This window comes from Rhinoderma darwinii, chromosome 4 (genome assembly GCF_050947455.1).
Source record: "Rhinoderma darwinii isolate aRhiDar2 chromosome 4, aRhiDar2.hap1, whole genome shotgun sequence".
In the NCBI taxonomy this organism is placed as follows: Eukaryota; Metazoa; Chordata; class Amphibia; order Anura; family Rhinodermatidae; genus Rhinoderma; species Rhinoderma darwinii.
The window spans coordinates 272201663-272273751 of NC_134690.1; the positions used below are offsets into that span (position 1 = coordinate 272201663).

Consider the following 72089-nt stretch of genomic DNA (forward strand, 5'->3'; position numbering starts at 1 on the left):
TAGTTCCTGTGCCAACCAGCATTGGAGTGTCATCTGCCACGTCAAGTGCCATCTTCCACATCAAGTGTCATCTGCCACGTCAAGTGCCATCTGCCACGTCAAGTGCCATCTGCCACGTCAAGTGTCATCTGCTACGTCAAGTGTCATCTGCCACGTCAAGTGTCTTCCGCTTCATCGGATACTGCCCGCCACGTCTGGCGCCACCTGCCGCATCTGCCTCCATCCGCGCTGAAGCCACAGCCACCGTCCGGACTATTTCAGGTACCCAAGCATTACTGTCTGCCATTGACTTCCGCATAGACTGTGACCTGGTCAGCTGCCTCCCCGCTACGGCGGAGCGGCCTAGTGGGTCCACATACCCTGTGTCCGTGACAGTACGCTCAGGCCATGGAACCCGCTGGCCAGCCCAAGACCCCAGTACAGAAGATTCAGACAGAGATGCATGACCTACGCACACGTCAGGATCAACTCCTTGAGGCGGTGAATTCTATCCTGGTCCGCCTGGATCTACTCGCTGTTCCACCTCAGGTTCTTCCTCCTGAAGCTGTTGCCGTGCCACTGCCTGTTTCTCCCCCTGTTTGTTCCGGATCCTCAGGTCCTCTGCCCCTTCCTCCTCGCAACGACGGTGACCCCAGAGCATGTAGAGGATTTCTCAATCAATGCATGGTGCATTTTAGGCTACGGCCTCATCTCTTCCCCTCCGAGGAGGCCAAAGTGGCATTTATTATCTCCCTCCTCGCTGGCAAGGCCCTCGCATGGGCGAACCCAATCTTGGAGCAACAAGGACCTGTATCCGCGGGCCTAGCCTTGTTCCTGCAGTCCTTTCGTGCCGTGTTCGAGGAGCCGGGTCGAACATCCTCTGCCGCAGCTACTCTGTTGACCCTCAAGCAAGAGGGCTCCACAGTAGGGGAGTATGCCATCTCCTTCCGTACCCTAGCAGCCGAGCTGGCATGGAGCAATGAGGCACTGGTGGCGACCTTCTGGCAGGGACTGTCCTCTCACATCAAGGATGAACTGGCAGCCCGCGACCTTCCTTCTACCTTGGATGCCCTCATCCTGTTAGCCACCTGGGTTGATATGAAAATCCGGGAGCGCTCTCAAGAGGTTCGTCAGGAGAGCCGGGCCCACAGACCAGCACCCTCTGCCCAGAGACCACTATTGTCCACTCCTAGTGCGCTACCTGAAGAACCCATGCATGTAGACAGAGTCCGGTTATCTGAACAGGAGAAGCAGCGCAGACGCTCCTCTGGACTTTGTATGTATTGTGGCCTCAATGGTCATTTTGTGCGCCAATGCCCACAGAAACTGGGAAACTCCAGTACCTAGGGTTGGTTGGAGAGGCAACTCTAGGTGGAACGTCTCCAAACGTTAAAACCTCTTCCAAATTATCGATACCTGTGGCCATCGTCACCGGACAGACATCACATCCTTCCTCCGCCTATCTTGACTCGAGCGGCTGCTAATTTAATCCACCAGGATCTAGTGGATCGGTTTCAACTACCCACAGTCCGTCTGGAGAGACCCCTGGCAGTTGCCTCTGTGAATGGTCTACCGTTGCCTGATCCGATCATGCTCATCACTGAGCCGTTGACACTACGGGTCGGAGCTCTTCACTCGGAACAGATCTCCTTCCTGGTACTACCTAAGGCTATCAATCCTATCCTGCTGGGTCTGCCATGGCTCTGTCTACACGCCCAGACACTCGACGGGAATTCTGGAGAGGTTCTTCAATGGGGTTCCAGATGCCATAGCCATTGCCTGTCTCAAGTCTGTCCTGTTGTGCCCCCTCTGCCTCAGTCACTCTCCGATCTACCTTCTCAGTATGCCAGTTTTGCGGATGTCTTTTGCAAACGAGAGGCTGAGACGTTGCCTCCACATCGGAATTATGACTGTCCTATTGAACTGGTTCCTAATGCTTCTCTTCCCCATGGACGAGTATATCCTCTCCCCTTGCCAGAGACTTTATCGATGTCAGCCTATATCAAGGAGAACTTGGAGAGGGGTTTTATTCCAAAATCTTCCTCCCCGACTGGGGCAGGCTTCTTCTTCGTTAAAAAGAGAGATGGATCTCTCCGACCCTGCATTGACTACCGTGGTCTCAATCAGATCATGGTCAAGAACAAATACCCGTTGCCACTCATTTCCGAGCTGTTTGATCGCATACGAGGAGCCAAAAAATTTTCCAAGCTAGATCTGCTAGATCTGCGGATTCGCCAGGGTGACGAATGGAAGATGGCATTTAACACCCGCGATGGCCCCTACGAATACCTAGTGATGCCCTTCGGACTGTGTAACGCTCCCGCAGTATTTCAGGAGTTCGTTAATGATATCTTCCGAGATCTCCTCTATATGTGTGTTGTAGTTTATCTTGAAGATATTCTAATTTTCTCCCCAGATCTGATGACCCATCGGAGGCATGTTCGTCAAGTTCTTCTGCGACTAAGAGAGAATCGCTTGTATGCCAAGTTAGAGAAATGCACCTTTGAAAAGAGGTCTTTGCCCTTCCTGGGCTATGTCATCTCGGATCAAGGCCTTAAGATGGATCCTGAGAAATTAAAGTCTGTCCTGGAATGGCCACGTCCTCAAGGCCTAAGGGCCATACAGCGGTTCCTGGGTTTCGCCAATTTCTACCGGCTGTTTATTCCGAACTTTTCTTCTCTGACGGCCCCCATCTCTACCCTTACCAAGAAGGGTGTGAATGCCAAGTTATGGACTCCAGAGGCAGAGTCCGCATTCATTAGCCTCAAGAAAGCCTTCACTTCAGCTTCAATCCTCCATCACCCTCACGTATCTCGGCAGTTCTCACTAGAAGTGGACGCTTCCTCTGTTGGTGCAGGCGCACTTCTGTTCCAGAGGAGCTCCAAAGGAAAGGCAGTAGTATGTGGCTACTATTCAAGACTGTTTTCTTCTGCTGAGCGCAATTACTCAATTGGAGATCAGGAGCTACTGGCAATCAAATTGGCCCTGGAGCAGTGGAGACATCTTCTGGAGGGCACTGCTCACCCCATCCTGATCTTCACCGACCACAAGAACCTCACCTACATTCAGTCCGCTCAAAGACTGAATCCTCGTCAAGCCAGGTGGTCACTGTTCTTCACCCGTTTCCAATTTCTGCTCCACTACCGTCCCGCTGACAAGAATGTGAGGGCCGATGCCCTGTCCAGATCATTTGAGACGGAAGACACGGTGGAGTCCCTTCAGACGATCATAGACCCATCCTGCGTTGTCACCGCCAATCCTCTGCAGCCTAGAAATATCCCTCCGGGGAGAACTTTTGTTCGGTTGGCAGACAGAAAAAGAATTCTCCGCTGGGAACACAGTTCTAAACTAGCTGGGCACGCCGGTGTCCGTAAAACCCAAGACCTGATTGCTCGTCACTTTTGGTGGCCCACGCTACCTAAGGATGTTCTGGACTTTGTCTCTGCTTGCACCGTGTGTGCCTCTAATAAAGTGACTCACTCCAAGCATGCCGGCCTGCTTCAACCTCTGCCTGTACCCAGTGCCCCCTGGCAGCACATCGCTATGGACTTCGTCACAGACCTTCCTCTCTCAGCAGGATGCAACACCATCTGGGTGGTGGTGGACCGGTTCTCTAAGATGGCACATTTTATTCCGCTGACCGGCCTACCCTCTGCTCCCCGACTGGCGAGTCTCTTCATTCAGCACATCTTTCACTTGTATGGCTTGCCTCTTCACATTGTGTCCGACCGGGGGGTTCAGTTTACCTCTAAGTTCTGGAGAGCCCTCTGTAAACTCCTGGATGTGAGTTTGGACTTTTCCTCTGCCTATCACCCCCAGTCCAATGGGCAAGTTGAGAGGATCAACCAGATCATGGAAAATTATCTCCGCCACTTCATCTTTTCACAGCACGATAACTGGGTACAGCTTCTTCCATGGGCCGAGTTTTCTTACAACAACCACACAAATGAGTCCACCACTTCCACTCCGTTTCACATCGTGTACAGTCAACATCCCAGAGTTACTCTTCCTGTATCAACTTCATCTCAGGTACCCGCTGCTGACTCTGCATATGGGGACTTCCTGCAAATCTGGCAACAGACCCGGTCCTCTATTTTGCTGGCGGTAGATCGCATGAAGCGAAAGGCGCATACTAGGAGAAGAGAGCCGCCTCAGTATCTTCCTGGGACTAAAGTCTGGCTGTCCTCTCGGAACATTCGCTTGAGGGTGCCTTCATACAAGTTTGCTCCCAGGTTCCTTGGTCCTTTCGAGATCCTGCAACAAATTAACCCTGTCTCCTATAAGCTGCGGCTGTCTCCTACCCTCAGAATCCCTAACTCCTTCCATGTGTCCCTCCTGAAACCAGTGGTCCTGAACCGCTACAGCAAGACTTCTAGTTCCACAGTTGCTCCCAGCGGTCCTTCTGATGTATTCGAGGTAAAGGAGATCCTGGACTGCAAAAAGGTAGGAGGAAGGACTTTCTATTTGGTGGACTGGAGAGGGTTTGGTCCTGAGGAGAGGTCCTGGGAGCCAGAAGAGAACCTCAGCACCCCTGCTCTTATTAAAAAGTTCCTCTCTCACTCTGGCCCCAAGAAGAGGGGGCGTAAGAGGGGGGATACTGTAGCGTCCATGGCCGCGGGCCGTCGGGTTTACTCACCTCCCGACGCCCGCAGCCATGGATCTGTGAGCGCTGGTCTCCGTCTCCCTCCTAGGAGATGCCAGCGCTCACTTCCGCTCCGTTCGACTGGGTCCCATAGGGTACGCGCGCACGCTCGCGCCCGGCCTTAAAGGGCCAGCGCGCGCAATTTGGAAATCGTCATCACTATCAACTGCCACGATTTCCTGGTCTATAAGAAGGCCCCTGGCCTTCTAATCCTTGCCTGAGCGTTGTTAGTCTTTCCCAGTCTGTCTCGCAATGGTCCCGTACTGGTCGTATAAGTGCAGTACATGCCACCACCTATGGGGCCAAAATAGCATAACAGATAGCACAACAGCACATGTTAAAGGCACAATGCACAGGTAGATGCAACAAATCAGGTGTGTGTGTGTATATATATATATATATATATATATATATATATATATACACATGCCAAAACGGGCCAACATAAATAAGCAATAGTCCCATTTAAGTTTGGGAATTCTTCCCCACACTCTTACACACCTTTTTTAGAGCTCTGCATTGGGCCATTCCACTGTTATTCCTACCGCAAATGTATGCATAGATTGACAACCAAGTGTTACTATCCTCCTTGTCAATGCAGTGTGTTCCTACACAGCCTGGGACTGCCAGAACAAATTGGACAGTGGAAGAGTGTGTAGGGACTTACCCTAGTGACAAGGGGAATGGTAACACCAATTCGTCAATTTATTCAAACATTTCTATGAGGAATAAGAGAGAAATTGAACAAACAAGAGTTCTAAGAAAAATTGCCATATAGTTGTTATTTAATGAGCAATCAAGCATTTACTAAAACAGATGAGCTGACCTCTTTATTAGTGCTATCAGTTCCCCCTATTAATAGTTCCAGCAGAGTATCACCATTAAAAGTGGTATTACACTATCCCAATTTCATCTTTAGTTCCCGCTATTAATAGTGCCAACATAGTGCCAACTTTTTTGGCGGACAGAAGTCTGCTGTTGGTCAAAGCATTTGCCTTAATTTTTCCAATGCTGGTCAGCCAAAATGGCCAAAATTGGTCGAAATCTGTGTATGGCCAGCTTAAAGAGGCTCTGTCACCAGATTTTTCAACCCCTATCTCCTATTGCAGCAGATCGGCGCTGCAATGTAGATAAGAGTAACGTTTTTTTTTTTTAAACGAGCATTTTTGGCCAAGTTATGACCATTTTTATATTTATGTAAATGAGGCTTTCTAAAGTACAACTGGGCGTGTTTAAAGTTAAAGTACAACTGGGCGTGTATTGTGTTCGTTACATCTGGGCGTTTTTACTTCTTTTACTAGCTGGGCATTGTGACTAGAAGTGTATGATGCTGACGAATCAGCATCATCCACTTCTCTTCACAACGCCCAGCTTCTGGCAGTGCACAGACACACAGCGTGTTCTCGAGAGATCACGCTGTGACGTCACTCACTTCCTGCCCCAGGTCCTGCATCGTGTCGGACGAGCGAGGACACATCGGCACCAGAGGCTACATTTGATTCTGCAGCAGCATCGGCGTTTGCAGGTAAGTCGATGTAGCTACTTCCATGTTTTTGTTCTACTCAGGTTTACTCTGGGCTATTACCTACCAAATGGAGTATCAGTAAGCAGATCAAAGTGCTAAATTTCTGTGGAGACCAAGTCAACACCTTGAATTATTTGTCATGTTGCTCCAACCACTCCTGAACAATTTTTGCAGTGACGCAGGTTGCGTTATCCTGCTGAAAGAGGCCACTGCCATTAGAGAATACCGTTAACATGAAGGGGTGTATTTGTTCCATGGTCCAGTTCTATTGTTCACGTTCCCATTGTAGGCGCTTTTAGCAGTAGACAGGGGTTAGCATGCGAACTCTGACCAGTGTGCAGTTATGCAGCAAGCTGTATAAGAACTATGTGTTTTAACACCTTTCTATCATAGTAAGCACTAACCGTTTAACAATTTGTGCTACAGTAACTCTTCTGTGGGATCGGACGAGACAAGCTAGCCTTGTCTGGTCAGATGGGCATAGCTCACCATGCCCATCAATAAGCCCTGGGTACCTATGATTCACTGGTTGTCCTTCATTGTACCACTTTTGGTAGATATTCGCAGTTTCGGACATGCTCTGACCCAGTCGTCTATCCATCACAATTTGGCTCTTGTTAAAGTCACTTGCTCATTTTTCCGGCTTCCCATAAATCAACTTCAAGCACAGACTGTTCACTTGCTGCCTAATATATCCCACCCCATGACAGGTTCCATGGTAACAAGATAACCAAAGTTATTCCCCTCACCTGTCAGTGGCTTTAATTGCTAGATTACTGCATATATATATATAGCAAAAAAGAAAGCAGCAGCACTCACACAGAAATTGTTGATCAGGTGCCCAGCAAAACGTCCCGATCCTCGGACGTAATGTAATGTATAGAGAAATAAACTTTGCAGCACTCCAATATGAAAGGCTTGATAGAGATCCTATTGTAGGATTGAAACGTTGCTGTTGTATCTGGAGTGAATAAACCACCACTTTTTCCATATTGGAGTGCTGCAAAGTTTCTTTTTCTCTATATATATATATATATATATATATATATATATATATAATGATACAGGACAAAGCACAAAAGTTATGGCCAAGTAAATAAAAACAGAGATGTTTCTGTAGCAAATGTGTTAATATTACTATGTTCTCTGCAACTATTAATTTAATTGCATGCTGTCAGTCTATTCTGTTACCAGAGTCAGCGTTGTGCGCTCAATAGAAAGTCTATGAGTGCATACACTAATTGCTCGGCTTTTTGTGGAAGGCCGATCAGAAACTAAATGGCACAGGTAATGATTCACATTATCTAGGCCTAACAATATTCATAAGACTTGAGTCAGCATGACCCATATGTGGGCTGAATCTTGATGAATTATGCCACTCATATCTTATGTAACGGGTTATATAAACATTATAAACAAAGACATTGTCAGCAAAACATGCAAAATCCACACTGATTATAATGATTTATTAGGAAACAAAGCTTACTGCATGAATGGTATAGCTTGCATGTTCTGAAGTGAATGCCATAGGGGAGAGTTTTGTGTGGTTAAAAAGGTGAACATTTTGGGACACACCATATCTGTGTCTTTTCTCTCTTCTTGACACTTTTGAACAATGGCAAGAAAAGTAGGCAGGGTTAACCAAGAGAAGGAGGGGTCAGCACTGATCAGCTTCTCCAAGCTGCCTCCGGGCCCCGGATGTCCATGCCAGAAGCAGGCTGTAATGACGGGGTAGGGAGACAGACAGGTGAGCCCTAATCTACCCGCCACTCAGCCCCTGCCTACTTGCAACGGCCCGTCCTAGGCGACGGCGTACAACTGGACGACGGTCCCTACGCTCAATAAGTGCACGACAGACAAACAGACAAGGATACACAGAAGCTAAGGGAAATGGGGCAGTTGCCCACGGCAACACAGTGAGCAACAAGAGTAGTGAACGAGCCGAGTCAAACCAGGAGTGCACGAGGTACAAATCGCAGAGCAGGAGCGTAGTCAGTAAACCAGGGTCAAAAATGAAGCAAGGTCAATGATCATAGCAGGAGCAGCAGAGGCAGGAAACAGAAAAGAATCACAGGCAAAGGAGGAGCAGGAAATGCAGGTATAAATAGATAGAGGGCGGGAGCTAGCTCCGTCTGGCCAGGCTGTGATAGGCTCTCCGACTCCTCAGCCTCCCAGCCTGACTGGTAGAAGATCGTGTCACTCTCTCAGACTTAGGAGCAGGTGCAGACTGATTACCCACGGGCGTCGACACAGAAGCTGTGTCTGGCAGATCCTTTACACAGGCGGCTCCGGTCACAGAATAGCAGTCAAGCTGCAGTACTGTAGCTCTGCTCCTATTCAAGTGAATAGGAGTAAAGTTGCTGTTCTGCAGAACGGCTGCTGTGCTGTATACAGACCATCTGCTTCGGCTCTGAATTCTGCATACCCTGAAAAACATCCGGCGCGTGGAGGCAGCTGGAGCAGCTGATTGGTGCAGGGTTCGGTTGTCGGAACCCCTACCAATCATATATTGAAACACCATTCTTAATGAATTCCCCCTATGTATTTTTTGGGGTAAAATCTGTGACTAAATCTGTAATAAATCAGTGACAGATAGGACATACTCTCAAATCTATACTGGTTTTTTTTTTCTTTCCACACTGTGTGAATAAGGATGTAATTATGGTTAGTTATCGGATCTGGAATCCAATAGGTGAGGCAACAACACAGAACACAATAATAGTCAGTAGTAATGCAGAGCTTGTAGCACTTATGGGGGTTTTCCGAGTTATTTAAAAAACTGGCCAATGTAGAAGGGATGAAAAAAAAAAAAGAGCCATTACTCACCTCACAGATCCCTTCGTTCCAGTGCCGCCACTCCGTTCCTCCCCGCCATTATTTATTGACATAGCTGCAGCCAGGGCTGATTCTAGCTTTTTTGCTGCCTGAGACGAAAACTGAAATGGCACCCCCTTCCCCTCCTCCAGCCCATTCTACATCACTAGCAACCTCACCACAAAAATAAAAAAAATCATACAAATCATACCACCTATCATCTCGCTGCAGATCATACAGTCCCTACTTTACTGATTAGGGGCATTATAAACATTTACATTAAGTGACTCACCGGTGACGTCTCCGATTCATGGCACGGCAAATCATTCTGCCTGGCCAATCAGCGCCTTTCAATATTGTGTCGTTGAAAGGCGCTGATTGGCATGCTGCCTTGCCCTGTCATTCAATGATGCAAGCGGCACGATGACTTAATCGCCACTTCCATCATCAAAAGGCACCTTGCTCTGTCATTCAACGACGCAAGTGGCCGGTTACGTCAGTGAAAGGCGCTGAATAGCGGGGCACGGAAAGTGACCCGCCATTCAGCGCTTAAGCATGTAATTGTATCTGAGTCCTATAGACGCAGGTACAATTATAGTGCAGGAGGGGGTGGCAGCGGCTGGTTTCAGTGGGGCCGCCGCCCCATCAGAGAGGCAGCAGGGCTGCAGCGATCTTTTTTTTTTTTTGCATCCCTCCTACATTAGCCAATTTTTTTAAATAATTTGGAAAGCCCTTTCAAGGAGTTGCACCTCAAAGAGTTATACTTTATACCATACACTTCTCTTTACTACACCCACTTGGTCAAGAGTAAAAAAACGCCCACTTGGGCATTAAGAACAAATTTGCATAACACTTAAAATGCTCATAACTTTGTAAAAAATAAACGTTTTGTTTTTAAAAAAAACAAACATTACTTATCTTCATTAAAGCAACTATTAGATTAGTTAGAAGATAAGACAGTTAGAAACTGGTGACAGAGTTTCTTTAAAGTAAGATACTGGGAAAGGGAAAAAAAATTTGCAGGCTGAAATTGGACAAAACTGCAGTTCCTCCATTCCATCCATGTTTTGGGTTTCATTTTTATGGCTTTTATCGTGCGGTAAAAATGACAACGTAACTTTATTCTGAGGCTCAATACGATTATGATTATACCAAATTTATACAGTTTGTTTTTTAGATTTTACTACGATTTTTTTTAAAAATAACTATTTGTTAAAAAAAAAATTGTTTTGTTTCACCACATTCTGAGAGCCATAACTTTTTTATTTTACTGTGGATTAAGCGGTGTGAGAGCTTATTTTTTGCGTGACGAGCTGTAGTTTTTATTGGTACAATTTTTTGGTACATACAACTTTTGAATCACTTTTTATTAAAAAAATTTTGCACCGCTAAGTTGACAAAAAAACAGCGACGTTGCCATTTTACAGGGTTCACCGTACCAGTTAAGCAATAGTATATTGTAATAGTTCGGACTTTTCCGGACGCAGCACCATCAATTTTGTTTATTTTTTTTTACTTTTAATGTTTTTTTTTACTACTAATTACTTTATTTAACACATTTTATTAGTCCCCCTAGGAGACACGAACCAGCAATCGTTAGATCGCTGGTACAATACACTGCAATTCTATGTATTGCAGTGTGTATGTCATTTTTACAGGCTTCTGTTTTTTACAGGCTTAACAGAGGCAGAGTAAAGGCAGTCCTGGAAGCCTTTATTAGGCTCCTGGGCTGCCATGACAACTATCAGCACCCCACGACCACGTTGTGGGAGCGCCGATGAGCTGTCAGAGGGGGCCGCCCCCTCTTTTGAACGCCTCAGAGGCTGCAGTCACGATCGAAACACAGCTGACACCCGCAGTGTATGGAGCGCGCTCAGCACGTGAGCCCGCTCCATACATCACCCCACGCACCAGGACGTAATAGCACGTGGTGGTGCGCAGAGGGGTTAAGGAGTTGTAGTGCTGCAAGCTAGTATAATGAATTGCCGCAATTGGGATGTTGCAGGCTAACCTGGGGTATGGAATCATAATAATCCCCTGTTCTTTACCATTAACCCTCACAAGGGGGTGTGGATTTTGCTGCAGAGGGATTTCTAGGTTGCGGTGCCCAGGATAGTCTCCACATGACGCAGAACAGTAAACACATGGCTGGGATAAAGCTAGCACAAGCAAGGCTCTCTGCAGTAGAGAGGTCAAGGCTGTAACACAAGACTGAGGAGTCCAGAGTTCATGTCCAGGAAGCATTGTTATTAATGGAGTCCACACCAAAAATTCATGAGAAGTACACCCCACTGAAAGCAGTTCTATTTTTAGCATTTTGGAGCATCCCACCTCCTTCCCACATATCGCCCTTTACAACTGCTGCATTATCATGCTGGTGATATCTCCAGAAGGAATCACTAGGTCAACTGCCTCTACCCAGATCACATGTTCCCATAGATTTCTTTGAACTGGTAATTTCTAATCTAAACTTGTCTACCTGGAGAAACAGAGGTATTGTAAACCATGTTTATGAACAAGACCAACTGAGCCAATTTGAATGTCCAATGTCGGAGTACTCCTTACCACAAAGCAAGTTCTTGAAATTTTTACAAATAAGACACTTCATTACACGCCATAACAACCTGAAATCAACCTCCAACCTTAAACTTTTTGGCTGGTTTGATAAAGAGACAAAAGGCCTTACATATTTTTATAACACTTGCTTTGGTAAGACTTAGGGTATGTTCACACGTACACATCCGATACGCCTGAAATTACGGAGCTGTTTTCAGGAGAAAACAGCTTCTGAATTTCAGACGTAATGGCATGTTGCAGGCGTTTTTCGCAGCGTCCATTACGGTCGTAATTGGAGCTGTTTTTCTATGGAGTCAATGGGAAACGGCTCCAATTACATCCCAAGAAGTGACAGGCACTTTTTTGACTTGGGCGTCTTTTTTACGGCACAGAACATCGTAAAGCCCATTCAGATGTTTGCCGGCGCATTGGAGCCGTATTTTCAGACGTAATTCGAGGTTAAAACGCCCGAATTACGTCCGTAAATAGGGTGTGTGAACCCAGCCTAAGGGTATGTTCATATGGTTAACAAAATACGGCTGAAAGTACGGAGCTGTTTTCAAATACGTCCGTAATGGACGCGGCGTTCAAGCGCCTGCACATGCCGTTACGGCTGAAATTACGGGGATGTTTTCAGGCTGAAACATCCCCGTAATTTCAGCCGTTACGGACGCCCTCGTGTGAACATACCCTAAGTGTCATAAACATTTAATTATTAGTTTTTCAATTAAACTCATGGATGGTATTGTGTCTTAGGGCTCTTTGGATCATTGTAATCAATTTCAGACACCTGTGATAATTAGTTTGCCAGGTGTGCCCAATCAAAGGAAAACTACTTAAGAAGGACGTTCCACATTATTAAGCAGGCCACAGGTTTCAAGCAATATGGGAAAGAAAAAGGATCTCTCTGCTGCCGAAAAGCGTGAAATAGTGCAATACCTTGGACAAGGTATGAAAACATTGGATATTTTAAGAAAACTTAAGCGTGATCATCGTACTGTGAAAAGATTTGTGGCTGATTCAGAGCACAGATGGGTTCGTTCAGATAAAGGCATAATGAGGAAGGTTTCTGCCAGACAAATTAATAGGATTAGGAGAGCAGCTGCTAAAATGCCATTGCAAAGCAGCAAACAGGTATTTGAAGCCGCTGGTGCCTCTGGAGTCCCGCGAACCTCAAGGTGTAGGATCCTCCAGAGGTTTGCAAGTGTGCATAAAGCTATTATTCGGCCACCCCTAACCAATGCTCACAAGCAGAAACGGTTGCAGTGGGCTCAGAAATACATGAAGACTAATTTTCAAACCGTGTTTTTTACTGATGAGTGCCGTTGAACCCTGGATGGTCCAGATGGATGGAGTAGTGGATGGTTGGTGAATGGCCACCATGTCCCAATAAGGCTGCGACGTCAGCAAGGAGGTGGCGGAGTCATGTTTTGGGCAGGAATCATGGGGAGAGAGCTGGTAGGCCCCTTTAAGGTCCCTGACGGTGTAAAAATGATCTCTGCAAAGTATGTAGAGTTTATGACTGACCACTTTCTTCCGTGGTACAAAAAAAAGAACCGTGCCTTCCGTAGCAAAATTATCTTCATGCATGACAATTCCCCATCTCATACTGCAAAGAATACCTCTGTGTCATTGGCTGCTATGGGCATAAAAGGAGAGAAACTCATGGTGTGGCCCCCATGTTCCCCTGACCTCAACCCTATTGAGAACCTTTGGAGCATCCTCAAGCAAAATATCTATGAGGGTGGGAGGCAGTTCACATCAAAACAGAAGCTCTGGGAGGCTATTCTGACATCCTGCAAAGATATTCAAGCAGAAACTGTCCAAATACTCACAAATTCAATGGATGCAAGTATTGTGAAGGTGATATCAAAGAAGGGGTCCTATGTTAACATGTAACTTGGCCTGTTAGGTTTTTTTTTATTGAAAGAGCTTTTGATTTCTGTAAATATGACCTCCTGATGCTGCAAATTCAACAAATTACCATTTTAGTTCTCTTTACAACCTTTAAAATGTTTTCATCTCTAAAAAAAAATCTGTTATCATTCGGAGATTTGTTCAATAAAATTTGCATTATACTCCAACGGTTGATGGCTTGAAGATTATACTGACTGTCATTTGCATCGACTATTTAGGAAAATCAGGGAAAAATAACATTTGCATAATAATTTGGAACGCGGTGTATACATGACTATTGGAAACAAGTGTTTAATTTGCTAGAATCTTTATTTAGATTCAAAAATTCCATGTCTTCCTACTTGGCTTTACTTTTTTTGACTATGGATATTGTTCCTGCCCAACATAGAAAGTTGGCCTGTAAAATTTTAGTGATGGATAAATTAGTCTTGACAAGACATTGGAAAAATGCTACTGCCGCTTCCCTAGAGGAATTGCTATCTCTAATTAATTCATCCTACATGTATGAGAAGATAATTACATATAGCAACTTTACATATTGTCACGACTCTCGGGAAGGTGGACCCACTGGGTCACTCCGCCGTAACGGAGTAGCAGCTGGCCAAACAAATGTCAGTGACAGTCACTGGGATGAGAGTACCTGTATAGCTGGTTTGTGCTGGTTTATCGGAAGCTGTCTTGTGCTTGTCTATCGGAAGCTAGCTTGTGCCGGATTAAACGGAAATTGTCTTGTGCTGGATTATCGGAAGCTGGTTTGTGCTGGATAATCAGAAGCTGGATTGTGCTGGATTATCGAGAGCTGGCTTTTGCTGGATTATGGGACTTGACGGACACTGGACTTGACCCGGGCAACGGAATCAGATACTGAAGTAGTCATGGACAATGGACTTGACATGAACACCGGACACGGATACTGAAGTCGTCACGGACACGGGATACAGGAACAAGCTATGCAACCTTTGCAGACTAAGACAAGGTTAGACACAACATTGCTCAGGCACTGAGGAAGTGGGCAGAGTTTCTTTTAAAGTCCCGGGTGTGCTGGGATTGTTTTGGAACAATTTTCCTGGTGTGCGCGCTGGCCTTTTAGGACTGGGGACAAGAGCGCGCGCACACCCTAGTGGCATAGGTCAGAGAAGAGAGCAGTACGCGCCGGCGTCCCTGTGCAAGGAGACGCCGGCGGGTTCCAGAGTCCTGCGGTTGCGGCAGCCGGTAAGCGGGGAATGCCGGTGGTCAGCGATCGCGGGCATTGCACATATCCCATATTCACTGGTGTATGGGCAGCCTGGGCTGACAGCCCTTTCTATCATAATAGATAATCTACTACTAGTTCGTGATCAGTTTTTATTCCTATACTAATTTGCAAAGACTGCTTGTAATTGCATTTGTACAATTTACATATTCTGCTGGATTTATGTTTTCACTTTTATTTTATTCCATTCTTTAATCTGTCAACCTATTTTAGAATACAGTCCATTGTCTATGGCTGTGATCGATGTTATTTGTTATACTTGTAGTCTTTTTAAAAAACTCAATAAAAACCATTGAAACGAGAAATACACCCCACTTGTACATAGCCCTAGACATATGAGCATCTTTAACTGCAGGATTTTTAAAGAGGTTTTTTTTGTTTTATAAAGCTTAATTATTGCATAGCTCCCAACCATCCATGATCTGGCGAGACTGCAGTCAGAAGACCGTGAATCGTGAGCTGCCTGCGCCCAGCATGAGTACCTCACTTGGAAGTTCAGCGCAACAGCGTTATGTATTCCGGGAGTGTGGGAGCAGGACGCGCGCTCAACATTTATAAGCCGCACGGCACCGAGCAAGCGGTCAGTAAAAACCAGACAGACTGCTGTGAGTGGAGAAAATTGTGGCGACTGGAGTAAAAAAAAAAACAAAGTGCCTGGAGACACTAGAGGTTCTAAAATCATAACATGAATGACATTTATTTTATGATTTTAGAAACGCTAGTGTCTCTAGGTACTGGCTTCTTAAATATAAAAAAGCCCAAGTGGATCATGACCCATATGGGGTATAAGGGGTTTTCTCACAAACATGTATCCCTAATCCACAAGGACCCTCAGCGATGAGGAGAACGGGGAACCGAAAGTCCCCCGAAGTGCTCCATAAGAATGGAGCACTGATGCGCATGCTCGACCATTGCTCCATTCATTTTTATGAATCTGTCGGAGAAATCGGTCCAGGAAGTCCTATAGAAATGAATGGAGCGCTGGCCGAGCATGAGCGCCAGCGCTCCATTCTTATAGAGCACTTTGGGGGACTTTCGCTCCCCCATTCTCCTCATCGCTAGGGACCCCAGTGGTTGGACCCCCAGCGATCACACATTTAACCCCTTATCCTGTGGATTAGGGATACATGTGTTAGTGGGAAAATCCCTTCAATTTGCAATATAGGATGTTTCAGATCCTGAATTGGTCAAGTGCCGCTGAAGCTAATCGCTGGCCTCAGCGGTGATGTTGCCATGAACGGCACGTGACCGCTGAGGCCAGAGATTCACTGCATCTATAGGGTATTATTATGTATGGGGGCATCTGTGTGGGCATTATACTGTATGGGTGCAACTATGTGGGCATAATATTGTGCGGGGGCAGCTATGGGGCATTATACTGTATGGGAGATACTTTGGGGGCATTATACTGTGTGGGACGCACTATGGGGGTATTATACTGTGTGGGGGCAGCAATGGAGGCATTATACTGTGTGGAAGCCACTATTGGCTATTATACAATGCGGGGGTCAACTATAGAGGCATTATACTGTGTAGGGGGCTATATGGGAGCATTGTACTGTGTGGGCCGAACTGGGTGTGTACGAACGGGGATTAGGTGGGGTTCAAGCTGTGGCTTAACAGGGGAAAAATTTTCTACCTGTTCCACTTCAGTTGTCCCTCTTTATGAAACTGCAAAGTTGGGAGGTATGTTATTGTATAATGAGAAGTTATTATTTATTTTTTTATATTTTCTAACATATCTGCTTTTTAGTCCCTTGACAATTTTAAGATCTCTGTTTGCTGTTTGTGAATGGGAACTTTCTTGTCTACATTCACAGGCTGATTACCCTTGCAGACCTTAGGCCTTATGTACATATGAGTGATGAAAATCTGTACAGCGCTGTGGAATATGTTGTCACTATATAAGCAACGGAAAATAAATCCCATAATGAGAAACATATATAGAAGCTTTACAGTAAATATTTTTTTGTAACTTAAGCAATTTTATTCTGACCAATGGAATTATGTCCATTAGTCTAAACTGGTTCTTAATTTGTATTGGTCACTACTGATTAACTGCTATAATAAGAGCATATAACTTGTTAGTATCCATCAATATGCCTTTTCACAACGGTCACTAACGGGTCTCAGTCTAGCCTGCTGCCTTTTCACAGTGGCCTAGTCTTTGTCCTCCACAGGTGTCCAGTAACGGGCCAGGCTATTGCTCTATTGGTCGCGATTAAAGTTTACTTTGATCGCAACTGTTTTACCCCTTAGATGCCGCAGTCAATGGCGACTGCGGCATCTAAGTGGTTTACAGTGGGATAAAGCACCCTCTGTCACCAATCCACAGCCTGGAAATGTGATCATGGGCAGCCGATGGGTTGCTATGGCAAACAAAACAAAAGCCCCCAAGCCTGCCCTGGCTATAAGCCTATTAGGCCGTTCCCAAAAAATGGCCTAATAGGCTGCCTGTCAGTTTTACACTGACAGGCAGTAATGCTTTAGTATACTAAGTATGCCAAAGCTTTATATCAGTGATCAAAAGATTTCATAGTAAGGTGTAAAAAAAAACAAAAAACACATATATGTATTGCCGCGAGCGTAATGACCCAAAAAATAAAGTTAACATGTATTTTAAACCGCAAGATGAACGCCATAAAAAAAACAAAAATAATAATAAAAGTTAATCAATAAGACCCATGTACCCCAAAATGGTACCAATGAAAACTACATCTCGTCCCACAAAAAACAAGCCCATATACTGCTACATCAACTGAAAAATCCAAAAGATATGGGTCTTGGTATGTGATGACACAAAAACAAATTATTTTCGTTCAAAAGTGTTTTTTATTGTGCAAACGTAGTAAAACTTTAAAACCTATACATGTATTGTATCGCCGCAATCGTACTGACCCATAGAATAAAGGTAACATGTTGTTTATGCCGCATGGTGAACAGCGTAAATTTAAAACGCATAGAACAATGACGGATTGCTGTTTTGTTTCTATTCACCACACAAAAGATTAATAAAAGTTAATTAAAACATATATTATAATTATATGTACCCCAAAAATGGTGCCATTGTAAAATACAACTTATCCTGCAAAAAACAAGCCCTCATTCAGTTATGTCTCCTTGAATGCGACGATGGAAAAAAACAAAAAAATCTGCTTGGTCATTAAGGCCTAAAATATGATTGTTTAACTGCTTAAAATGTCACATTGTTAAATACAAAGATTTATGCAGGAAAAATTTGACATTAGAAGGACCAAACTGAAGACAGTCACATAGCTGGTATTTAGCCTGTAAAAGTCTGCATTCCTTCTGCTCCCCCTAGTGGCAGCTGTGTCTAACAGAAATGTATTTAACCCCTTAAGGACACAGCCAATTTTGGCCTTGAGGACAGAACAATTTTTTTTACATTTCCCTCTTTGCATCCCGACGCTCATAACTCTTTTATTTTTTGTACGACGTAGTTGTATGAGACTTTGTTTTTTGCGGGACGAGTTGTACTTTATGTACGTACCATTTTTTGGTACAAATCCATTATCGTTTAGTTTCTATAAATTTTTATTTTGGCGAAATTGCAGAAACTGCAGTTTTAATAATTATTTTTTACACCATACACCGATCATCATAAATAATGTTATACATTTGTTGTACAGGTTGTTACGGTCGTGGCGATACCAAATATGTCTATATTATTTCATGTTTTGGGACTTATATTTTAAAAAGTTTATTTATTATAAAAAAAATGTGTGTTTCTGTGTATTTTTTTTACTTTTTATTTATTTATTAATCATTATTTTTTTTTTTACATTCATTTAACTTTTTTTTTAAATCCCATAAAGGGATTTATCATTTTGATTTTGATTTTGTAACTGTAATGTACTGGCATAGATCTACAGGGTGGGCCATTTATATGGATACACCTAAATAAAATGGGAATGGTTGGTGATATTAAATTCCTGTTTGTGGCACATTAGTATATGGGAGGGGGGAAACTTTTCAAGCTGGGTGTTGACCATGGCGGCCATTTTGAAGTCGGCCATTTTGTATCCAACTTTCGTTTTTTCAATGGGAAGAGGGTCATGTGACACATCAAACTTATTGAGAATTTCACAAGAAAAACAATGGTGTGCTTGGTTTTAACGTTACTTTATTCTTTCATGAGTTATTTACAAGCTTCTCTTTGTTTACAGCCATTGACATGTCGCAGAGGTTAACACGTGAGTTGCGGATAGAAATTGTGTTGATGTCTGGTGAACGCAGTACTCGGGTCATTGCAGCAGATTTCAATACAAGACACCCTACGAGACCACCCATCTCCCATGCTACAGTTTGCAAACTGCTTACAAAGTTTGGTGAAACTGGTTCAGTGTTGGATTTGCCCAAATGTGGACGCATGAAAACTGTCACTAATGAAGAAACATCAGTGGCTGTCCTATCTTCATTCAGCAAGAGCCCACAGCGTAGCACTCGCCGCATGTCACTGGAGAGTGGCATCAGTTGAACATCCCTTCGGTGGATATTAGCTACTCACAAATGGCACCCTTACAAACTCCAGCTGCTGCAGCATCTCAACGAGGATGACCCAGATCGGCACACTGAATTTGCAGAATGGGCAAAACAAAAATTGGAACAGGACCCTCAGTTTACACAGAACATTTTGTTCAATGATGAGGCAAACTTTTATGTGAATGGTGAAGTTAACAAACAAAACCACCGCTATTGGTCTGACACTAACCCACATTGGATAGATCCCTCCAAGACTGTTGGAACACAAAAATTGATGGTATGGTGTGGTATATGGGGTACAAAGATAGTGGGGCCATTCTTCATCAATGGAAACCTCAAGGCCACGGGATATCTGAAATTGCTACATGATGATGTGTTTCCCTCTTTATGCACTGAAGCTGGCACGTTCCGTGAGTTTTTCCAGCAAGATGGTGCACCACCACATTATGGGTGTCAGGTCCGAGCATTCCTAGATGAACAGTTTCCTGGAAAGTGGATTGGTCGTCGTGGGCCAGTTGAATGGCCCCCTAGGTCTCCCTATCTGACCCCCTTAGACTTTTATCTTTGGGGTCATCTGAAGGCAATTGTCTATGCTGTGAAGATACGAGATGTGCAGCAACTGAAACTACGGATACTTGAAGCCTGTGCTAGCATTTCTTCTGCGGTGTTGCTATCAGTGTGTGAAGAGGGTTGCATTGACAATCCAACACAATGGGCAGCACTTTGAACACATTTTATAAGTGGTCAGAAACTGGTAAATAACTCATGAAAGAATAAAGTAACATTAAAACCAAGCACACCATTGTTTGTCTTGTGAAATTCTCGATAAGTTTGATGTGTCACATAACCCTCTTCCTATTGAAAAAACTAAAGTTGGATACAAAATGGCCGACTTCAAAATGGCCGCCATGGTCAACACCCAGCTTGAAAAGTTTCCCCCCTCCCATATACTAATGTGCCACAAACAGGAAGTTAATATCACCAACCATTGCCATTTTATTTAGGTGTATCCATATAAATGGCCCACCCTGTATATGCCAGTACATTAGCCTGTTACTGATTGTACACAGGCAGTTGTTAGGGCATACCTCAACCGGAAATATGTTCAGACAGCCCTGGGGTCCTTCAATGGACCCTCGGCTATCTGGCCATACGAGTTGTGGGCTTTGATCGCGTCGCAGTTATTTTCTGTGACGCGATCAAAGTGCAGTCCCCTCTCCTTGAACGCCGCGATCAGCTTTGATCACGGCATTCAAGGCGTTAACAGCGGAGAGAAGATGTTTCTCTCCTCTGCACTGTCAGAGCGGGGCCATGGCAGTGTATTACAGCCATTGCCCCGCTCTCGATCGCGCGCACAGACAGCTGTCACACAGGACGAGAATGCTCGTCCTAATGCGCGAAGTACTCGCCGCTCAGGACGAGCATTCTCGTCCTGTGTCGGCAACCAGTTAAAGGATAACTAAACGTTCAACAAACTTCTGACATGTCATAGTGACATGTCAGAAGTTTTGACTGGTGGGGTCCGAGCACTGAGACCCCCACCAATCGCTAAAACGAAGCTTTCTTGTGTGAGCGCTCAGCTGCTTCGTTTCTGTTTGGCTTTTTTCGGAAGGCCGATGTAGCGGTGTACGGCACATAGTCCTTCTGAGTCCGTACACCGCTACATTGATTTCTGGAAAAAGCTGAACAGAAACGAAGCCGCAGAGTTTCTGCTGCTTCGTTTTAGCGATTGGTGGGGGTCTCAGTGCTCAGACGCCCACCAATCAAACCTTCTGACATGTCACTATGTGATAAGATTGATACATGAGCTCAGTATATGGAGCTCATCGGAACAATCTGCATCTGAGATCTTTTATCTAGGTGCATTTATTTTATTATGACAACTATCTGTATCTCCAGTGAAGAGCACACCAGGAAACCTTTTGGTGCCTAAACTGACTGATAACAGAAGGCATTACATTATAGATAATGTATTTACATAGGCACTGCTGTACAGAAACATTTACATAACATATATCCTTTTTAAAGCTTTAGCTACATTTAGGCTACATTCACACGAGTGCACGGATTTACAAGAGTAAAAAAACACGCGTAAATCCAGTCCGTACATTACGTTAATGCATCTGTGCTTTGTGAGAGGCATGTGTTTTTCACGCACTCGCAAATAATTTTTTTTCTAAAAAATGGAATTGATGTGCAAATCACGCACAGCACACGGATGTGCATCCGTGTGCTGTGCGTGGTTTTCACGCACCCATTGACTTCAAAGGGCGCATAGGTGCATGAAAACGCACCAATATAGGACATGCATCGAGGTTCACGCAGCGGACTCTCGCTGTGCATGTGTGAACGGCCCCATTGAAATCAATGGGTCTGTGTGCTGTGCGTGATTATCATGCACAGCACATACACTTGTCTGAATAAGCCCTAAGGGTCCTTCTGCACTGGACAATATTAGCCGTAGAAACGAGCACCGATCAACGAGACGGCGCACATTTGCTGCTTTCACAAGGAGCTATGTGTGGGGATGACCGCTCATTACTACGATCGCTCGTCCCCATGCTTTTCCATCTTGACGGCAGCACAGGGAGATGTGCTGCGACAACAGTAATATTTTGTGCTGCATAAACGATACAATCAGCGGATTAAAGAGCTTTTGCTCGTTCATCGACTTATTATTGCCCTGTTTACGCATCGCAATGTTCGGGAACGAGCGTTTATATGAAAGCTCGTTTGCCCGATCATTGGCCCATGTAAAAGGGCATTAAGAGTTAAATCCCCATGAATTGTAGAAATATGGAATTTAGCACTTCCTTCTGGGAACATAGCTGACATTAAAAGCTATGTAAACCTTTAAAAGCATTTTTTTATATATATAAAAAGGCCAATCAGTGTGTTTTGTCCAACTTTATATTTAGTTTTTATTAAAAATTATTTTAACTTTTTGACACATAGCTGCTCTGTATTCTGTATACAAAGCAGATGTATCGTGCGTTAAGACCTGAACTAAGGCCTGAGTCTGTCTGTACAGAGCAGCTGTATCACAAAAAGTAAAAATAATTTGTAATAAAACTAATAAAGTTGCACAAAGCACACTGAACTTTTCATTTAAAAAAAAAAACACTTTCGAAGGTTTACATAGCCTTAAACTGTGTTGTATTTCCCCCCAAAAAAAGACTGTACATCAACCTATAATAGCATTATTAACACTGGGTTAGCAAGAAGCAAAATTTCTACCTGACCTCCCCCAAACATATATGCACAATGTAGACCTGGGCGATTATGATCTAGATCAAGATCACCATTAATTGAACATTTAACCTCGATTACGATTAATGAATGATGATTTAGGCTACACATCTTTTTGCATACTACGCCCCCTATTTGCATGCTACACCATTAAATTAATATTTATCCCCTGAACCTGCTGTATAATACTGTATATAATATATCCCCTGACACTGCAACTCACACAGTATATTGCCCCCATAGTTCTCCCCACACATTATAATGCCCCATAGCTGCCCACGCACATTATAATGCCCCTTTAACTGCTCTCCACACAGTGTAATGCCCCTCTAGCTGCCCTCACACAGTATAAAGGCCCCATAGCTGCCTCTACATAGTATAATGTCCCTATAGCTGCCCTCCACACAGTATAATGCCCCCTTAGCTGCCCTTACACAGTATAATATCCCCCATAGCTGCCCCCACATAGCCTCAATACGGCTCCCTGCCTTACAGCTACCATTGGATTTAACTGTATCTGCTTCCTGAGGACGCAGAGACAGTAGAAAACAGGGGGGGGGGGAAGGGGGGAAAAATTATTAAGATGACGTCGGTTAATTGCGCTGAATCTCGGTTTTGTTTTGTTTTTCCGATCTATTGCCCAGTCCTAGTTATATATATATATATATATATATATATATATATATATATATATATATATATATACATATATATATATATATATATATATATATATATATATTTGCAACCTCTGTAGCTATTCTACTGATAATAAATGTATTTTTTTCTCCATAGACACTTACCAAACTTTGCAGGATTGTTTTTCCTCATTGTTTGCACACAAACAACAGTTCTTGGATGACTAGAGGAGAGTTATTGCCAAACTACAATGCGTATGTACTGTAACATCAACAATATCTACTTCTCTGTTAAATATTTAAAGTGGAATTTACAAAAGTAAAACAACAACATTATATATAGCCATTTTTGCTCTATTAGGTGTGGGTATAGCCCTCCGTTTTGCTAAGATCCAACTTGCGTTCTGATTATTATGAAGATTGAGAACAATTTTACAACCAGTGTTTGCAAGCAATGATTTTTTGATTACATGCAAACCATACTATTGTAACAGTGATAGCAGTGTGACACTCGGAGGGCGGTCATTACTATACTGACTACTGAAAAAGACTCCTGTTTAGGCCTCATAGACAAAAGGCACGGAGCTGCAACTAATGTACAGGCTCTATTTGTAGCCATATGTAGGGAATAAAAGCTCCATACATATGGAATCCGACAAAAACCTCAGTATGCCTCGGTATACGGTAAAACAGAGCCATAATACAGCTATGTGCCTTAGGCTGGGGCTACACACAGACTTTCCGTAGTGAGATATTTAAAATGTTAACTATCGAGCTACAGCTGTAGTCCTCGGGAATACTCTAAGTCCCATGCAAGTGTACTGTAGCTGTCACTTAGGGCATGACCACACATGGCGGAATTCCTCCGCAACTGTCCGCATCAATGCCGCACAGAATCTGCGTTGCAGATTCTGCAGCGGATCTGCACAAAATGTGCAGAAAATTGATGCGGACTGGCCGCTGCGGACTGCAGGAAAAGTGCTTCTCTTCTCCCTATTCAGTGCAGGATAGAGAGAAGGGACAGCACTTTCCCTAGTGAAAGTCAAAGAAATTCATACTTACCGCCCATTGTCTTGGTGACGCGTCCCTCTTTCGGCATCCGGCCCGACCTCCCTGGATGACGCTCCAGTCCATGTGACCGCTGCAGCCTGTGCTTGGCCTGTGATTGGCTGCAGCCGTCACTTACACTGAAACGTCATCCTGGGAGGCCGGACTGGAGACAGACGCAGGGAGTTCTCGGTAAGTATGAACTTATATGTTTTTTTACAGATACATGTATATTGAGATCGGTAGTCACTGTCCCGGGTGCAGAAACAGTTACTGCCGATCGCGTAACTCTTTCAGCACCCTGGACAGTGACTATTTACAGACGTCTCCTAGCAACGCTCCCGTCATTACGGGAGCCCCATTGACTTCCTCAGTCTGGCTGTAGACCTAGAAATACATAGGTCCAGCCAGAATGAAGAAATGTCATGGTAGTAAAAACAATACGCTCCGCAGCACACATAAGATCTGCGGACTTCATTGCGGAATTTTGACTCTCCATTGAAGTCAATGGAGAAATTCCGCCATGAGTCCGCAACCAGTCCGCCACTGCTCCGCAACAGACAGAGCATGCTGCGGACACCAAATTCCGCTCCGCAGCCTATGCTCCGCAGCGGAATTGTACGCATCGTGTAAACGAACACTGCTAAATTAAAGTGAAAGTCAATGGAGAAACGGCTCCGCTGCGGATTAACGCTGCGGAGTGTCCGCAGCGGAATTTAAGTGAAATTCCGCTATGTGTGAACCCGCCCTAACAGTCTGTCTCAGTCTCAAGCCTCTATGTGCTGCCATACAGACTCCATGTATATGGAGATATTATTCCGTAGAAGCAATGCTGTTATGGCCGTTGCATATGACCGAGTGCCACTCGGGCCGTTTTTCATGGCATCCGAGTGGCACCCGATAGTTTTCACTGACCCGTTCACTTTACCTGGTGAATCGGGTCCGTGAAAACTGACCCGACTTTCCGATCCGTGGAAAGATAGAACGCCTCCAAACATCTGGCCAATGATTTCAATGGAAAATACGGCGTTCTGTTCCGACGGGGCATTTTTTTACACGTCGTTTTGAAAAAAATCTGCGTAAAAAAACGCCCACGAAAAAGAAGTGCATGTCACTTCTTGAGCCGTTTTTGGTGGCGTTTTTAATTGACTCTATAGAAAAACAGCTCCAAAAACGGCCGCAAGAAACGCCACGAAAAACGCGAGTTGCTTAAAAAACGTCTGAAAATCAGGAGCTATTTTCCTTTCAAAACAGCTCCGTATTTTCAGAATTTTTTTTTGCTAAGCATGTGAACATACCCTAACACACAGCAGCTATCACAACTGAGACAAATGCCTAGGGCTCCAGATACATTTCATTTACATTCAGCGATTTTTTTTAACAATCACTATAGAGAATCTGATATTTTCTTGATCAGCACAGGGATCGCATAAACGAAATGATTATTCGTAACGGCGCAAATCATTTTGTTCTTCTAGTATGGTAAAGTACCTGTCAGTTTGTGAAATGCATGTCACAATTACATGGTTATGGTCATTGTTCATTAAAAATGTTGTCTAATAAATTTACCTAAATATTGAATGGCTTTTATTTGTCAAGTCTGATTGACATATTCATAAATTTAATTCCTTTTAGAGAAGTGTAAGAATAGCAATAACCCCATATATATATATATATATATATATATATATATATATATATATATATATATATATATATATATATATATATATATATAAATAACCCCAAAACTGAAAGCTAAAAGATCCGTTTTTTTTTTTTGCCTTTATTGTCTGTTATGGGAAAAAAATGGTTCTGCAATTTTCCAATAAATTATTCACCTACAGTATGTGGCACAGTGGATAAATGATGTTAAAGTAATGTTCCTGCAATTGTAGATAAAATCATACTAGACATCTTCTTTACATCTAATATTTATTTTTTATTTTTTTACTGTGTTAAAGTATAAGGCCTCATGCACACGACCGTAAGGAATTTTGCTGTCCGCAAATACGGACCCGCGAATACGGATGCACATTCGTAGCCATCTGCAATTGCGGAAGCGCCCATAGACTTCTATGGGTGAGTCTGTTCTGCAATTGCGGACAAGAATAGGACACGTTCTATATTTTGCCGATCATTTCTACGGCCCGGAAACACATCCGTAAATATATAAATAGAAATGAATGGGTCCGCAATTTCATCAGTAATTACCTGATCTGTAATTACGGATGAAAACGAAGTTCATGTTCATGAGGTCTTAGGCCCCATGCACACTAACGTGCTTTTGCAGCTGCAATTCCCCCGAAAATCCACGGGAGAATTGCGGCCCCATTCATTCCTATGGGGCCATGCACACGACCGTGGTTTCCACAGTCAGCGCATGGCCCAGGAGCCCGGACCGCAGAAAGAACGGGCTCATAGGAAATAATGGCCGCGGCCATGTGCACGGCCCGCGATTTACAGGCGGCTCGCGGGTGACACTCCGCCCTCGGCCGACCCAAAAATCACGGCCGTGCACATGGCTATGGTCGTGGGCATGAGGCCTTTAGCAGGGTTTAAATACTATTTTCATATTGTATTCTGGATTTAATCTCCTAATCTTGCATATCTGCATCTAGGCACAATTCTACATGAAGGTGAGTTCCAACTCTTGTTTTTGATGGGATTGGGACATGTCTGAAAATCTCTATGTTTATAGGAAGCTGGAATGACCGGAGAACATGTGAGGAAAAAATTGGTGCAATTCTGCGAGTAACTATTTGTTTGTAAGAAGTACACCCTATTTATTAACATATTGTACATTTTTCCGTCAATAATGGCTAATGCTAACTGCGGCATGTTTATCAGTAGTGTCATAAGAACAGCACTATAAGGCTGGGTTCACACGTGGCGGAATTTCACTTAAATTCCGCTGCGGACACTCCGCAGCGTTAATCCGCAGCGGAGCCGTTTGTCCATTGACTTTCACTTTAATTTAGCAGTGTTCGTTTAGACAATGCGTAAAATTCCGCTGCGGTGCATAGGCTGCGGAGCGGAATTTGGTGTCCGCAGCATGCTCTGTCTGTTGCGGAGCAGTGGCGGACTCATGGCGGAATTTCTCCATTGACTTCAATGGAGATTCTAAATTCCGCAATGAAGTCCGCAGCTGTCATGCACATGTTATGTGTGCTGCGGATGCGTCTTGCTTTTTTAACTTGACATTTCTTCATTCTGGCTGGACCTATGTATTTCTAGGTCTACAGCCAGACTGAGGAAGTCAATGGGGCTCCCGTAATGACGGGAGCGTTGCTAGGAGACGTCTGTAAATAGTCACTGTCCAGGGTGCTGAAAGAGTTAAGCGACCGGCAGTAACTGTTTCTGCACCCGGGACAGTGACTACCGATCACAATATAGAGCAACCTGTCAAAAAAATAGAAGTTCAAACTTACCGAGAACTCCCTGCTTCTGTCTCCAGTCCGGCCTCCCAGGATGACGTTTCAGTCTAAGTGACGGCTGCAGCCAATCACAGGCCAAGCACAGGCTGCAGCGGTCACATGGACTGGCGCGTCATCCAGGGAGGTCGGGCTGGATGCCGAAAGAGGGACGCGTCACCAAGACAACGGCCGGTAAGTATGAAATTAGTTTACTTTCACTAGGGAAAGTGCTGTCCCTTCTCTCTATCCTGCACTGATAGGGAGAAGGGAAGCACTTTTCCCGCAGTCCGCAGCAGCTAGTCCGCATCAATTTTCTGCACATTTTGTGCAGATCCGCAGCAGAATCTGCAACGCAGATTCTGTGCGGCATTGATGCGGACAGTTGCGGAGGAAATCCGCCACGTGTGGTCATGCCCTAAAGGAAGAGTATGTGGTGGATTACAGCCCAATTCACACCATGTTTATTAGGAATGCCAACCATACATCAAGTCTAGACATAATCGACACACTTTTTTTTCCTTATGCCAGCGCATGGCTGCGTTTTATGCAAAATAAAAATAATAAATTTGGCGCAACCATTGTGCATTGTTATGCTAAGCTCTTTTAATGCGTCTTTTTCCAATCTCTCATGCATTTCGAGGCTAATAAATGCTGCTCGTTTTTCATAAATATGTTGCATGTGATTTGCGCCAATTATATTGCGTTGTTTTTTTCAGTGTAGCTAAGCACTAGATATATTGAGGCCTAAGTGGTATCCAATTTTGCTATAAATTGGCAAACAGTTGCAAAAATTTTCCTCAGTTCTACTTCTAGCTGTAAGAGAAGAGAACCGACACATTTATAAAACTCAGTGCAGGAATATGGTGAGGTGTTGCCCATAACAACCACATTCCAGTAATAAAAGCAAGCATTTAATTGGTTGCTATAGGTAGCCCCTCCCCTTTTGTCACCTCTATAATTGAGGACCAGAAACGTGAAGGCACAAGAGAAAGCAATATGAACGGAGGCGGCTGTGCCTGTCTGTATCTTACCAGCTGCTGCCGCACTACAAGTCCCAGAATGCGTAGGGGCAGGACCTTCTGAGACTTGTAGTTCCACCTAGCCTGGGACATGCAGTTTAGAGCAGGCAGCGGTAATGTAGCGCTGCGTGCTATTATAAATAAGCGGCGCTGGTGTAAACAGTGCGGTCATAATAACTACATCTCTGCTCTGCTCTGTTTATGTGAACGGATTACATCCCATAAACCCGTGCCACCCGGATCAAGTGCAGCGGATGATTACCGTATATTACACCAGTTAACCCCCTCGTCACTGCCGGGCTGTCTAATTATAAAGAGATGGGGCCAGTGACAGTAGATCTGTATCTGTACGGATTAGGTAGATAGTATGCAGAGCCCAGTGACCCCCTTATAATAATAAATAGTGAGATAAGCCAGGGGCAGAGCTGTAGGTGGCCTCATCCTACCTCCGTCAGCACATATACAGCATGCATGGGGCTGGGGGCAGCACACTAGGAACGTAAGAAAACGTCTATGATCTATGATCTATATACAAGAATGCAATACATATCCTGCCGAGTATAGAATGACAGCTGAGACAGGGACAGAGCAGTGAGCAAATAGCCGTCAAGAATCTTCACCAGAAAATAAACCAGATTATCCTATGGCATAATACACTAGCAATATCATACAATGCTTCCTATAGGTTGCATGAACTATATATCTTTGTCTAAGGATGATCATTATTATTGTTGTTATTAATAATAGTAGACTATTATTTGTAAAAATAATACTAATATTATTGGCTGGAGTAGTAGTTCATAGTTTATTTGTAGCGTTCTGCCAATAATAGTATTAGCAGTAGTAGAAGTAATAGATTTTATCACCATTATTAGTAATAGGTCTAGTAGTTAATAGAAAACATGTACAATTACCATTAGTAGTTTTATTAGTACTAGTAGTAGTTATTAATAGCAGTTGTATTATATTTATTGTTAGAAGCAAAATTAATAGTACAGTTGTATGAATAAAATAGTAATAGCAGTAGTTTGGATATGTATTTAACAGCATTATTACTGCTATTAGTAATTATGACTAAGATTAGTTAATATTACTAGTAATGTGCCTATGCATATTATTAGCAGAAGTAGAAGCAGCAGCAGTTTTAATACTATTTCCTTTTTTTTTTATTGTGCAGCACCACAGAATATGCTGTTGCTTTATAAATAGTAAATAATTACTCAGTATTATTATTAGTTGTAGTATTATGTTTTATTATTGCTATTATTATTTGTCTTAAAGTTTCTAAAATTGCCTTGCTTATTATTTATATTATTACTACTAGTAGTAATTGTAGCATTATTATGATCTCCCTTACCCTAAAAATATCCAATAACGATGTCTGCACATCTCTTCCGACTTTAGACTCTTTTCTGGTGTCTGCTTTGTATATCAGTTACTTCAAGTGTCTTTCTTCTATCGAACGAACGATCTATCTATCTATCTATCTATCTATCTATCTATCTATCTATCTATCTATCTATCTATCTATCTATCTATCTATCTATCTATCTATCTATCTATCTATCTATCTATCTATCTATCATCACTCAAATCAATACAATGCATTCTTTATATAAAGAAGAATTTATTTGCAGAAATATCTAATCTTTTTGAAAAAAACAATATATATATATATAAATTTGTAATATAAATCTATATATCTGAAATTTAAGTAAACCTCAGGCATGACTTACAAAGCCCATTCTAAAGGTTCCCCATATATAAACATATTGTACAAAATTACACACAATGTTCTGAGAGCTCTTGAACCAGCAAGGCTCAGGGAAATATGAAATGTACAAGGCCATCAAGTTAAATATAAAAGGGGTATTTTTGTAAGAAAAGATTTTGTACATTTGGTCTCCTTAAATTCGTTTGCTTAAAATGAGATGTCCCTTTCTGTGGTGTCCATTTATCCACAGGGCTCATCAGTAGGGTCATGATGCCGTGGTGCCACACAGGCGACTTGTACCCACCACCTCCTTAAGGTCACTTTCAGGCTTTCCAGCCACCATAAAGGGCCAAGTCTGGAAGAGAGAACGCCAAAAGTCAGTCCATGATTAGTACATCATCCGTTTTCATTTAAGAACTATCCTGAAAAATATGCAATATAATGTGCCCCTATAAACTGTAGGCAGGGGTGAGAATTAGAGAAATAAGTCTATGTCACATAATTATCTTTCTGTTCATTGAGAGTCTTAGTTAATATTACAAATGTTCTTGTTATTTCTATAAAAATGCTATGTCCAAGTTCAAAGTCTTTATCTGCAGAAGATATCTTATATTTCTTTGTAAATTATCAGTATATCATTTTGTGGTTTCAAATTTTTCTTAAACTTTTGAACTTGGCTAGGACTTAGAAAAATAAATATGTAATAAGAGTAATAAATACACCAACTACCTACAGCAACAATACTACTACTACTACTACTACTACTACTACTACTACTACTACTACTACTACTACTACTACCACTAAAAGTAATAAAAAATAATAATAATAATAATTCTAATAATAATACATTTTATAATCATGTATATATATTAGTAATAATACTAATAATAAGTACAATGATCATGTTACTATAAATAATTTATATTAATAATATTAGTAATAATATTATTAATATCACTAATATTAATTAATATTGATGCTAATAATATTAGGAATTTTACTATAAATATAAATTAATAATAATTCTAAATAATAATAATAAATAAAATCATCATTACTACTACAAATAATACGAATAATGTATGATTACTAATAATAGCAATAGTAACTAAAGATCATACTACTACTAATAATAAGAATATTATTCTAGATTATTTTTTATTATTATTATTATTATTATTATTATTATTATATACATGATTTGAGTTATTTTTCATGTTAGCCCCTTATTTCATTATCTCTGGCAGTTTTCATTCCAGTAAACAGCATTTACACCGATTTCTGTTTAATAAACATCCTTTTAAATGTGAAAAAAAAGTTGGCTTCGTAGAGCGCTGATAAAAACATTCCTTCCTTCAAAAAAAATAAAACAAATCCCACAGCTCTATAATTTACAGCGAAAAGAGATAAGGCTAAAATATGGGTAGACTGAAGTTTCTTCTAGCAGTAGGTGGTAACCTCACATCTCTGTGTGACTGGGCTATAGTCTAAAATTATAGAACGATTTCCATTGTTCTAATATTTAATATCTATTTGACAACTACAATCAGAACTCAAGCAGAATTAACCTCAATAACTCTCACCTCAAAGCTATCGACCATGAGAGAGAGAGAGAGAGAGAGAGAGAGAGAGAGAGCGAGAGAGAGAGATAATTAGATAGATAGATAGATAGATAGATAGATAGATAGATAGATAGATAGATAGATAGATAGATAGATAGATAGATAGATAGATAGATAGATAGATGTGAAATAGGATAGATAGATAGATAGATAGATAGATAGATAGATAGATAGATAGATAGATAGATAGATAGATAGATAGATAGATAGATAGATAGATAGATAGATAGATAGATAGATAGATGAGAAATAGGATAGATAGATAGATAGATAGATAGATAGATAGATAGATAGATAGATAGATAGATAGATAGATAGATAGATAGATAGATAGATAGATAGATGTGAAATAGGATAGATGATAGATAGATAGATAGATAGATAGATAGATAGATAGATAGATAGATAGATAGATAGATAGATAGATAGATAGATAGATAGATGTGAAATAGGATAGATAGATAGATAGATAGATAGATAGATAGATAGATAGATAGATAGATAGATAGATAGATAGATAGATAGATAGATAGATAGATAGATAGATATGAAAGAGATAGATAGATAGATAGATAGATAGATAGATAGATAGATAGATAGATAGATAGATAGATAGATAGATAGATAGATATGAAAGAGATAGATAGATAGATAGATAGATAGATAGATAGATAGATAGATAGATAGATAGATAGATAGATAGATAGATAGATAGATAGATAGATAGATTGATAGATAGAAAATAGGTCGGATAAGTAATATCTACGATGTATAAATGGAAGAAACTCTCGGTGATAAATCTGTACTCACCAGGTTAACAGGATGGATGTAACCGTTCTCATACTTGTCATTGGCTAAGATCTGCCTCAGATGAGCTATGTAACTTGATGCCAGCCTCAGGGTATCTAGCTTGGAAAGTTTAGTGTCTGGTGGCACCCAGGGTAAAGTGGTTTTAAGCCTGGAGAAAGCTTTGCTGAGCACCCTCATCCTGGCCCTTTCCCTGGCATTAGCCGCATTCCTCTGGACCTGCTTCCCCTCATGATTAACCCCGGTCAGAGGACTTTTCTTGCGTGATGTTTTCCTTCTCTTCCCTGTAGTTCCTCTGCCTTTCTTAGGAGAACCATTATCACAAGCTGAACTTTCCTCATTGCTGTCATTTGAGATCCCAAAGTCCTTGCTAGAATCCAGATTCATGGCATCACAACCCAACATTTCCACCTCCTGGAAGTCCTCCACATCACTGAGAGAGCCAGTAGACATTGCTGTCCCCTCTTCCTCCTATGGTCCAGGTGTGAATGGATTCAGGATAATAAGGAGGGGATGTGTTTGATTAGCAGCCTGCAGTGGACACGCCTGTTCCAGTGTTTGTCTTAGGAGGAGAGCATTGGAATTTCATGTGGACAGTAGTCATTTATTTATGGGATGAGGGGCGGGGAGAGGCCGGGCTAAATTATACCAGGGAGGAGCAGGAGGACTAGGACATGGTCTTCTTCTCCTGCCAGCCCACATATTCCTCCCACTACTCATCACTATCATGCAAGGCTCATGCCATTTCAGCATTAATAGACTTATTATTTATTATGTATGTAATAATGACCTGATAATATTTTTCTTATGTAAATCATATACAAATATAACAGATAATTGTATTTAACGAGAAAGTAGCTAAAGCAGCCAGTGGATTGTTACTTTCTATAAATCTATTTATTAGTGTAGTCACTTTCTCTGTGATAAGAGTTTTAAAATAGTTTGAAGCAACCCGTAGGAATATTATATCAACCCTGTATATCGTGATATCAGCACAAGGTGCCTGAGCTTAACTATACTGTGAAATATCCCTCAGTGTCTTCTAGGTGACTGAGGTCAGAGGCCATGTAACCTCATTACTTGGTGACTAGTGTAAAAATAACAAGCCAGCCCGAGCTCTGCGGAGGATCCAGCACTCCTATATAAAAGTGGAGCTGAGAAGAGGAAACACTGTGATACAGGGGGAGTTTACTCAGTATACGGTAGATAGATAGATAGATAGATAGATAGATAGATAGATAGATAGATAGATAGATAGATAGATAGATAGATAGATAGATAGATAGATAGATAGATAGATAGATAGATAGATAGATAGATTAGATAGATAGATAGATACCTCTAAACTTGTAGTACCAGTTTCAAGACATTCACATTTATTTATTTATTTATTTATTTATATTCACTATTTCATTTACATGGTATTTTTTGTTTCAGAACTAGCATATAACTAACTAATCCACATAGTAGATAGACTCATAGCTGATGATAGATAGATAGATAGATAGATAGATAGATAGATAGATAGATAGATAGATATGAGATGATAGATAGATATGAGACAGATAGATAGATAGATAGATAGATAGATAGATAGATAGATAGATAGATAGATAGATAGATAGATAGATAGATAGATTAGATAGATGAGTAAAATTGAAAGCAGATCTGATATTTGTTTTTGTCCAGGGTAAGCTTACATTTCTATATTAATTTATGCAATATATAACTTAGAACTATAATATGAATATATATTTAATATCTATAAATTAATATATACTTATAATTCATAGCTGACACCACTGAAAATTAGACTTTCAATTTACATGAGGAATAGGCAAAATGTTGTTTATATTAGAAAAAGTAAATATATTAGTAATAATAACAATAATAATAATAATAATAATAATAATAACAACAACAATGTTGTTATTATTATTATTATTATTATTATTTGAATAGTAATTTATGTTATCAGTTTGCTAGTTTGTGAAAGACCACAAAACATTGTAAAGTTGTTTTTTTATGTTTGTATACTCACGGGGACCACCAAGCTTATACACAGATGATGTTGTAATAATGCTGCAAGGATGCATGTAAAACACTGATAATGGGTAATACAAGGCTAAGGCTTCACTGGTCCTAGTATTACCCAGTATGCTCAGATCTGCCACATAAAGCGGGAGGGGTAAATGGAGAACATTCCTATGCCTTCCTATGACACAGTATGAGTGTTAGTTAATCTGCTTATGAAGGAACCCTAAGAACAAGAAACAAATAGTCTTGTGTAACCAGTCCCACTCCTTATACCCGGCATACAATCGGGGTATGATGTGGCTCTGTAAGATTTTATCTATTTTACATTCACTATAATCGTTATTTTCTACTTTTCCATCTCATGTCAGTATTGAGGAGTCTTATATAATTCCAACTACCTTATATCTTTTCTCAGTTACGTCTGTTTTTTTCAAAGACCTTCTACTTGTTCTTTAACCATCTTTAGACAAGGAACATATTTTGTTTATTTAAATGTATCCGCATTTATGAGGGCTACTCTATTATGTATTATCTTGGAAGTATTTATATAACCAGAACATATGAATCTGTGTTTCACATATTTAGTATCTTTTTGCAAATATATGTTTTAAATAGTGCATTTCCATCTTTTGGAAACCCAAATTGTATTGCTATGAACCACTGGCAGCTCAGGAATTCTGCAGAGGCGAAGACCATTTTTGCTTCCAAGCATCAAAAACACAACAGCATTTGTCACCAGATCTCTATTTGTACCCTATTGCTTCATAAATTATTATATGTATATATATTTCCTAGTCAAGTCATGATCAAGTTTATTTCCCAGATCATGTTTTAAAGCTGTCCTTTAGGATTGGCTGAAATTTTGCTTCAACCTTGAGTTTGCCAGTATGTTTAGTTATTGCCCATATTGCCATATTCCATGGGATTGAAATGTTTAATTCTAGTCACATTCAGCACTTTAGTTATTGCCTTATTCAGGGTTCTTACATAATGATTATTACTACAGTCCATCTATGTCAGACTGTAGTTCTAATCACTACATTTAAATAGTCAAAATCATCTAATCCATGGGATCCAGTCATTTTCCGACCTCACTGTTTGATCACTTTGAATGCTATGATAGTAGTATGTGAGCAGTGATTAGAACAGAAATCCAATTTTTGGTAATAGCAAGGATTTATTTTGCTAATATGGAAAAAAATGTCCTGCTTTTATCATAGCAAAATAGCCATGTGAAATTACAGAGATAAGACTCTCATTGACATCCACCTAATTGTAGACAAAACTGACCATTGATGTTGGGTAAGTATCAATCATAACTTCTCCTGAGAAAATACAAAAAGAGGGAAAAATTTCATATAACCTGGAAAACATATTTCCACATACGCCCTTTCATGATGGGTGTCCTTATAAATATATCAGAATTCTTCTCAGATTGGGGCTAACCTGTCCCCTGCATGGCCACCTTAAAATCTTATGACTAGAGCCAGCGATATATTCAAAAATAAAAAAATCCAATACATATTTTAAGTTTGAAAAAAGGGTTAAAACACAGGATTTAGTTACATTGGGGATATTAATTCATATCCATTCATTTCTGCATCAAAATCTGCTGTGTGTAAATCCACCTTTAATAATGGGTTGGGGGATAGAAATCTTAGGGCACGGCCAGACGTGGCAGAGTTTTTCCGCTACAAATGTTGGTGCAGATTTGGGGCAATTACGCATCGAATCTGCACCAACATTTGCATATTTGACAGGTAACTCAGACGTTGCAGAAAACACAGCGGACTTGCCACAGATTTCAGTTTTTTCATTGCAAAGGCTGAAATCCGCAGTGAAATTCCGCTTCTTCTCCGCAACAGTCAGTGCATGCTGCGGAGGGAAAACTCTGCACCGCAGCCTATGGTCCACAGCTGAGTTTTCCGCAATGTCTGAACTAACGCCTAAAAATGTATTGAAACAACTGTAAAAAACGACTGCTGGAGAATTCCACCACGTCTGAACCTGCCTTAAAAGAAAAATGGCTCTGCGGGATGCATTTGATCCTGAAGAAGCAAAATCCTGTTTTTTAAAAATGAACCAGTAACCATATTGATTGCTCAATATCTGTAAGGGTATTTTCAGGCGTATTTCGGGGTATTTACGCCTCAAAAAATGCCTGAAAAAACGCAAACAGGATCCCTACAAACATCTGCCCATTGATTTCAATGGGAAATACAGCGTTCTGTTCCGACGTCATGTTTTTTACACCTCATTTTCAAAAAACGGCGCGTAAAAAGACGCCCACAAAAAAGAAGTGCATGTCACAATCTTGAGCCGTTTTTGAAGCCGTTTTTCATTGACTTTATAGAGAAACAGCTTAAAAAAACGGCCATAAAAAACGCAGCGAAAAACAGCTCTGTATTTTCAGACATTTTAGAGTTTGCATGTGCACATACCGTTAAAAAGTGCATTGTCTGCCCTTCAAGTAAGATCTCCTTGCACTCATTGGCCAAGAACGCTGCCGGGCAGATGGAGAGTCCCTAACTCTTGATACACTGTTTATTGTGATGGGGTCGGACTCCTACATACATGCTTTGTTGTAATGGAGGGTCTATAACCTCTACATACATTATTGTGATGGAGGATCTCTAGCTTATACATACACAATTTAATGTAATAGAGGGTCTCTAACTTCTAGATACATGGTTAATTATAATGATCAATCTCTAAGGCTGGGTTCACACGGGCATGTTACGTCCATAAAGGACGGAACGTATTTCGGCCGCAAGTCCCGGACCGAACACACTGCAGGGAGTTGGGCTCCTAGCATCATAGTTATGTACGACGCTAGGAGTTCCTGCCTCTCCGTGGAACTACTGTCCCGTACTGAAAACATGATTACAGTACGGGACAGTTGTCCTGCAGCGCGGCAGGGACTCCTAGCGCCGTACATAACTATGATGCCAGGAGTCCGGCTCCCTGCAGTGTGTTCGGTCCGGGACTTGCGGCCGAAATACGTTCCGTCCTTTATGGACGTAACATGTTCGTGTGAACCCAGCCTAACTCCTACATACAGTTTAGAAAATTGAAATGGCGCCCTCCAGATCTTGATTGACTTCCCCTGGCTGTTCTACATCATCACCAGCCTTCTCCAACTCTTACAGATGTGCCGCTGCCTTCTACTGCCCTGGCACGTGCAGTGCAGCGATAAAGCCAGGCAGAGTCACTTCGCTGCATGGTGTTTGCCCATGGAGCACAAGTACAGTACATAAATACAGTACCAGAACAAAGTTCAGTTCAAATATACAACAGAAGAACCAAGATCAGTACATATATGCAGCACCAGAACAGAGCTCAGAACATAAATACAGCACAAGAACAAAGATCATTACATATATGCAGCACCGGAACCAGGCTGAATACATAAATACAGCACCAGAATAAATCTCGGATCATACAGTGACTAGAATACTGATTAGAGGCAGAATAAACAGTTACATTGAGTGACTCACAGGTGATATCTTCTCAGATTCTAGTCGTTCTTTTCTATTTTCTTCTCCATCCGGTCCAGATCTCTATGATGACTTCTCCCAGTCACGGCCCATTTCTGCAGCTTGCTGCTCAGATGTCTTCAGTGTCTCACATTTCAAACATTTCCACACCTATAAACAAAGATTAAATTCTCACGGTGCCACACACTATATCCCTAAATATAATAGCGTCATACACTGCACCTCTAATTATAATAGCAACATACACTGTGCTCCTGATTATAACTTCACCATATACTGTGCCCCCCACACACAGTGCCCCCTGTAGATACTGCCCCATGGAGCGATTAAGTTATCTTGCCGTTTGCGTCATTGAGAAGTTCTGAATGACAGGGCAAGGAATTAATACTCCTTGCACTGCCAGCCCCAGAGATCTGTTTAATTGAATCTGCGTTGTATAGACTCAGATACAATTTTAGAGCTGAAGGGGATGGCGGTGGTTGGTTTCAGTGGCGCCGCTTTCCCCTCTGAGAGGCGGCAGGCTGCCTGAGGCGAGAGGCTCACCTCGCATCATGGATGGTGCGGCCTTGCTTAGAAATGTACATTCAGTAAATGGCAGCATGGTTAGAGTTGAATGCAATGCTCCATCAAGTTTGCAAAGATAGGATGGGTTAGAGTGGAACGCAAAAACTAGTTTCCAAAAAGCAAAATAAGTCTAAGATGGGCCCTAGAATTACTTAATATACCTCTGTGCCTCACTATGAGGCTAGAATCACACATGCAGTTTTCGTTACAATTTTTTTCTAGCAAGACGCAGGAAAGGATTAAAAAGACCAGGATCACATACACAGTTTTGATGCAGTTTTTGTGGTAGTTTTTGGCTCAGTTTTTTTTTAGCCAAACACAGGAGTGGATGCAAAAAAAGGAAATGCATTAGTCTGATTCAAAAACTGTCACAAAAACGGTCTGTGTGATCCTGGCCTAAGTCTTTCCTTCATACTTTTCTTCTCTAATGGATCTACTCCTGGCTTTCCAGATACTGCACCAAAAATGTCACGTGTGAATCAATTCTTATTTACTCAGATTTAAAGAAAAACATATTTTTGTTTTTGAGATTTGTTGCATAAAATGTTGCCAATTGCTCCTTTTCAACACTAAGGGTCAGTTCACACATTCAGGATTTGATGCGGATGAAATCTGCATCAAATCCACATATTATCCACAAATCCACATATTAATCTGCATTTAGAAAACCGCAAGTGCGTATTTCTTATGGTGCGGATTTGATTGAAGATTTTAACATCTAAGTGATTTCTATTATGAAAATCCGCAATTAATACGCATTGAATGGACATGCTGCGGATTTAAAATTTCTATCCGCAGCTATAAATCCGCAATGTAAAAATATGCTGCATTTGGTTTGGGATTGTAAAAACCTATCTACTTGCATTGTACAGTAAAATGTTGCAAATTTGCTATGTGTATTCCGCAACGCAAATCCGCATCAAATCCTCAATGTGTGAACTGGCTCTAAGGCCTCATTTACACGAGTGTAATATACGCGCGTGCGACGCGTGTGCTTTTCACGCGTGTCGTACGCACCTATATTACTCTATGGGGAAGTGCAGACATTGCGTGAATTTTGCGCAGCGCGAGTGCGTTGCGTAAAACTCACGACATGTTCTAAAATTCTGAGTTTTTCGCGCATCACGCACCCATTGAAGTCAATGGGTGCGTGAAAACCACGAAGGTCGCACGGAAGCACTTCCGTGCGAACTGCGTGATTCGCGCAAGAGCTGTCAAACTGAATGTAAACAGAAAAGCACCACGTGCTTTTCTGTTTACAAACATCCGAACGGAGTATCTTACACATGAGCTAACCGACCTTTACCGGGTTCGGCCGAACTCGTTTTGACCGAACCCGGCAGGAGACAGTCACTGTGCAGGGTGCTGAAAGAGTTAAACTGTTTCAGCACCCTGGACAGTGACTTCCGATCACAATATACGTGAACGTGTAAAAAAAAAAAAGTTCTGACTTACCGATAACTCCCGGCTTCTTCCTCTAGTCTGACCTCCCGGGATGACAATTCAGTCCAAGTGACAGCTGCAGCCAATCACAAGCCAAGCACAGGCTGCAGCGGTCACATGGACTGCCGCGTCATCCAGGGAGGTGGGGCCAGATGTCAAGAGAGGCACGTCACCAAGGACGCGTCACCAAGGACGCGTCACCAAGGACGCGTCACCAAGGCAACGGCCGGGAAGTTCTCGGTAAGTACGAACCTCTTTTTTTTTCAACAGGTTACTCGATATGGTGATCGGAATGTACTGTCGAGGGTGCTGAAAGAGTTACTGCCGATCAGTTAACTCTTTCAGCACCATGGACAGTGACTGACGTCGACTAGCCTCATCTCTATGATGGCGGCTGCGCGAAAATCACGCAGCCGCGCATCATACACGGATGACACACGGAGCTGTCAAGTGCCTTTTGCGCACGCAAAACGCTGCGTTTTTTGCAAGCGCAAAACGCACACGTTCGTGTAAATGAAGCCTAAGGCTGGGCTCTGCAACGGAATACTGTGCGCAAAATCTGCAGCATTTACAGCAGTGCAAAGTGGATGAGATTTGAGCAAATTTCATGCAAACGCTGCAGAAAAAAATCTTCAGCGAAAACAATCATACATTGACCTGCAAAGTGGTTTTTAAATCTGCAGCATGTCAATTTAAGCTCTTTTGTTATGGATTTAGCCCATTGAATTCATTGGGGAGGTAAAACTCACAACAAATAGCTAATGTTGCGATTTTTGAAGCGGAAATGCTGCAATTTCACAGCAAACATCGCAAATCAGAAAAAAACAAAACCCTTTTTTTGTTTAAAATAAAAAAGTTAATACTTACCCCTTGGGCGTTATCATAGAGACGCTTTACTTTGTTCTCCGTTTCATTCCATGTGACTGCTGCAGCCAATCATAGGCTGCATCGGTCACATGGGCTTCAGTGACATCCCACGAAGCCGGGCTGCATTTAGAACATAGGGACGCGTCGCTATGACAACGCCGGGGGCTAAGTATTGGCTGTTTTTTAACCGCACTGTGTATTCCACAGCGGAAATTCTAGATGAAAATCTGCTCCACAATTTGGTGTGGTTTTCCAGCCGGAATTCTCTGATTACTGTAGTCGACTACGCTATTCATCCCATCAAAACGACGGAATCCTTGCACAACGGAGACATACTGAAACCATTGGCACCGGATCCGTCACCATTGAAATCAATGGTGATGGAAACAGAAGCCTATGGTTTCAGTTTGTGTCAGTCAGGGCTCCGTTCCGACGGAAAGCTCAGACGGAACTTCGGAACGGAGCCCTGACGCAAATGTGAACGAAGCCTAAGAAGCCAACCGTGTGCTTTATAATTTATCTGCTAATAATTCTATTAGGCTAGGTTAACATCTGCATATGAGCAGATATATGGAATTCAATGATGTGAAGGATTCTGCACAGGACAGAAAAAAATAATGCCCGATGGAACCCATCGACTTTGAATGTGTTTCATTGGCTTCCGTCATGGTGTCCGTCATTAAACCAGAAAAAATAGCAATGCATGCTGCTTTTTTTTTTTTTTTCTGGTAAATTTGAAGAAAACCTTGAACGCAGATGTGAACCAAGCCTTAGTAATAAGGACTTACTAGAGGTGAATATTAAATTTAGAGCATTCTATTGAACTCAGTGCAACACTTTTAATGTCATGACGACGCAAGAGACATCAGCTCAGTGCCTAAACCTTTTTTTCTTATGTGAAGCTCGATGTACATAAAATGTGATTTTCTTCCAGAAAAGTGCTTTTAATCCCCCCTTCTTTCAATTATAGTCACCCACCTTTTGCCAGTGGTCCACCATTTATCTATAGCTGTCATATATTCCTTTTCACTAAGTGCCTTTAAACATGACTTGTTTAGAATAGAAACCAAGTAACTGCAGAGCTGTCACTGCAATGTAAACAACTACATGAATAACTAGAACGCTCCCACCAAAAATAATAATATATAATTTTAAATTACTTCTTGTAAAGTTGCTGCTAAAAGCTTAACACTTTTAATTGTACAGCTAATGCACTATTCAAAAAATAAAAAACTTGAAGAAAAAACCCCAGTTATGTCTATATTGGAAAAGCTTAGAGAACAGTTCTTAATAATAAAATAATAATAATACACACGTGGTCTAGAATGTATTGGAATACCTTGTAGTGGTAAAATGTGTATGTTACTTTAAAATGGCTGCTATATCAGCAAGCAGTATAGTTATATGAAATTGTTATATATTACAGTGCTGGCATGCATCTGGCTATACTGTATGAATGGGAATCACCTCATCTATTAGGGCACGGCCAGACGTGGCGGAATTGCTGTGGAATCCGCAGCGGACAGTTTCTCCATTGGTTTCCACACCTTTTTAGTTATGTTCGTGCAGACGTGGCGGAAAACTCCGCTGCGGACCATAGGCTGCGGTGCGGAATTTGATGTCCGCAGCATACACTGGCTGTTGCGGACTTGTTGCGGACTTGTTGCGGAATTTCTCCATTGACTTTAATGTAGTTTCAAAATTCCGCAATGAAATCCGCTGATGTTATGTGTGTTGCGTTGCGGATTGGTTTTACGAACAGGATATTTCATCATTCTGGCTGGACCTATGTGTTTCGAGGTCTATAGCCAGACTGAGATGGAATGTTTTAAATGAGAGCAGGTTGAACTCTTCACCGACCGCAGCAATTTACTTTTGTGTCTGCAGAAATACGCCACATCTGGCCGTGCCCTTAAAGGCATATTCGAGTCTGGGAAATGTGCCCCCTTTTACTTTACCTGGCTTTAGTTAGGCCAGGTATTTTCTCCTAGAGCTGAGGATATCAGCTTTGAAGGTCACATACTGTATGATGTTTGTCCATTTGTTCTTTAGGGTCAGTGACAGATATACACTTATATCTTATGTGTATTGGCCTCTTCCTTAAGAGGACCTGCTAGAAGACCATTTTCAATGCAATTTGGTGTGGTTTTTAACAGTTAAAAATATTTACTAGTTATTCATTGGGTTTTATCATGTTCAATTTAGATGTTATGGCCTACTTTTTCATTCATGTTTAGCAAGGCTCTTTCTAAGCTCTAGAGATCTAGAAATGATTGTTCCAAAAAAATGCAGCATGGAAAAATCAAAATGTTTTCATGTGTGACTTAATTTTTCATATTGGTTGTCTCACGAACAGAAGAACTGTAGGCCCAGCTGATATTGGTGTGGGAAATTTTGTCCAGCTGCTTGCAGAGGAACTTTTTTATTATGAAGCGCCCATTTAAGTGAATTGGCAGCACCATACTACAAGGCCAGGCTGTCCACCAGAGTAGGAGCTGTTCTTAGGGGTAGGACAAGCTCTTTTGGTGGCCAAGACAGAGGTTTCAGAATGTGCCTCTCTGCCCCTCTCAGTCCTTGAAATTCAACTGACAGTTATCATCCCTGATTCACCCAGTAATTTTGTCTCTACTGAACATCCCTGTTTTATCTGTGCACATAATGTCCATACATGTGCGTACGGCTATGTCCCCTCTATGTCTGTTGGTTTATACGCAGTAATACCTCTCCAAAAGATATACACGCATATCAGGAAAATGCTTATGGAACCGTAAATGTCCGATTGGTGGGATTCCGGTAGACGTATCCTGGAGGAAACTGAATGGAGATGTGGCTCCTCATTTATTCAGCTGTCTCAAAGTCTATGGGATTTATAGGAACAACCCAGCAAGCGTAACACTTAACAACATGATAGACTCCTAATCGTCTGTCGTTGGTTTGAAAAAGAAAGACTTTTCCAACCAATTGTAGCACTTCAGTGTTTTTGTATCTTCAATTCAAAAATGTTAATGTTGCTTACTAGTCATCACATCTGAATACTGTTTTTCTTGTTACTATAGTAAATATTTATAGCCCTAATATGTTAATGGGCGTCAGGTGCTCAGTATGCACAAATGAAAGGGTTATTTTTATAAATCCTCTTTTTGCTAACTCTGTGGTTTCCACATCACTACCCAGATCATCATAGTAGGAGTTTGTTATACCTCACTGACTTGAACAATTGTGAACGTCATATAGATGTAACTTAATCAGCACAATAACCTAGTGAAGGCTATTTAGGAAAGATGTACCATGGAGGTGCTTGACATTTTCATGTGTCTCTAAACAAGGATATATTTACATGGCTGGGGGTAGTACAGTTACTCTGTGGTTAACACTGCTTCATTACAGCATGGTAGTCCTGGGCTGATATCTGACCATGGGCAACATCTGCATGGAGTTGGTACATTCTCCCCATGTTTGCGCGGGTTTCCTTCGGGTATGCCACTTTCCTACCATACTCCAAGAACATACAGCCAGGGAATTGTGAGCCCCAGGGAATTGTGAGCCCCACTGGGGACAATAAGTGATGACAGCTTCTGTACAGCGCTGAAGAATTGTTGAGGCTACATAGTAACACAAAAAAGTTCATATGCTTAAACAAATTAAGTATTTATTCTGACACGTGTGAATAACAGATATGAGCACTAAACAACATTTAGATCCTAGCTAGATCTTTGCCAATGATATTTGTAAAGATAGTTCTGCAAGGGGATCTGTGGAGTTTAGAGGGGTGTGGCTGCGTAAAGCAGCGTTTATCTGCAATTCTAAGTCGCTGGTAGATATATTAGTGACCTAGAATCACAGATACAGGCTGGTATATGCAGCCACACATTCTTGAATGCCGTCACAGGACACTTTGTGGATTGCAGGACTCTTCAGTGCTCATCTGCATGCGGTGTTTGGAGGAATAAAAGCACTGACGGGCAACATAGGTATTTTTGACAAATGATCATATTTCCTTATATAGTGGTAATAGCGGTTTAGGAGGCGAAATTTGTATATCTGCCTCCTGTTGTACATAAACATATTGATACATATTGTTGAACATATTGTGACTGGGAAGTTAATAATTTTTAATAGTGAATGTTTTGGTGGTACTGTGAGCAGCATTTAGTATTTCTATGCTGATGAGATCAGTGCCCATGATGTGTCTGACTGTCTTTATGGTCCATTGCAACAGTGCTTTATTGCAGATAGTCCATGAGATTAGTCCTTCAAGATTATGATGTTGAAGTTCAACGGTATATCTGTAGAATGAACTGAGAATGCTCTTGTGCACTCTGCATCTTCTGAGTTTCTTTCAGAAGTATAGCCATTGGTTAGCTTTCACAATAATCATCAAGGTGTTTAGACTCCAGCAGTGTGTGTTGTTCTATGTGAAAACCAAGGAACTTCAAGCACTTGACTTCCTCAATCTCCTGTCCGCTAAGGTGTAAATGAAGTTGATGATCATTTTTTTGTTTTTTGCAATGTTGAGTTTAGGTTTGCAATGCCGTTGGGGATGTCTTTGACTTGTTGCCAATAGTGCTAGTTGTTGTTGCAGATGAGGTCAAGTACTGTTGTATGACCTGCAAACTAGATTTTGCTGTGGTACGTAGTACATCATACTAAGTCATTTGCAAGTTTGAAAGGGGAGACTCGCTTTGATTCCTCTTCCTTGTCTTTTAATTCCATAGAAATAATTTAGCTTTGTTGGGAGGTTGCTATCCATTAGTGTGATATGGGCTTTGTTCCCTTTGTGGTTTGTGTTATCGTCTATTAGAGTTTTCTAGGGAATTTCAAGAGGTGTTTGTTTACTCTTCTGACTTGTTTTGCAGCCTTCATTGACTTTTCAAGGTGTCCCGGAAGATTTTATACATTATGGGGTTCCTAGACGTTAACACGAGCCTCAATCCTCTGCTTCAGAGTTGAACCATGGTTTATAATTGGGAAAGACCTTTTTGGTTCTTCGCGGAACACACAGGTCTTTGTAGTACTGGACATATCGGCTTTACAGGTTAGCATGTTCATGTATGTCTGTGGTTGTAATCTTGAGCACAGACCATTCAGTATATTCCCGACAGTCCTGTAGACTTGACAAGGCTTTATTTGTCGCCTTTTTGATAGTCTTTGTATTTTTTTGGAAATTTTAAGCTCCTTTTATAGTTTTTTTTTTTTTTAGGGACAATTATGTGATCTACCTACCACAAGTTTGGTTTAAATCTTATGCTGTAATCCCTATAGTAAAATATTAGGATTTTAGATGGTACCAAGCAACATTGTCACATAAACGTATTTTAGGATCATCACTTTTACTTAATGGAAATTGGAAAAATGTTTTGATATCCAGATTTGTAAGTAAATTTGTTTGTAGATTTAATTTTGAACATGATCATTATAGGTTTTACTAAATGATTACATTAACAGTGAAGTAAATAAAAAGCTACATTTATAGCACGAATTAGCTATGTGTCTTCTTATGCCACTGGTTAATGACCTTTTTCCCTCATTCTACATGTAATTCTTCTCCGACTAGTCAGGAAGGTAAATAAAGTATATCATTGAGTTTCCTGTGATCCTTCCAAAGTGATGACACAGAATTCCCTGTGGATTGCGAGTGGTCTTCATTTACTTTTCTTGTAAACAGCATCATATTCCAAGGCAATTAAATCAGTTCTTTTACATTTCTCATTCGCCTCTTATTCTCTGCAATTTTTTTTTATATTCTTCTTCCTCTTCTTCTTCTTCTTTGTATCAAATTTTTCATTAGTAAGCAGGTCATTTATAAAATGTTTTTTGGTGAAGATTTGCTTTTTCTCATAAATCTTAATCAGGGAATGAAACACTGTGCCATTTAACCAGTGGGAATTGTGTATCAAGTACTTAAGTATCATTCCAAAAACAGGTGTAGATTGCATTTCCAGCTGTTCTTCCATTCATTATTTTTCAGACTGAAATGAAACTATTTTCTGACTTTGCTTAATGTAGGAAAAAGTAAACCAAATCACAAAGATTTAAGCTGCGATTGAAATTAATTGAATAGTTATTTCCGTCTAAAGACTTTTTGCCTTATTAGGTTTGGGCAATTTCTGTGTAATATCAGCAGCTTACAATGTTGTTGGAGTAATGGTACAACTTTACTCACCATTGTCTCCGGTTACCTTTAATGAAAAGGGTATTCCCATCATAGAATGCCATGTTGTGATATACCATAACATTATGATCAGTGTGAGTCCAGCATCATGATTGGTAGGGGTCCAACCTCTAGCACCCTGCCGATCCTGCGAACTAAAGGACCGAGGTCCCTTCAGCCTTTTCCCTGCACAGTTCTCTTCTGTCCTATCAGCAGATGAATAAAAGTGTCGCTGTGCAGGGAAAAACTGTGTTTGCTATATGTGCTGAAATTGCTATGGTCCCTTGATTCTGAGGATTGATGAGGAAGGGGTACTGGCAGTTAGTGTCCCACTAACCAAGAAGTGATAGCATATGTTATCTTTATGGTAAGGACACAAGTAGCAGCCATGGTGCAAATTGGTGCGTTTTTTTAAATGATTCTTGCAAGTTGCACTGCTGTATACATAAAAACCTTAGGAAACATGTTTGAAAGGTTACTCCTGTCTATTCACAAAGAACTATTAAAAATAAAAGACAACAGTGGGAGAGTGTCAGAAAAGGAAAAACAATACAGAAATGCAAGAGGCAATATCGTGAAGGAGATGGCAATGAATCACAAGAATAAAGTCTATTCTCTCTGGCCCTCATCAGAAGATACTCTCGGAAAGGTGGTTTGGGTTGCTTCCAAAAGCTAATTATAAGAGAACAGGCTGCAGTTAGGAGATGAAAGAGCAACCTGGCAGATCTCGTCCCCATATCTTCAGGGTGTACATTATGAAAATATATTAAGAGGTTTAGGAGGAAATCTTAGTATAAGACACTGACAGTACAATCACAGTACTTCCTCCCAGAACGGGACCACCTTTGGGCATTCCCAGTGGATATGAGTAAGGGCTATGTGGCAGCGTCAGGTAGAGCCAGATTCATTTTTTGGAGAACATCTCTGGTGTCAAACCAGATCTTTAGCAGCATGTATCGATTCTCTTTGTAGGGCGGTTAAATTGAAGTCTTTGCTGCCTTACTTAAAATTATCTACCACATGTTACGAGTTATTGTCCTATTTCGCCATATAAGAATAATAAGGAAGCTGGTCTGGCAGGCTGCCGGCCAAGATATGTTAAATATTGGAGATAAGGCCTTTCGTAGATGTTCTTATTCTGCAAAGCTTTTCAAAAGGTGTTGGGCAAGAAACTTGCATCGAACCAAACAAGCACATAGTGAAATGTATAATCTGTAAGCAGAGGCGTAGCTAGGTTCTCCAGCACCCGGGGCAAAGATTCAGTTTGGCGCCCCCCCAACCTCTTTCCCGACATCGCCTTCCTTGACGTGTCATTTCTTTTCCACATTTATTTTTATGTAACTCGAGCATAAAAACATTTGTACATTTTACAAGCAATATAGTTCTATACACAACACCAGAACCAAGCTCAGTACATATATACAGCACCAGAACAAAGCTCATTACATATATACAGCACCAGCACAAATACAGCTCAATTTAGTGCAGCCCCTGCTGTACAGGTTTGTACGGCGTAAAACTACAGCTCCCATCATGGTCCGAACAATGATAAGGATATGCTGGGAGATGCTGTTTCACCAAAAATAAATCATATCATAATCATCCCACCCATCATCTCGCTGCAGATCATACAGTGACTACAGTACAGATTAGAGGCAGAATGAACATTTACATTAAGTGACTCAGCGGTGACATCTCAGATTCTAGTTCTTTTTCTCCATCCGGTCCAGACCTCTATGATGACTTCTCCCGGTCACAGCCCATTTCTGCAGTTTGCTGCTCAAATGTCTTCAGCTTCTCACTTTTCCAACATTTCTACACCTAGAAATAAATATAAAGTTATCATTATACCACACACTACGGCCCTAAACATAATAGCGCCATACACTGCACCTCTAATTATAATAGCACCATACACCGTGTCACACACACACACACACACACACACACACACACACACACACACACACACACACACACACACACACACACACACACACTGTGCCCCCTGTAGATAGTGTTTTCCATAGAGCCCCCTGTAGATAGTGCCCCCATATAGCCCACCCCTGTCTATAGTGTCCCACAAATAGCTCCCCCTATAATGCTCTACAGATAGCCCACCCCTGTATATAGCCCCCTGTAGATATAGCCCAGCCCTGTATATAGTGCTCCACGTATAGCCCACCCCTGTATAAAGCCCCCCTGTAGATATAGCCCAGCCCTGTATATAGTGCTCCACGTATAGCCCACCCCTGTATAAAGCCCCCCTGTAGATATAGCCCAGCCCTGTATATAGTGCTCCACGTATAGCCCAACCCTGTATATAGCCCCCCTATAGATATAGCCCACCCCTGTATATAGTGCTCCACATATTGTCCACCCCTGTATATAGTGCTCCACATATAGTCCACCCCTGTATATAGCCCCTGTAGATTTAGCCCACCCCTGTATATAGTGCTCCATAGATCAACCACCCCTGTATATAGTCCCCCTGTAGATATAGCCCACCCCTGTATATAGTATCCCACAAATAGCTCCCCCTATAGTGCTCCACAGAAAGCCCACCCCTGTATATAGCCCCCCTGTAGATATAGCCCACCCCTGTATATAGTATCCCACAAATAGCTCCCCCTATAGTGCTCCACAGATTGCCCACCCCTGTATATATAGCCCATTCCTGTATATAGCCCCCCTGTAGATATAGCCCACCCCTGTATATGGTGCTCCATAGATCGCCCAGCCCAGTATATACCCCCCCCTGTAGACATAGCCCACCCCTGTATATAGTGCTCCATAGATCGCCCACCCCTGTATATAGCCCCCTGTAGATATAGACTACCCCTGTATATAGTGCTCCATAGATCGCCCACCCCTGTTTATAGCCCCCCAGTAGATATAGCCCACCCCTGTATATAGTGCTCCATAGATCGCCCACCCCTGTATATAGCCCCCCTGTAGATATAGCCCACCCCTGTATATGGTGCTCCATAGATAGCCCAACCCTGTATATAGTGCTCCACATATAGTCCACCCCTGTATATAGTGCTCCACAGATTGCCCACCCCTGTATATAGCCCCCCGGTATATATAGCCCACCCCAGTATATAGCCCCCCCGTGTAGATAAAGCCCCCCCGTGTAGATAAAGCCCTCCCGTGTAGATAAAGCCCCCCGTGTAGATAAAGCCCCCCCCCGTGTAGATAAAGCCCCCCCGTGTAGATAAAGCCCCCCCGTGTAGATAAAGCCCCCCCGTGTAGATACAGCCACACACTTTTTTATTACTGTTCAAACTCACCTTAATCCCATTCCCATGCCGGCCAGCAGCAATGGAGACCTGCTCTCTTCTGCGCAGGCCTCCTGGGGGTTGAACGAAGCGTCTATCAAAGGCGCTGATTGGCTGGGCAGGATGACTTCGCCTGTCATTCACCGCCTTTCAGCGACGGAAGCGCGACTTGTACAAAAGAGCTGAATGGACAAGCACGGAACGTACCCGGCCATTCATTGCTTCGAATTGTACCTGTGTCCTATAGACACAGGTACAATTATAGTGCAGGAGGAGGTGGCGGTGGCGCCCCCCTCTAAGTTGTGCCCTCTATAGTTTAGGCCGTTACGGATGCGGCGATACCAAATATGTATAGTTTATTTATTTTTTTCAATAATAAGACTTGATAAGGGAAAAGGGCGATTGTGTTTTATTTTATTACTTGAAACTTTTATTATATGTTTTAAAACTTTTTGATACATTTTTCTAGGGGACTCACTAGTGGACTTGAAGGTCCAACTGTCTGATTTTTGTTTTTTGCAATACATTGCACTACCTATGTAGTACAATGTATTAGATCTGCCATTCATTCACTGACAGCAAGCCGATTAGGCTTCGCCTCCTGGCGGGGCCTAATCTGCTTCCGTAATGGCAGAGCAGGAGGCCATAGTTAGGCTTCCTGTTACCAGAACAGCATCGGCAGCCCTGATTGTATGGCAGGGCTGGCAATCTGCTTGCAACCTCTAACATGCAGCGATTGCTTCCGATCGCTACATCTAAGGGGTTAATGGTAGGAATCGGAGCTGACATCCACCGCTAATGACGCCGGCTCAGTTCCTGAGCTGGCGCCATGTTGTCGTCGGCGATGGAAGCCTTTCATGCTAGGCATACCGGGAGGCCAGCGTTAGGCTTCCGGTTGCCATTGCAGCCACCGGAACCCCGGCAATTTCATTTGACCGCTGCATTTAAGGGGTTAATGGCGGGGCTCTAAGCTAATTTCGGTCCCCGCCATTACAGCCAGATGACAGCTGTAATACACCGCTGACATCCGGCGATGATGGCACCGACTGAGCTTCTGAGCCGGTGCCATGCATTTGTCGTATGGACACAGCAAAATGCTGAAAGCTCTAGCTTTCCATGATGTATCTATATGGCAAATGTCGGGAAGGGGTTAATCATAGGGCAAATGGTGCAGCTGCACTGGGTCCCCTTCATTGTTGTCAGCCCTGTGCCCCGTGTTGCCAGAGTTCATATTTTCTCTTCATTTCCTACTCACTAGACAGGACCTGTGAAGGACCTACTGATATCCTGCCCAGAGGGGAGGAACTTAGGACTGCACTACAGAAAAGCCCAGGAACATGCTAGATATTACTGAGTTAGAGAAACTTTTTAATTTGGAAATATATTTTGCATGTGTGTATATATGTGTATCTGTGGTGTGTGTGTACTGTATATATCTGTAGTACGTGTATGCATATCTGTGGTTTGTACATGAAAGTATATTTGTAGCATGTGTATTTATGTGGCATATTTATGTAAGTGCTGTTTCTATACATGTGGTGTGTGTATGTATGTATGTATGTATGTATGTATGCATGTATGCATGTATGCATGTATGTATGTATGTATGTATGTATGTATGTATGTGGTGTTTGTGCAGAGGCGTAGCTATGTTCTCCTGCACCCGGGGCAAAGATTTAGATTGGCCCCCACAACTTATTTCCCAACATCTCCTTCCCCCTCGCCATGTTTGCTTTCTCTACCAATCAATGAGGTGTCATCTTTTTTCACAATTTGTTTTAATGTAACTCGAGCATAAAAGCATTTCTAAATTTTACAAGCGATATAGTTATATAATGTAGATAACAAAAATAAATTAAAAGAAAATAAATTAAAGAGGCCACACATAGCCCCCTGTAGATGGCGCCACACACAGCCCCCTTGTAGTTAACGCCACACAGCCCCCCTGTTGTAGATAGCGCCATGCAGCCCCCCTTGTAGATAGCACCACACACATCCCCCTTGTAGATAGCGCCACACACAGCCCCCCTTGTAAATAGCGCCACACAGCCCCCCTTGTAGATAGTGGCACACACAGTCCGCTGCCCCTTTGTAAATAGCGCCACACTCCCCCCTTTAAGGGGCAGTAGCATATATTGGGGCAGCAGGGTATATAGGGGAAGCAGGGTATATAGGGGCAGCAGGGTATATAGGAGATGCAGGGTATATAAGGGGCAGCAGGGTATATAAAGGGCAGCAGCATATATAAGGGGCAGCAGCATATATAAGGGGCAGCAGGGTGTATAGGGGCAGCAGGATATATAGAGGACAGAAAGATAAATAGGGGCAGCAGGGTATATACGGGCAACAGGATATATGGGGCAGCAGGATATATAGGGGTCAGCAGGGTATATAGGGGGCAACAAGCTATATAGGGGGCAGCAGGGTATATAGGGGCAGCAGGGTATATAGGGAGCAGCAGCGTATATGTCATATGTCCTAGGGGGAGCTATACTGGGGGAGTCAATTGTTGAGAAGGATCTGGGTGTACTTGTAAATCATAAACTAAATTTCAGCATGCAGTGTCAATCAGCTGCTTCAAAGGCCAGCAAAATATTGTCGTGTATCAAAAGAGGCATGGACTCGCGGGACAGGGATGTAATATTACCACTTTACAAAGCATTAGTGAGGCCTCATCTAGAATATGCAGTCCAGTTCTGGGCTCCAGTTCATAGAAAGGATGCCCTGGAGTTGGAAAAAATACAAAGAAGAGCAACGAAGCTAATAAGGGGCATGGAGAATCTAAGTTATGAGGAAAGATTAAAAGAACTAAACCTTTTTATCCTTGAGAAAAGACGACTAAGGGGGGACATGATTAACTTATATAAATATATGAATGGCGCATACAAAAAATATGGTGAAATCCTGTTCCATGTAAAACCCCCTCAAAAAACAAGGGGGCACTCCCTCCGTCTGGAGAAAAAAAGGTTCAACCTGCAGAGGCGACAAGCCTTCTTTACTGTGAGAACTGTGAATCTATGGAATAGCCTACCGCAGGAGCTGGTCACAGCAGGGACAGTAGATGGCTTTAAAAAAGGGTTAGATAATTTCCTAGAACAAAAAAATATTAACTGCTATGTGTAGAAATTTTTTACTTCCCCTTTCCCATCCAACTTCCCCTTTCCCATCCCTTGGTTGAACTTGATGGACATGTGTCTTTTTTCAACCGTACAAACTATGTAACTATGTAACTATATAGGAGGCAGCACAGATATCTGCATTTTATCTGTTCTACTTTAATATTGAACACACTTTTACAAAGAGACATAAACACATGCAGACACACACACACACACACACAGCAACATATACAAATACAGAGACACATACGGTATACCCGCTATACACACATATAAAAAAAAAACAGAAGAAGCAAGTCACGACCAAGTATTTGAAAAAATACAAACAGTCTTTATTAGTCAATTAGACACTGAAAACACATAACAGTTATGCATAGTAAAATGACATGGACCCTCGAACAGAGATGGAATCCGAACATAAAAGCAGAGTGGCCCCCCAGATGTTAAAATGGTCAAAAAATCCTATATACGGCTAAAGTGCATAAATACATATTAATAGGCAGGTGCTAGGCATGATACGTTTGCACAGATGGATACATATGTATAATATTATAAATATAAAGTGCAGTCCTAGGTACATATAACATGCAGAGCAATATACCTACACCTACGTAGTAGAAGATGAATAGGAGATCAGGACTGGGAGAGGGGACCTCTGCTTAACCCAATGCGCGTTTCGCTGGTGCTTTCGCTGGTGCCCCTGACGAAGCACCAGCGAAACGCGCGTTGGTTTAAGCAGAGGTCCCCTCTCCCGGTCCTGATCTCCTATTCATCTTCTACTACATAGGTGTAGGTATATTGCTCTGCATGTTATATGTACCTAGGACTGCACTTTATATTTATTATATTATACATATGTATCCATCTGTGCAAACGTATCATGCCTAGCACCTGCCTATTAATATGTATTTATGCACTTTAGCCGTATATAGTATTTTTTGACCATTTTAACATCTGAGTGGCCACTCTGCTTTTATGTTCGGATTCCATCTCTGTTCGAGGGTCCATGTTATTTTACTATGCATAACTGTTATATGTGTTTTCTGTGTCTAATTGACTCTAATAAAGACTGTTTGCATTTTTTCAAATACTTGGTCGTGACTTGCTTCTTTTTCTGGTTTTGTTATATTAGTCACTAGGACCACTAGCATAAATTGGGGTATTGTTCGGTTTGTTATACACACATATACACACAGAGACACACAGACACACTCACCATGTCTCCTTGCTGACAGGATCACAGGTTTCTTGCAGGACGGGCTGTGGGCAGAGCTTCCTCCTCTGCTCCTTGGCTGTTATTTACTCCGTGTGTGTAACAGCAGAGCACAGAGTAGAGGCAGAGCCCAGTAGTGCCCCCTGCATGCTGGGAGGGTGTAGCGCCCCCTGCATTCGCACACCCCTAAGGCCGGCCCTGGTGGCAGCCCGGGAGTGGACCAGTCCAGTCACCTGACCTGAGTCATCTGACCTCATGTCACTGACGTGAGGTCAGATGACAGGTCAAAGTGACTGGACTGCTCCACTCCCTGGCTGCCACAGACCCCAGTCAGAACGCCGCTGCATGATCTCCTGCCACTTCCTAAAGCTGATCGCTGCTGCAGGTGTCCGACATACAGGGCACCTATCAGCAGCGATTAGCTGCTCTGCGGCACCCCCTTCCCTACTACCTAGTTGCACCCGGGGCACATGCCCCTTCTGCCCCCTAGCTACGCCCCTGTGTTTGTGTGTATATATTTATGCATATATGTGCTATTTATGTATATATGTGGTGTGTGTGTGTGTGTGTGTGTGTGTGTGTTTGTGAGTATATATGAGGTATAAGTGTAGTGTGTGTGTGTGTGTCCGACTATATTCATAAAACAAATCTTTCTGTTAGTTTTTCTTGGCTGTTTTGTGCATTGCCGAAGCCTAGCTCAGGGATTCTCTCATTACAAAGCCACTATCGCCACTGTCTATATATGGACAGTTAGGTCAAGAACTTTGCCAAGACTGTCTCCGGCCAGATTGCTTGCGATGCTCTGTCAGGGGACTCTACAGTTAAAAGCCCCTGACATCTCGGCCACCACAAGGATTGATTTCAGAAAAACAGCGGTTAAAAACTGATCTATTGACTTTTATGGTGGCCATCAGGCCAAAAACGGCCAAAAATAGAACATGTTCTATTATTTGACGGCCAGTATACAGGGGCCATTAAAAAAATCCACCATGCGAATACACCCATAAAACGTCATTATTCTGAAAATGGACGTGTGTTGGCCGTTAGTCGAAGTATGCCGTGTTTGTGTCTGTGTGTACATGTGATCTATATATATATATATTATATATATATATATATATATATAGAAAATGTATATGGGATCAATCTCTCTCTCTTTAAAAAAAAAATATAATTCTTGTTAAATGGCTGGGCCGTACTTTACAGCACTTATTATTTATTTTTTACTTCACTTTTGTGTCCACACGTGTCTGTCAGGATAAGTTGCCCTTATGGGATATACCTTCTGATGACACGGCGGGGCCTCAGGTTTCTCACTACCCTGCATCCCCGCTCCACCTTCTGAAGGAGCCAAACCAAAACTTTTGAACCCTGGGGGATGCTTGATCACAAATGGGTTGCCTTAAGTTTGGTAAAGCAAGCCACTTGTCCTTGACTCTTGTGGGACAGTCTGGTTTAGAGGGTTAGGGCATGGTTGGGGGTCCTTTCTCTTTCATAGAGGGCTTGCGATAGACCACATCCATGTGCACAATATTGTGATTTACATAACTTTTTTTGCTGCTGGCTGAAAGAAAACACAATCTTTCAATAAATAATATCTCCGTTTCTGGATAAAGAAGTGTGGATTGTATAAAACAGTTTAAATAGTTAAAATGCTGGTGATTCTTCTCAATTTTACTCATAAATTACTAATGTGGTTTAGCTTGAAACTAATATTTTCTAATGACCATGATTAGCTTTCTTGTGTAGATGTAGTATGACCCCAAAAAAATTGTGCACAATAAAAATAATTTTCTAAGAGGATGTGTTAAGGAGGAATGTGACTGGGCAGTGATGAATTAGTTGGGCACAAGAATTGTTTTTGTTTTAAGTTAAGACAGATCACACCTTATCTACTAGTAATTTCTAGAAAGACAGATAGCCAGCCAAGCAAAACCTCAGACTAGTATAATCTTAGCCATAAATTACATGCCTTCAAATGTCTTCACTTTTTGGAAAGATTTAAATCATACTATATCTTTACTAATGAACACAAATGCAACACAGCCAGCTAAAATAAAAAAAACAAAGGCATAGAGTGGGATTAAATAAAAATATGTGTATGGACAGAAAACTTCAGGTAAGCATTGAAATAACAAATTCTAACATCATGAAATATATAATGCTACAATTGTAATAATAAAAAAAACATTTTTACTGCAGAAAAGTATCAACATTGCATCATTTTGCCCTTTTGGTTAAGATTTTGGCTAATTTGATTTTGGATTAGTTTTGTAATATATTTTACTTTATTCTAGGCATGTTAATTACAATTTTATAATTTTTTAAAAATTTTAGTGTACTTTATAACTCTTCTTGGCCATACCCTGCAACAACTTTCCAAACTGTGGTAAACTTAAAGGGAATGTGTCGCTAGAATTTTTTTTATTTTTTTTTAGTTAAACAATATTATTTGAGTGATTACACATTGTTTTATTTTTATTTTTATTTTTTCACAGGTCAGGAATTATAAATTAGATTCTAATTTATAACATTTCCATGTGCTGGGCACTAGAGGGAGCAGTTCCCAAATTGCAGCATGGTCAATGTGGTAAAGCAACCTCATTGCTTTATGCTGCAAATTTGGGGTAGACACACTCTCTAGTGTCCTCACACAATCCCCCCTCCCTTATTCTGACTAGTGCCAGGAGAAGGAGGGGGTTGAATCTTCAAACCTCCTACACTGTATGTCGCCATTTTCTGAGCGACTGCACAGTGTAGGAGGATTAGATACAGTGCTAAGCAGACAGTATAACACGAACACACACGAACATAATACACACATCACATACACAAACATAAACATAAATTGCCTGCTCCTGCTGCCGCCTCCGCTCCTATTCCTTGCGCCTTCGCTTCCTTGAACATATAGCCGGAAACAGCGGCCGGAAGTCGTCATCTTACTATCCGGCAGCGGCTTCCGGTCCATATGAAAATGGCGCCAGATTTCGCTCTGCTGACGAGCTTCGTTTTGTTCTGTGTGGGAGCGGCGCATGCGCCGTTCCCACACAGACGGCATATGCTGCAGAGAATGGAACGGCTCCCGTTCACATTCTCTATGGGGATGTATGTGCCGTATTCCATCTCTGTATGTGTCGTTAATCGACACATACAGAGATGAAAAAAAAATGGCAGCCCCCATAGAGAAGTAAAAGTAAGAAAAAAGTTAAGTACAACACAAGAACACAAATAAAATATTTTTTTTTTATCATACTAAAAGCAATATGATAAAAAAAATAAAAAAATTCATGACACCTTCCCTTTAAAAAAAAGTGTCAAAAACTTGCACAGGACTCCACTTTTTGGCAATTGTGCAATAGTATTCCGGTACATTATCCAGAGCTGAAATTAGGCAAGAATCATACACACAGTTTTAATGCAGATTTTGACATAATTTTTTGGGCCAAAGCCAGCAGTGGATCCATAAGGAAGCAAACATATAAAGAAAAGACTGAAGTATCTCCTTTCTTTTGTGTCCACTCCTGTGTTTGAGTCGAGCAACTAAGCCGAAAACTGCACCAAAAATGACATCAAGACTGTGTGTGATCCAGTTCCTTTAACGCCAACAAAACCATGTGAATATTATATATATATATATATATATATATGTATATAAAAAAAAAAGACTATAAAACAGTATGTCAATTATATATATATATATATATATATATATATATATATATATATATATATATATATATATATAATATTGATATACTGTACACATGCCACACAAGTGCAATCCGCACACTGGACACATGCTGCACACGCCTCATTCGCACACTGGGCACGTGGTGCACACACTCCACTCACATGCTAGATACATGCTTCCCATGCTCCACTCACATATAGGACACATGCTGTAAATGTCTCTCATACACAGGACACAAGCCTCACACACACCTCACGCACACTGGACAGATACCACATAAGCACCACTCAAACATAGGACACATGCCGCAGGCTCACCAGTCACACACAGGAAACATGTTGCACACTCGGCCGTCACACACAGAACAAATGGTGCACAATCACTCCACTCACATGCAGGACCAATTCCGCACACTTGGTTCATTTACGTGCTGGACACATGCCATACATGCGCCACTCACACATTGGACATGTGTTACACACACACCATTCACACCTGAGACATATGCCATACTTGTCTCACTCACACATAAGAAATATACTACACAAGCTCCACTCATTTGCTGGAAACGACACCCAAGTGCCACTCACACATAGGACATGTGCTACACTTGTGCCACTCAAAAATAGGATACATGCCACACGCACCACTTCTACACTGGAAATCTGCCTAACTCCCACACAGGACAGATTCTGCATGCTCGCCACTTATACGCACAATCACGAGCTGGATACATGCCACATATACAGCACTCACTCATAGGACATGTGCCACACCACATCGCTCATACGTCGGACATATACCATATGCATCCCACTCATACAGAGGAAACCTGACACAAAAGCTCATGGAAACATGGTGCCCATGTGCCACTCACATGCAGGAAACATGGACAGCCAATAAAAACACCATTGTGCCAGAGAAAGGGTCGCCATCCCCTCACCTGCTGCACAGGTGGCTAGTCCACACTTGTACTGGTATACTTTTATCTTGCAGTGGAATCATGGGCCACCTCAGGCACCAGATCCAAGGTGCACCTGCAGTGATGCACAGGAATAATTCTTACAATTTTGTTACAGAACTTGCATATTGCACATAATGATATCCCACAACAGGGATAAAAACCATAGGAAAGTCATAATAGTGATGGTAAACAATGAGAAATCTCTAAACAATGATCATACAATAGTGATGTCACAGCACAGAAGTAATAACCGGAATGAAGTAACAGCACAGGAATATTAGTTACAGTGATGTCACAGTGCATGGATGATGCACACAGCTATCATGTTCATAGTACATGGATAATAAACACTGTGAAGTCAAAGGATATGGATTCAAGGCTGTTTTAAAGGGGCTGTCCCACCATTAACTGATCACTAGCTTTTCAAACTATTTATGCTAATCAGGGGCATAACTAGGAAAGACTGGGCCCCATAGCAAACTCTTGACTGGACCCCCCCAGGTGCCACAAGCAGTCCTCCTTATAGATAGTGCCCCCTGTAGAATGTGCCATACAGCCCCCCTGTAGACAGTGCTATGCAGCCCCACCTATAGACAGTTTCACACCCATTTGTAGATAGCACCCCCGACCTCGCCCTTGTAGATAGTGCCATACAGCCGACCTGTAGATATCGCCATAAAGCCCCCCTGTATATAGTGCTATACAGCTCCCACTGTATATAGTGCCATACAGCCTCCCTCCCTTGTATATAGTGCCACACATCCCCCCTTAGTAGATAGTGTCACACACAGACCCCTGTAGATTTCGCCACGCACAGCCCCCCTTAGATAGAGCCACAGCCCTCCCCATTTTAAATACTGCCATACAGCCCCCCTAGTAGATAGTGCCACACAGCCCTCTCTTAGTAGTGCTTCACAGCCCCTTGTATATAGTGCCACACAGCTCCCCCATGTGTACTGTGCCACACAGCTCCCCCTTGTGTTTAGTGCCACCTTGCGACCCCTTGTATGTAGTGCCAAAAGTCAATGGCGCATCCGAGAATGTTGTATCAGCCAGGGGGATGTCAATCAAACATGGAAAGGTGGGTTTGGAGGCAAGACTATGTGATTCTTCAGGATAGCGGTACCGACCCATGACCCTTTAATGAGTAATTAGCATGTAGTGCATGCCTTTTTTAAAAGTGGATTTTAAAGATTTTGCTACATCTGAAATGTTAAATACTTTTGTGTAAAAAAAAGACAAAAGTACAATAGGTATAATACCTTTATTGGCTAACCATAAAAGTTCTATATGCAAGCTTTCAGAGCACACAGGCTCCTTCTTCAGGCGAGTTAACAATTGAAAAACACATACATTTGGAAATATTGTCAGGTCATGTATTACCGCATGGTGGCAGTTTAAGGGGTTTAAAACTACCAGACAGTTTCCCATGAAATATACAATGAATTGAGAACAATTCCATCTGCCCTTCAATTTTGTTATTATAAATATATCCTATATAATTACAGATCCAGAACCAAGCTCTGACATATATACAAAACCAGAACCAAGCTCAGTACATAAATACAGCACCAGAATCAAGCTCAGTACATAAATATAGCACCGGAACCAAGCTCAGTACATATATACAGCACCAAAACCAAGCTCAGTACATAAATACAGCACTAGAACCAATCTCATACATATATACACCACCAGAACCAACCTCAGTACATAAATACAGCACTAGAACAAAGCTCAGTACATATATATATATACAATACCAGAAGAAAGATCAGTACATAAATACAGCATCAGAACAAGCTCAGTACATATATACAGAGCCAGAACAAAGCTCAGTGCATATATACATCCCAAGAACCACAGAGCCAGAACAAAGCTCAGTACATATATACATCCCCAGAACCAAGCTCAGTACATATATATATATATATATATATAAAGAGGCAGAACAAAGTTCAGTACATATATACAGCACCAGAACAAAGCTCAGTACATATATGCAGAGCCAGAACAAAGCTCAGTACATATATACATCCCCAGAACAAAGATCAGTACATAAATACAGCATCAGAACCAAGCTCAGTACATATATACATCCCCAGAACCAAGCTCAATACATATATTAAGTACCAGAACAAAGCTCAGTTCTTAAATTCAGCATCAGAACCAAGATCAGTATATATATACAGCACCAGAAGAAAGCTCAGTACATATATACAACACCAGAACATAGTGCAACCCCTACTATATAGGGTTGTACTGCGTAAAACAACACAAACAATAGTAAGGATATGCTGGGAGATGCTGTTTCACAAAAAAAAAAATCATACCACCCATCATCTTGCTTCATATCATACAGTGACTACAGTACTGATTAGAGGCAGAATAAACATTTACATTAAGTGACTCACCGGTGATGTCTCAGATTCTAGTTCTTTTCTTTTCCCTCCGGTCCAAACCTCTATGATGGATTTCTTCCAGCCACGACCCATTTCTTCATTTTTATGCTCAGATGTCTTCAGCTTCTCACTTTTAAAACATTTCTGCACCTATAAACGAAGTTAAAATTCTCAACACCTTTAAATATAATAGTGCCATACACTGCACCACTAACTATAATAGCACCATACACTGTGTCCATGATTATAATAGTACCATACACGGTGTCCATCACACACACCGTGCCCCCATAGCCCCCTGTAGATAGTGACCCCCATAGAGCCTCTGTAGATAGTGCCCTACATAGAATGCCCTGTAGATAGTGCCCCACATACAGCCCTCTGCAGATATTGCCCACATATGGACTCCAGAACTGCAAGGCAATAGTGATAACCACTGAGCCACCGTGCTGCCCTACATATAGCTTCCCCTACAGATAGTGCCTCACATATAGCCCATCCCTGTAGACAGTGCCCTACATATAGCCCCCCCTGTATATAGTGCCCCACAGGTAACCCACCCCTGTATATAGTGTCCCTATATAGCCTACCCCTGTAGATAGTGCCCTACAAATAGCTCCAACTATAGATAGTGCATCACATATAGCCCACCTCTGTAGATAGTACCTCACATATAGCTCCCCCTGTATATAGTGTACCACATATAGCCCACCCCTGTAGACATTGCCCTACATATAGCCCCCCCTGTAGCTAGTGCCCCACAGGTAACCCACCCCTGTATATAGTGTCCCACATATAGCCCACCCCTATAGATAGTGCCCTACAAATAGCTCCCCTATAGATAGTGTTCTACATATAGCCCATCCCTGTATGTAGTGTCCCACATATAGCTCCCCCTGTATATAGTGTCAGACATCCCCACATATAGACACCCCTTGTAGATAGTGGCCCACATCCCCACATATAGACCCCCCTGTATTTTGTGGTGCATATCCCCACATATAGACCCCTCCCTGTATATAGTGGCCCACATATAGACGACCCCCCCGTAGATAACGTCACTCACAGTTTTAGTCGAAAAAAAAGAAAAAATTACTCACCCTGATCCCGTTCCCACGCTGTCCTGTGGGTATGCAGATCTGCTCTCTTCTGAGCAGGTCTGCTGGAGCTGAACGACGCAAATGGCGCATCGTTCAAAGGCGCTGATTGGCAGGGCAGAAACACTTGCTCCGTCAATCAGCGCCTTTCAAGCACGGAAGCGGCGCCATAAAGTCATCGTGCCGCTAGTGTCATTGAATGGCGCTGATTGGCGGGGCAAGTCATTTTGGCCCGCCAATCAGCATCATTGTAAGGCGCTGAATGGTCGGGCACAGAACATGTCTGGCTATCCAGCGCTAATGCATGTATTTGTATAGACACTGGTACAATTTCTGCAAGAGGGGGTGGCTGTCACTAGCACCGGCGTCATCAGCGGTGGAAGTCAGCTGTATGTTAAAGCTGACATCCACTTGTAAGGGCAGGAACCAGAGCTAGCTCCGATCCCTGCCATTAACCCCTTCGATGCAGCGATCGACAGTGATCACTGCATCTTAGCGGTTGCTAGCAGATCGCCAGCCCTGACAGGCAATCAGGACTGGCGACTGCTGCTATGGCAACAGGAGACACAATGGCCTCCTGCTCTGCCATTACGGAAGCCGATTAGGCCCCGCCGGGAGGTGAAGCCTAATCGGCTTGCTGTCAGTGAATAACTGACAGATCTAATACATTGCACTACGTAGGTAGCGCAATGTATTAGAAAAATACTCTGACAGTTGGACCTTCAAGTCCCCTAGTGGGACTTGAAAAAAAGTATAAAAAAAAGGGAAAAAAATAAGTTTGAAAACATAATAAAAGTTTCAAGTAATAAAATAAAACAATTGCCCTGTTCTCTTATCAAGTCCTTTATTATTGAAAAAAAATAATAAACCATACAAATTTGGTATCGCCACGACCGTAACGACCTGAGGTATAGAAATATTATATTATTTATTGCACGCGGTGAACAGCGTAAAAAAAAACTCGTAAAAAACTATACCAGAGTTTCTTTTTGGTCACTTTGCCCTACAAATATTGAAATAAAAAGTGATCAAAAAGTCGCACGTGTCAAAAAATGGTACCTATAAAAACTATAGCTCGTCTTGCAAAAAACAAGCCCTCATACAGCTCCATCGACAAAAAAGTTAAAAAGTTATGGTTCTCACAACTTGGCAACAGAAAAAAGACATTCTTTTTACAAAAGTAATCTTATTGTGCAAAACGTTGTAAAACATAAAAAAGTGCTATAAATTAGGTATCGCCGAAATCGGACTAACCCACAGAATAAAGGTAACATATAATTTATAACGCGTGGTGAACGCTGTATAAAAAAACACTTGAAGACCATCAGCCCCCCACTCACAGTAAAATGACCATCAGCCCCCCACTCACAGTAAAATGACCATCAGCCCACCACTCACAGTAAAATGACCATCAGCCCACCACTCACATATTCCCCCTGTAGGTAGCACCACACAGCCCCTTGTAGGTAGCGCCATACAGCCCCTTGTAGGTAGTACCACACAGCCCCCTTGTAGGTAGTGCCAGACAGCCCCGTTGTAGGTAGCCCCAGACAGCCCCCTTGTAGGTAGCGCCACACAGCCCCCTTGTAGATAGCGCCACACAGCCCCCTTGTAGATAGCGCCCCACAGCCCCCGGTAAAGAACGCCACACAGCCCCCTGTAGAGTGCGCCACACAGCCCCCTGTAGGGAGTGCCACACAGCCCCCTGTAGGGAGTGCCACACAGCCCCCTGCTAAGAAGTGCCACACAGCCCCCTGCTATGGAGTGGCGCAGAGCCCCCTGGTAGGGAGTATCGCACAGACCCTTGGTAGGGAGTGCCGCAAAGACCCTGGTAGGGAGTGCCACACAGCCTACAGCCCCCTGGTAGGGAGTGCCACACAGCCCCCTGGTTAGTAGTGCCACACAGCTCCCTGGTTGGTAGTGCCCCACAGCCCCCTGGTTAGTAGTGCCCCACAGCCCCCTGGTTGGTAGTGCCCCACAGCCCCCTGGATGGTAGTGCCACACAGCCCCCTGGTTGGTAGTGCCACACAGCCCACAGCCCCCTGGTTGGTAGTGCCCTACAGCCCCCTGGATGGTAGTGCCACACAGCCCCCTGGTAGGTAGTGCCACACTGCCCACAGCCCCCTGTTTGGTAGTGCCACACAGCCCACTGGTTGGTAGTGCCACACAGCCCATAGCCCCCTGGTTGGTAGTGCCACACAGCCCACAGCCCCCTGGTAGGTAGTGCCACACTGCCCACAGCCCCCTGGTTGGTAGTGCCACACAGCCCACAGCCCCTTGGTAGGTAGTGCCACACTGCCCACAGCCCCCTGGTTGGTAGTGCCCCACAGCCCACTGGTTGGTAGTGCCACACAGCCCAGAGCCCCCTGGTTGGTACTGCCACACTGCCCACAGCCCCCTGGTTGGTAGTGCCACACTGCCCACAGCCCCCTGGTTGGTAGTGCCACACTGCCCACAGCCCCCTGGTTGGTAGGGCCACACTGCCCACAGCCCCCTTGTAGTGCAAGGACTACGAAATGACCCTGATAGCTGGCGGGCGATAGACATTCAAAAAAGGACAACGGTGCAGGAGCACACAAAATACCCAGCTTTCCCAGCTATCAAATAAATGTGTGGAAATAAACTAAGATATAACTTTTATTTAGTCTAGCTAAAGGATTAATCCTTCTAGCTAGATTAAATAAAAGTTATATTTTAGTTTATTTCCACACATTTATTTGATAGCCGGAAAAGCTGGGTATTTTGTGTGCTCCTGCACAGTTGTCCTTTTTTGTAGGTAGTGCCACACAGTCTACAGCCCCCTTGTAGATAGAAACTCCCCCCTCCAGTATAGATAGCGCCACTGTAGCTCCCTGAAGGAGCGGAATCCCCATGTCGCTGCTTGATGTCTCTGTCCATATATGGACAGTGACATCAGGGAAAACTCCTGGAGCGGAATCCCCGGTCTATTCCACTCCAGGAGAAGCTCCTGTCGTCTGTGTCCATGACGTCATTGGCTTCTCCTGGAGTAGAATACCCGGTCATAGCGTCTGCAACGCTGTGACCGGGGATTCCGCTTCAGGAGTTTCCCCTGATGTCACTGTCCATATATGGACAGAGACATCAAGCAGCACTCCAGGAGCGGAATCCCTGGTGACGCGGGGATACAGCTCCTTCAGGGAGCTACAGAGGCGCTAGTAGATAGCAGAGCAGGGAGATGCTTCCCTGCTCTGCTATAGTGCCGTCGCTACCGCTATGGCAGCCGCAGCAGCTGCTAGTGGCGCCACCGCCTTCATGCCCGGTGTCACCGCTAGCAGCCGCTATGGCTGCTACAGCGGTAGTGACGGCAGTGAAGTTAAGAAGCGCCCGGGCGGAAAGGCGACTGCAGTTTGTGTGTGTATCCCCGCTGGTAGTTGCAACGGCGCGGGGATACACACACCCGCTGGTGCCCCTCTTGCAGTGTGGCGGCTGGCGCCCTGTGCGACCGCACTGGTCGAACGTATCCAAGGCCGGCCATGTTGCCAACCTCCACATAAGAAATTTCTGGACAACTGAGCTAAAATTCACAGACAGCCCAAAATTTTTACGGACACATTACAAAAGCATTTCCTGTGCACTGTGCAGTGTGCTAGGAGTAACTCACCATTCACAGCTCTGCTTGTATCTTTCCCCCGCTAACTTAGGTGATGTTTTCTCTGATTACAGTTGTTCACTTTCCCTTTTTTTCTCCATCCAGACCACTGTGACGACTTAGTTCAGCCATGACTCGTCTCTGCAGAATTTGACACACAGACATGTTGGTTTCTCGCTTTTCCAGCATCCTCCACATCTATACCCATCCTCTAAACAAACTCGTAATCCACAGTGTCCCAGACTTTAATAATGATCCCTTAGTGCTCGACACAATAAAAGTGCCCCATCGGTAACAGAGCCACCTGCATATAACACCACACATAGCCCCCCTTGTAGATAGTGCCACACAGCTCCCCCTTGTAGATAGCCACATAGCCCCTCTTGTAGACAGCGCCACACAGCTCCCCCTTGTAGACAGCGCCACACACAGCCCCCCTTGTAGATAGCCACACACAGCTCCCCCTTATAGATAGCCACACAGCCCACCTTGTAGATAGCTCCACAGCCCCCCTTGTAGATAGCTCCACCGCCCCCCTTGTAGATAGCTCCACACAGCCCCCCTTGTAGATAGTTTAGTGGGGAAGGGACAGGACTTGCATGAAAGGGGCGTGCCTTTAGATGTGCCAATGTGCGCCAAAAACGAGCACCATATAAGCCCAATCAAAGTGGTATAAGAAAGAGAAAAGTATCTAATAGGTCATGCAAGATGTGACAAAATCATCATGCAGCATGAGCTCCTGTGATAACTTTGGTACATTTTGTGTCTGCCTTCATGCCGTCTAAGTATTAGACAACATTAGTACATGTGGGCCATTTTTATCAGTGCAGTTCCCTAATTTATCCACATTTTCTTAGATGTGAGAAATAACTTTATCCAAACCACTAGTTATACTACTGGCATCATCAGGAATGTCAGACAGGCCTCACATTTCAGGAGCAGAGAAATGGCCCTGATGTGAGGCCAGGAAGGATAGAAGATGTGCTTTCTTATGCCCAGGTCCCTTCTCACAGGAGAGGAGGGTTTGGATTTATTGTCACTCTGCTTACCAGGACTAACCAAGTCTTTTGATTGGCCTGGGAGAGGTACATCATCAACAGCTGCTCTTGTCTGGGAGAAGAGATGCCTAAACGCAGGTGAGGTAAAGCATCCACCCCAGAAATCACTCCGTCAACATCTCAAGAGCGGCCTGTAGTTGGGAAGTAGTCTGACAGCTTTTTTGACTACGTCCGTGACTGCTTATTCTTGGTCATGGTGCCAACTTGAGCCCACTGGGTTTTGGGAGACAGGGATTGTAAATTGGCCGTTGTCCGCTGTGAGCCACTTCTGAACTATTCATTAGACCGGAGAGCACTTTATTATTTGCAACTCGTGAATTGCCTGCTGAAATTATATTTTAATAAAGGACTGTTGTCTACAGTATTGTTCAGAGCAGCCCCTTTAAGAGACAGTACCCCCATTAAAGGACTTGGACTTAGAACTGCATGTGTGTGCCACTCCATGGCCTCGCACCATTCTCTAAGTTAGGCCTTATTTACACGAGTGTAGTTCACGTTCGTGATACGCGCGTGAAAATCACGCACGTCGCAAGGACCTATGTGTCCGCTGCGTAAAACTCACGACATGTCCTATACTTGTGCGTTTTTTGCGCTTTACGCACCCATTGAAGTCAATGGGTGCGTGAAAATCACGCGCAGCACACGGAACTGCAACGCGCAAAACGCACACGTTCGTGTGAATTTCACCTTATAGTGCAGATAGTACGTGAAAGGTAGTGGTGTAGCAGCCACCATGAACCACAGAGCCGCAGTTCATTTCATTCTTCAAAGTGACTGCTGCACCCACAGACACCCTATACTTAGCAGCTGTGTGGTAGGGGCGCAGTACAACTTGGTGGGTACTCCGGCGGAGGTTGAGATCCCTGACCCCAGATGTGATGTCACAGTATGGTAATAATGTGCAAAGTGACGCCACAGAAAAGGGATAATAAAAATAGTGATGTCACAAACCAGGGATAATAAACATATTGATGTTACTTAACAGGGATAATAAAAACGGTATCATAATAGAAGAGACATGGCACACATTGAATTTACAGTAAAGGGTAAAATAATGCAATGATGTCACAGCACATGGGTGATACAGACAATAATGTCACAGTACAGGGGTACTGAACAAAGCAATGACGTCTCATCCCAGGAGACCGCTACAGCCTGTGATTGGCTGCAGCGGCGGTCACATGAGATGAAGTGTCATCCCAGGAGGATGAAACACAGACTCCTAGGTAAGTATAATATATTTTTTGTTTTCTGAGCTGCATTTTTTGCGGCGGGATCTCTGCGAACCCGCCGCAAAAACGCAACAACTGCTATTTGTTGCGGGATTTACCTCCCCACTAAATTCAATGGGGAAGTCCCGCAACAAATAAGCAGCATTTACGTAAATACAATTGACATGCTGCAGAATAAAACTCTGCAACGCAGGTCAATTTCTGAGCATTTTTTTCAGCTTCATTTTTACACAGCATGTGGATGAGATTTGTTTTATCTCATCCACTTGTGAATTCCGCAACATTTGCAGTAGCAGCAAAGTGAATGAGATTTAGAAAATGTCATGTCCACGCTACGGAAAAAAAACGCACAAAAGTAGTGCGGAAAGTGTTCTGCGGTGCGTTTTCAATTCCGCAGCATGTCAATGTATGCTGCGTGTTCTGTGCAGAGATGCTGCGTGTTTGGCCCATAGACTTCAATGGGGAGCAGAAATTCTGCAACACATTTATGTTGTTCCTGTTTTTACAGCGTTTATCCAGCGGAAACGCAGTAAAAACCGCTGGAAATCCTCAGGTACACATATACTTTGATATAACCAATGTTTAACAGTAAATATGCAGGTAAAACTGCTGTGGATAAAACGCAGTATTTCCGCAGCAATATGAGCATGAGCATCGCACTATTTGGTGTGGATTCCCGTCACAGATAAATCAGCGTTTTTCTAGAGATTCTGCTGAAAAAAATCTGCAGCGAATCCTGTGTGTGGGAACCAGGGGCGGATTAAGGGTACCATGGGCCCCGGACACTTTTTCAGGTCTGGGCACCCCCGCGAACTCCGAAGACGCTGTACCGTATATATTTGCAGATTTTAGGCGGCCACAGACCTGGCACGGTTTTAATTTAGCTGTAAAAGCAGAATGAGCCTTATAGAAGAAAGAACGCAGAATACTTTGAGACACTGAAGTGGTCAGGAGCTTTATAACTTTTTTATTTTTACGTCAATGGAGTGGTGTGTGAAGGATTATTTTTTTGCGGGAGGAGTTATAGTTTTTATTGGCACCATGTAAAGTACCATATAATGGGTGAATTGGAAAAAATTGAGATTCCTCCATGGTTTTTTGGATTTCGTTTTTACTCTATATATTTACCTTCTCTTAAGATAAAGGTAGATTTAACATATACTTTTACCTTAAGAGAAGGTAAATATATACAGCCCCAGAACCAAGCTCAGTACATATATACAACACCAGAACTGTAGCGTCCATGGCCGCGGGCTGTCGGGTTTACTCACCTCCATGGATCTGTGAGCGCTGGTCCCCGTCTCCTTCCTAGGAGACACCAGCGCTCACTTCCGCTCCGTTCGGCTGTGTCCCATAGGGTGCGCGTGCATGCTCGTGCCCAGCCTTAAAGGGCCAGCGCGCGCAAATTGGAGGAAGTCATCATCATCAACTGCCACGATATCCTGGTCTATAAGAAGGCCCCTGGCCTTCTAATCCTTGCCTGAGCGTTGTTAGTTTTCCCAGTCTGTCTTGCAAATGGTCCCTTACAGCTCAAACAGCTCAGAGATGAGTGGCAACGGGTATTTGTTCTTGACTGTGATCAGGTTGAGGCCCCGGTAGTCAATGCAGGGACGAAGGGATCCATCCTTCTTTTTAACGAAGAAGAATACAGCCCCGGCTGGGGAGGAAGATTTTCGTATAAAACCCCTCTCCAGATTCTCCTTGATATAGGCCGACATGGATAGAGACTCAAGCAAGGAGAGAGGATATACCCGTCCACGGGGGAGAGAGGCATTAGGAACCAGTTCAATGGGGCAGTCATAGGTCCGATGTGGAGGCAGCATCTCAGCCTCCTTTTTGCTGAAAACATCTGCATAATGAGCAAAATGGGGAGGCAGTCCCGCCAACGACTGAGGCAGAGGAGGCTTGACAGGAAGGATCCGCAACAGACAACGACCATGGTACTTGGAGCCCCATTGGAGAACCTCTCCAGAATTCCAGTCCAGGACTGGGGCATGTAGTCGAAGCCAAGGCAGGCCCAGCAGAACAGGATTGATGGCCTTGGGCAAAACAAGGAAATAAATAAATTCAGAATGAAGTACTCCAACCTGGAGCTTCAACGGCTTGGTTTTAGAGATGATGGGATCAGGCAGAGGCAGTCCATTAACTGAAGCAACAGCCAAAGATGTGTCCAGGGGAACTGTGGGCAACTGAAGATCATCCACAAGCTCTTTCTGGATGAAGTTTGCAGTAGAGCCAGAGTCAAGATAGGCAGAAACTTGATGCGTCCTCTCGCCGGATGCCAGGGTCACAGGAATAGTCAATTTGGAACCGAATGCTCTGTTAGATTCCGTTTCACCTAGGGTTGTCTCTCCAACCAATCCTAGGCAATGGTGTCTCCCCGGCCTCTGGGGACACAGACGCACAATATGGCCTCCATGGCTGCAATACAGACAAAGTCCAGAAGTGCGTCTGCGTTGTTTCTCCTGGGTAGACAATTTGACATAATTACCCTGCATCGGATCCTCTGGTGGGACGACTGATGAGGATTGCGAGACAGCATATATACAACACCAGAACTGTAGCGTCCATGGCCGCGGGCCGTCGGGTTTACTCACCTCCCGACGCCCGCAGCCATGGATCTGTGAGCGCTTGTCCCCGTCTCCTTCCTAGGAGACGCCAGCGCTCACTTCAGCTTAGTTCGGCTATGTCCCGTAGGGTGCGAGCGCACGCTCGTGCCCGGCCTTAAAGGGCCAGCGCGCGCAAATTGGAGGAAGTCATCATCAGCAACTGCCACGACTTCCTGGTCTATAAGAAGGCCCCTGGCCTTCTAATCCTTGCCTGAGCATTGTTAGTTTTCCCAGTCTGTCTTGCAAATGGTCCCTTAGTGTTTCCCGTTCCTGTTGTTACCCGTGCCTTGTTCCCAGTTCCTGTTTCCCGTGCTTTGCCTTAGTATCAAGTCGTGCCACGTCCTGTGTCATCTGCCACATCCAGAGGAATCGGCCACAACCTGTGTCATCTGCCACGTCCAGAGGAATCTGCCACGTCCTGTGTCATCTGCCACGTCCAGAGGAATCTGCCATGTCCTGTGTCATCTGCCACGTCCAGAGGAATCTGCCACGTCCTGTGTCATCTGCCACGTCCAGAGGAATCTGCCACGTCCTGTGTCATCTGCCACGTC

General features: G+C 42.9%; 1 protein-coding gene across 1 annotated transcript; it reads right to left on the reverse strand.

The window, feature by feature from the left end:
* Nucleotides 1-30196: 30196 nt before the first annotated feature.
* TCF21 (transcription factor 21) lies at nucleotides 30197-33260 on the reverse strand. Its single transcript, XM_075864306.1, has 2 exons — nucleotides 32707-33260; nucleotides 30197-30626 (listed from the first exon to the last, which is right to left on the reverse strand). The coding sequence occupies exons 1-2, from the start codon at nucleotides 33154-33156 to the stop codon at nucleotides 30537-30539; spliced, it is 540 nt and encodes a 179-aa protein (XP_075720421.1). The 5' UTR covers nucleotides 33157-33260; the 3' UTR covers nucleotides 30197-30536.
* Nucleotides 33261-72089: the final 38829 nt, after the last annotated feature.

Excerpts from the sequence above, each read along its gene's own strand:
- TCF21 (XM_075864306.1), bottom strand. The coding sequence starts at position 33,156 with ATGTCTACTGGCTCTCTCAGTGATGTGGAGGACTTCCAGGAGGTGGAA. Across the intron at positions 30,627-32,706 it reads ACATCCATCCTGTTAACCTG|ACTTGGCCCTTTATGGTGGC; the intron begins GTGAGTACAGAT and ends TCTCTCTTCCAG.